This window comes from Quercus robur, chromosome 2 (genome assembly GCF_932294415.1).
Source record: "Quercus robur chromosome 2, dhQueRobu3.1, whole genome shotgun sequence".
NCBI classification, from domain to species: Eukaryota; Viridiplantae; Streptophyta; class Magnoliopsida; order Fagales; family Fagaceae; genus Quercus; species Quercus robur.
This window is the reverse complement of record NC_065535.1, coordinates 37,181,006-37,253,094: the sequence shown is the minus strand read 5'-3', so window position 1 is coordinate 37,253,094 and position 72,089 is coordinate 37,181,006. Positions and strand designations below refer to the sequence as shown.

The 72,089-nt window shown below is 36.2% G+C and overlaps 4 protein-coding genes across 6 annotated transcripts; 1 reads left to right on the top strand and 3 right to left on the bottom strand.

Annotated features, from left to right (window-relative positions):
* Window positions 1-208: 208 nt before the first annotated feature.
* Window positions 209-9,183, bottom strand: LOC126713570 (ras-related protein Rab7). The gene is made up of 7 exons (XM_050413336.1): window positions 8,929-9,183; window positions 8,806-8,832; window positions 8,458-8,557; window positions 8,201-8,347; window positions 4,112-4,192; window positions 3,891-4,036; window positions 209-560 (listed from the first exon to the last, which is right to left on the bottom strand). The coding sequence occupies exons 1-7, from the start codon at window positions 8,979-8,981 to the stop codon at window positions 497-499; spliced, it is 618 nt and encodes a 205-aa protein (XP_050269293.1). The 5' UTR covers window positions 8,982-9,183; the 3' UTR covers window positions 209-496.
* A 12,555-nt stretch (window positions 9,184-21,738) lies between these two features.
* LOC126698511 (uncharacterized) lies at window positions 21,739-22,443 on the bottom strand. The gene has a single exon (XM_050395797.1). It carries the CDS (start codon window positions 22,441-22,443, stop codon window positions 21,739-21,741), a length of 705 nt encoding a protein of 234 aa, XP_050251754.1.
* Window positions 22,444-22,537: 94 nt separating this feature from the next.
* Window positions 22,538-23,402, bottom strand: LOC126698504 (uncharacterized). The gene is made up of 2 exons (XM_050395784.1): window positions 23,062-23,402; window positions 22,538-23,000 (listed from the first exon to the last, which is right to left on the bottom strand). Exons 1-2 carry the CDS (start codon window positions 23,400-23,402, stop codon window positions 22,538-22,540), a joined length of 804 nt encoding a protein of 267 aa, XP_050251741.1.
* A 2,738-nt stretch (window positions 23,403-26,140) lies between these two features.
* On the top strand, window positions 26,141-60,089 carry LOC126713568 (cleavage stimulation factor subunit 77). 3 transcript variants are annotated; one of them, XM_050413334.1, is made up of 23 exons: window positions 26,141-26,399; window positions 26,520-26,603; window positions 26,691-26,753; window positions 29,355-29,464; window positions 30,679-30,779; window positions 32,738-32,799; window positions 33,321-33,461; window positions 33,606-33,738; window positions 34,396-34,438; window positions 35,153-35,216; window positions 37,175-37,295; window positions 37,593-37,651; window positions 37,732-37,800; window positions 38,457-38,597; window positions 39,422-39,486; window positions 39,640-39,736; window positions 42,990-43,049; window positions 44,100-44,252; window positions 55,093-55,159; window positions 55,255-55,356; window positions 57,462-57,617; window positions 57,934-58,155; window positions 59,674-60,089. In XM_050413334.1, exons 1-23 carry the CDS (start codon window positions 26,382-26,384, stop codon window positions 59,835-59,837), a joined length of 2,295 nt encoding a protein of 764 aa, XP_050269291.1. In that variant the 5' UTR covers window positions 26,141-26,381; the 3' UTR covers window positions 59,838-60,089. The 3 variants fall into 3 exon arrangements, with proteins under 3 accessions (XP_050269291.1, XP_050269290.1, XP_050269292.1); XM_050413333.1 differs by having other exon boundaries at window positions 26,142-26,399; window positions 33,606-33,734; window positions 34,392-34,438; XM_050413335.1 differs by having other exon boundaries at window positions 26,187-26,231; window positions 33,606-33,734; window positions 34,392-34,438.
* Window positions 60,090-72,089: the final 12,000 nt, after the last annotated feature.

Sequence of the window (72,089 nt, the reverse complement as noted above, 5' to 3'; positions counted from 1 at the left end):
GTGGGAATGCTCTATTCTGCTTATGGTAAAAATAAAAATAAAAGGCCAATTAGGTTGTGCATAGCTAATTAACAGATAACTACAAGTTACTATGGCTTTTGAGTAGAATTGTGGTGTACCTTTGCATTAGAACCCATTTCCTTCTCCCTTGTATGTGTGTGTTTGTTTCTCAAAAAAATAAATAAATAAATAAAATAAAACAGATAACTACAAGTTCAAACACTCTTTCCCTAATCTATGCTTAAAATAACTCATGGTGAATCAATCCAAGATAGGTTTCTACAATTCCGGATTCTTGAAGTCCATCCTAACCAAAACAAGACTACTTTTTTCCACATGGCAATTTCAGTGTCAAGCATGAACTTGCAAGAACTTAGTTAACAGGGTGTACAAAACCAAAAAAAGAAGAGAAAAAAATGGAAAGAATCACAAGGCCCACAAAAAATGAGGCCGCAACCAAAAACATTGGGTCAGTCAAATTATTTGATATGCCAGATCAGCATGCACAACCACCCCTTGGCTCGGACTCTGAAACAGCCTCAGGGATTCCTTGGAAATATCTGCAATTTAAAATGGAAGAATGAGCGTCAAAAAAGTCCATTGATGCATCTCATAGGCTGCTCCAAAATCTTAATGATATTAGGATATAACACCAATAGCAGAGAGAAGTACATGACTTCAGTATTATCCATGGATGATTCATATTTAACAGAAATTAAAGAGGGAAAAATAAAATCCCAATTCCCAACTATCTGTTGCATTTTAATACATACTATGGTATAACACAATAGAGAAGGGAAAAAACATCACAAGGATGCTCCATTGTACTAATGAAACAGCTGAACATAGACACCTTTTTTTTCCCTCCCATCTCCAAAACAAGCTTTGTTTTTTAGCAAACAAATTGTAAAATAGTAATTAGGTAATCCAAGGAAATTAAAACAGTCCATTATTTTTAGATAGTATTTGACGTATTTGACAAGTATAAATATTTTCAAAATACAGAATATATGCATCACAATAATACCTATACTGGTTTTTTCTTTTTTAAATGGTAAGTTACACAAGCACCCAACCCTCATCCCCACCCTCCACCTAGCACTTAGAAGGGGAGGAGGTACCAGTTGAGCTAGAGCTCAATGGCTTACTATTGAGTCGTTTTTGAAATGCCAATCTGCCCCACAATGGCCTTAATGAGAAAATATGAATGAACTTAAATGCTACAGAAAACAAATAAGGTATATACCATGTACTAAACAAAATGCTGAACAATAACTTAGATAGACTCAAATATGAACAACCAACCAACACAACAACAATTGAGATATAAAAGACAAACATTGAATTTTGCAAAAACATTCACATTTTTTTTTATAGATAAGAATAATTTTATTAAAGAGAGGCTACTTCATGTACAAAGGACACAAAGTAGCCTAAAGAATTAAAAGAATTATATACAAAATATCAACGACTATAAATGATGCAATAGAATCACTAATTGTAAAACCCCAAACACGAGACCACTCATATAAAGAACTAGATTCTCAAAAAAAAAAAAAAAAAAATATATAAAGAACTAGTGAAGGTTGCTACAACAGAATCCTCATTCAAAAGTGTGCTGATTATGCTCCCTCCATATATTCCACATCAATCATAATGGACAATATTCCAAATATCTGACTAATGCTTACCAACCCAATTTCTCCAACCAAACATAAGGTCAATGACCTTTTCCAGTAGAACCTACTGTATTCCAAAGAATCTAAAAACAAAGCTCCACAGGTCATATGCAACAGTACAGTGTATCAATAGATGATCCACCTTCTCCCACTACACAATTCTTATTCCAAAAACTTACATGAAGAATATATCTTTAACTATATGAAGGAAAGGAAGGAAAAAATATATTAATGAAAGGAAATTGAAAATGATACGTGATCATTAAATGGAAATGCAGTTGTAGGACCTTTTTGAGAATATATTTTCAATTTTTTCTTATCATTCCATTTTTTACTTATCAAAAAAATATAACTTCAAGAAAAATTCAAGTCCCATAAACAATAGTACTAACAAGTAGATCAGAGTCCAAAATCTCAAAATACAACTACATATTCTCTTAATATCAAGGCTTTTAGCTTAACTGCCAAAAGAAGAAGAAGAAAAAAAAAAAAAAAAAAACAGATAGAAATAGGTGTCATAATACTAAGGTTCAGAAATTTTCATCTTCCCAAAAGAAAATGAAGTAGTTTGTCCGAAGGAAAACTTTCCATAACTTCAAAATCTATTCATTTTCACAAGAAACTCAGAATTGATACAATTTTCATAATCTGGGGAGTTGTAAAACCCTAAAAAGATTAGTTGACCATGGGTCCAACACCTTCTACAAGGCAGTCATCATATTTACTTGCCGATGGGTTGATTTCCTATCAGATAAAGAAGAGGAAAATCCTCATAGACAATCTTCATTGCCATTAGCTTATTGTCAGCAATTACCAATGTATATGTAAAGCAGTAAGTTGCATCACTACCACTGTGCAAACAATGGCCAGAACCAGCTGAATGGCCACACAATAAAATTAATCACTGATATGCATCATCATGCACATCTAATTTTTGTGCTCACCGACTGTTCCAATTTCCCTTGACCTTTCTCACATCTACCAGGCTATTCTTAAATTTGATCATAAATGCCACCCTCTTTTCTTTCTCTTGGAAATGGTTTGTGATTAATTCTGTTAGCAAATATAAACAATATTCAAACTACCTAAAAGACTAAAAGAATATCCATAGTATAACCTCAAATATAGCGTACCACCAGACCTCATGGCATTTTCTTATGGGATTTTCCACGCCTAATTATTTCATTTTACAGAATTTATTTTCCACCCTTCAAGACTTTCAACATCTTATTACAACCATAACTATATGGGAATTATTCAGACATCAAGGTAACAGCTATCTTGATCATGTGGTGGGCCCCCAATGTGATGAAGGAAAGGATCACAGTGTGAGAGAGATCCGGCATGTGAGAGAGAGAACGTTGTGTGATAGAGCAAGACTTCGAAAGAAAAAGGGAGAAAAAAGTAGTGGATAAACTCAAATAAATAAATTAAAGCCAATTGCTAAGTACAGTGCTGGTCAGAAATGGATTAACACTACGCTCACATACATTTTGCCTACAATGCTGGACTAACTGAATGGCTAGTCCTATGTGGTGCTCTTATACCTTTCATAATCATGAAAACAGTTAATACATTTTATTGACAGGTTAAAATGATACTAGTATATATTTATGAGCTAATGAACATAAGTTGAACACTACCAGTGGTAAATAGATCTTACCAAAGATAAGAGATAGACAGGTACTTCAAACATAAGCTCATTTATTTTTTTTAACTAACTTATATGCATTTCTCACTTCCAATAAATGAAATTTAATGTGGCATTGTTGAACTGCACAGGTTTGAAGTCCTAATAAGGGTAGTTTTTCTTCTTCTTTTTTTTCTTTTTTTTTTTTTTTTGATAAGTAAGTTCTAAGGGTAGTTTTTATCAGGCGCACACCCTTGATGTAGTACAAGCGATGATGACCTTTCACTAGGAATATCTCATATTCCTTGACCCCAATTTTTATCTCTTTAATTGTAGTAATTGTAGCCACAAAAATCATGCCTTGTTAGACTGCTGTAAAATATGATCCAGAACTCATTTCCATGGAGTGCTTCTGAACCCATGTTCATCTCAAAACTTGTGACTGTTAATACTTAGAATATTACTAGCACTGTATGTTTGCCATGGGGTTCATTTCAAACCTATGCCTGTTAGTACCTTACAACAGTGATATATAATGCCAAGCCAATCAAAAAAGATATCAACACTCAAAATAAACTTACATGTCCTGTTCACGCTCATTGGCTAGAGCAGTCTTGGCAATACATAAGAATGCAGCGTCAACATTATAATCCTCTTTTGCTGATGTCTCAAAGTAAGGGATGTTGCCTTTTGAAGCACACCACTCCTTTGCTTTCTTCTCAGAAACCTGGACAGAAGATAATTTAGGTTAACATCTAAGGAACAAAGAAACATGGATAGCACTGCAACTGTATATCCTTACCACTCGACTATTCCCACCATCAACATCAATCTTGTTTCCAAGCAATATAAACGGAAATGTCCTTGGGTTAGGTGGATTTGCCTGAAAAACAATGAAGGTGGAAACCAGTTCAACATTCAAACGGAAAAAGATATAAGCACCTTTTGAAAAACTAAAGCAAAAAATCATAGAGACTAAAACTAGAAATAATAGAATCGCAAATAATCAACTCAAAAACTGCAGACTGTTAAAATTGCACAGGAACTGATCAACAAAGCATGTAGTCTGCATTTAAAGGTGATGGAGGAATCAAAATAAGTGAAGAAATTATATTCCTACAATACTTCAACATGTAAAGCCAGGTATTAGGATATAATGATGCAAATCATCATATCAGTGGATCATGTAAAGCAGGGCTGTCAATGGATCAGCTCAAAAACCATATACAATCTGAATTCAAAACAGTCATAGTTCCACTATCATGCTAAATCAGTTCAGGCACTAGTAACAATAAAATCATATATGTGTGGGTAATTTTGTATTATAACACACCTATTAACAAGAGAAGGAAAGTTTAGATTTACATTATGAAATTTTAAAGACACCAAATCTGAATTTTCAAATTTTGTCAGATTCAAATTCAAGTGCATTTTTTTTTATGATTCCATTATGTCCAGACTTTCCATTGGATTCTGTAATATATAATCAGATCGAACTTGAATCCTATTAGATCCAAATCAGCTCCAACCTATTGACAGCCCTAATGTCAACTTACGAGCTTTACTGAATAAACTTTAACCAATCCACTTAAGCACCTAGCCAAGAGGCTTGAGGCGACAAAAAGGTGCTAGCCCAATTAAAGCAAAGCATGAAATTATAAATATAATTATTATACATATATAACTTAAATCATATACACCTAATATATTATAATCAAGTGTCTTTTAATTGATTTAGGTCTATTAATTGATTTCAAAATAGGCTTAACATGGTTTAGGCTCTAATATTTTTTTTATTTTTTTCATAAATAGGTTTAGGCTCTAATAATTATTCTAACTATATATTTAATTAAAAGCTTTTAAAAATTAATTAATCAAATTATAAGTTTTACAACAACTTTCTGTAGATTAATTAATCTAAAAATAGGTTTTCTAAACTAATAATCTAAAAATAGGTATTATGACAACCTTCTAAAAAAATTTATATATATATATATATATATATTTAAATGAGGCTCTCGCCTTAGTGCTTTTTCATGGCTAAAGGTGAGCGTCTCACTAAATGAGCCTCGCCTTAGAGCCTTAGTGGTGCCTCACCTCACGTCTTGCCTTAGAGCATTAGCAGGGTCTCACCTTGCCCAAGCGGCTCGCCTTTGACTACCATGAAAGGCATCGAGGGGTGCAAGAAAAACCAAAGGCACCAAATACAGCAACCAGAACCGACCATAATCATCAGTTTTGATTGGTATTCTCTCCTCCATCAGAACTATCAGTGCTGGTATTCAGAAAACCAAAAGATTTAGTTCAGTGGTCGGTTTTGTAGGTCAGCAAAACGATATCCTCCAAAACTGACAGAGATGCCCCTTAGATGGGAGATAATGGAGATGTGAGAGAGGGAATCTCAGACACACCAGCATGCTTGGTTTTAAAGGTCAGTCTGCAAAGAGTGAAGGATAAGGGGTTGGGAAGGCAAAGTGATTGAGCAAGGGAGATGAGGTTTTGGGCCATTTAACTTGAGACCGTGTTGATGGGGGCTTAATGAGATAGTTTGATTTCCCAAAATTCTAGGCTATCCAAAAAGAATACATTAACAGGCCCATTACTTATGGAAGAAATCAAGCCCACTGTTCTACATAGAAAAGCATTTAGGTTTGTTCCCTTAGTTGATCTCCATCGTCCATTTGAATTTTCGATCCATTATATCCTTCTTTAAGAACTTTGACCAGAACAAACCAAAGCAATGCAACATGAAAATTAAAGAATAGAAAAATAAAAGATAGAGAACCTAGGAGGCAGCACCTATGTCTGGTTAAAGTCAACACCAAGTAAAAGAGGAACTCTAGGAGTTAGCACCTAGGGGCTAGGGTTGGGTGGAGTCAGTACCATACCATTGAGACAATTTCAAGAGAAATCTGTATTCATCATCAAAAGAATCCATTGAACCCATTCAAGCCCCTCTTGCTGCGTAAGGCTTCAAAGGTACTCAATCTACCACTACCAACAAAATCGACCAATGAACTGATATTCCTTCAGTTTCAGTTGATTTGATTTTTTAATCTGCCAGCCGGTGATCGGTTTTTAAATTTCAGAAACTGATGATGTCGGTTCAGTGGAACAAATTCCTCAACACCAACCGAATTACACTTGTAATAGTGACTCTTCAATAAACAAAAGCATCATCTTCCTTCAACTTCGAAAACTGACAAACACATCAGGGCCTAAGATCAGGCCGAAAGGCGTAGTCGATGGACAACAGGTGAATATTCCTGTACTGCCCCTTGTTGGTCCCAAGGGACGGAGGAGGCTAGGTTAGCCGAAAGATGGTTATCGGTTCAAGGACGCAAGGTGCCCCTGCTTTTTCAGGGTCAAGCAGTCTAGGGAATCAAATTAATTTTTTTATCACTGAGATTTTGGCAAGCTACTGTTCATGGTTCTAATAAAATTTTAAAATCACCCCCCCCCCCCCCCAAAAAAAAAAAAAGAAAATAGGTGAATAATGGAAAGCTCCAATGGCACAAATTCTAATAACACAGATTTAATTCTATTTGAGATGGAGGGGGGGGGGGGGAGGAAATAAATCTCTCCTTACTGTATAAAGTACAAAAGCTGACAAAATTTTTAGCAAAAGAACAAATAAAGTAAGCAAAAAGTGTTATAATGATGTACTGTGAAAGATCATGCTGAGACAATATCTATTTTAAAATTCAGACAAGAATGAGCCATTTGAAATGCAATGAAAATCATTATTGTTTCCAAAAGGAAGGTAAGAGTTCCAAAATTTTCCCTTTCCAATGGCATTGCCTAAACCTCTCTAACAAATGATGTACTGTGCAAGATCATGGTGAGACACTATCTATTTCAAAATTCAAACAACAATGAGCCATTTGAAATCCAATGAAAGTAATTGTTTCCAGAAGGAAGGTAAAAGGTCTGAAATTTTCCATTTCAAATGTCATTGAATAAACCTCTCCAACAAACTATTCATAACTATAGATAATGTCAATCTTAGCAAAAGGAAGTGCCATTTGAGTTGGAGCTTGTTGGCATGAGAGCCTATGTTAAATGATTTCAAATATGAAAGTCTAACAAAAGCATGTGTCAACAATGGGATTTGTTTTTTTCAATAGAAACCAACAAGATATCAGATGCTAGGAGGGGAACTACAATTGCTGCACCAACTGAATCTAAGAAGTTTTGGTGAAGCTCACACCTGCCTGTTAATTAAATAGCGGAAGATATCGCTTCCCCACATACTAATCCCATAGTTCAAGCAAGAAAAATTTTCTCAATTTGAGGACCCCCCTTAGGAAAAGTAACCTCCTTTCCACATTGTTTCATCTTGCATTCTCTTTTTTAAGAGCTACAATAATGGGGTGGGGGAGGGGAGATTTGAACCCTAGACATCTCCATTGGAAACACTAGGAGGTGCTAGTTGAGCAACAAGGCCCTTGATTTGCATTCTTGCACCATATTGCAAAAATATTGAATGAACTATAAAGAACTAAAACGCAAATCATATATTTAACAAACCTACTCTCTCAAACAAATAGTTTTTGCATGAATCAGTAGTAATGAAATAGACTAGAAAGTTATACTTATACCTAGAAATGAAGCACTCCGAGCCAAAATAATGTATAACTAACACTTTTTCTTGTACTTTCATTATTAAGTGATGCTCCCACTAGAACATTTCAATTTCTTCCTCTTATATTATCACTATTAAGTGAATACTGCCACTAAAACATTTCAGATTCTTCCATAAACATTCCAATCACTCAAACGATAACTGCCGAACTAAAATTTTTTTTTATGAGAAAAGTGGCTGTTAGCAAATCATCAAAACCAACAAGACATAAAGATTGAATAAAGGCATTGACAAGTGACAACCAACCTGTTTAAGAAACTCCTCATGCCAATTATCAAGAGTATCAAACGACTTCATGACGTTAACGTCATAAGCTAGAACACAGCAATCTGCGCCTCTATAAAACGCAACTCCAAGACTTTGAAACCGCTCTTGGCCTGCGGTGTCCCATATCTACCAACCATCATGAACCCACAATGATATCAGACATTAAACATTAATCCCCCATTAAAAATAAAAAACTAAAGTTCCAATTGAATAAAGCCCAAATACCATTTACCCACTTGTAGAGTGACGAGCCTGTCATCAATTTGGAGCTCTTTCGTGACGAAATCGGCACCAATTGTAGCTTTATACTGCTGACTAAACTTCTTATGCACATATCTAACAGCGAGTTAAAGATCCACAACTACAAATACTACCCCATTATAATTTCTTAACCATATTAACAAATGGCTCAGCTACAACACACTATATATTCAAAATTTAATCAGCCAAATTAGCAAGCAGAACCATTAAAGGAAACCAACCCAAAAAAAAAAAAGAGGAAATTAAAAACTATAAATCGCTTAAATATTGAAATACATATATGATAATCTCACAGATCAATGAGTTGAAAGTTGAAAGGATACTGATTCATCAACGAAGTCTTGCCGACCCTGAAATCCAAAAACTAAAAAGAATTAATATATAAATATAAATAATAATAATAATAATAATAATGTGCAAAAAGAAAGAAAAAGCAAAGTACGTACCCACTGTCGCCGAGAACGATGACCTTGAGCAAGGTACGCCTACGCACTGACATGGCGATTTGATTTCAGAATTTTTGAAATCTAAAGCTTCTTTTTATATATATATATATATATATTTTTTTTTTTTTTATAATTTGTGCGAGTAGACAAGTTCCTTTTTATAGAGAGTGGATGAATTGAAAAGGGATCAACGAATGAATAAAGCGAAATAAAAGGATGTTTCCTCTGCTTTTGTAGTTTTGCTGTGTAACTTTTACAATCGATTAATTGAGAGTTCGAGTTTTGGTTATGATGATTTGTTGTGTATAGACACTTGGAATACTGACACTTGGACATGTTTAATTCTGCACTACCGGAATACTTTTGCACTAACTTTTTTTTTTTTTTTTTGGAAAAATTTTATTGTTTTTTTTAACAAACTGTAGATGTGGCAAATATTAATTGGATCAATTTTTCACTTACAAATAATCAATAAACATATCAGCAATTTATAACTTTATCATTTTCCTTTTTTTTCTAGAGAAATGTTAAACTATTTTACAATAGATTATTATTATAACAAATTTTTACTAAATTTATTATTAATATCACTTTTTTACTTATTAATAATTATTTATCATATCAGTCCGTAAAACATTTTATAAAAGAATTTGTATCCCTAACATTCCCTCATTTTCTAATATAGGCAATGCAAACAACGACGACGTCATGCAGAGAGGAAGGTTCTTGTAAACTAAAAAAAACAAACCCTCATTTATCTCATCTAGGGCAGTCGGCATTCCCAACAACCCTTTCTTGACCCAGCGCTAGAATTATTTGGGCTTAGCACCGGCCCAAATGTCTTCTTAAAGCCCAGATTATTCTTCAACAATGCTCACTTTATCTTAGGAAAACTAGGGCATGTGTTTAGCATTAGTTTATTTAATTTTTTATTGATTTTTTTTTTTTTTGATAAAAATGTACTCAAATATCTTGTACTTTGAAAAAGTGAGAAAAATTAAGAATTCAAAAAACTATATATAAAAACTAAAAATTTGTCAAATAAAACTATAGGGAAAGGCTTTTTAAGCTAGTATTTAGCGGAAAATCTTGTATGAGATGGTCTCATGAGACAATCTCAAGAAATACTTTCTCATGTTTAGCTTAGCTTATTTTCTACACTATGTGCAAACATCACATGGATCCCCAAGAAAGAAGTTTGTTTCAAGTTTCAACTAGCTTATTTCTACTACTATTGCGAGTCCCACTTAGCTTGTTTTTGTTCAAAAAGTCACTACTTTGCAGGTTCCACTCTACGCGTAAGAGCATTCACAGCAGAGGAGGGATAATGCTATATTGCTAAAATTTAGCTCCACAAACACAAAAATCTCGCTACAGCAGTGGAGGCAAAAGCTAAAATTTTAGATGATTTGCTACAGTGCACATCTATATATAGATGTGCACTGTAGCTGAGAGCAAAAAAAAAAAATATATATATATATATATATATTTTTTTTTTTTTTTATTCGGCTAGTTGATTAAACTAATACACCTTCCCTTTTTTTTTTCATTCTTTCATGCCTCTCTCTCTCTCTCATTCACTCTCATCTCTTAAGCTCACTCTCTCAACTCCGGTCACCGATCCACAAAGCTCGACTCAAGCTCACTCTCTCAACTCCGATCATCGACCCATGAAGCTCGCCACCGATCGGAGTGCCTGACTGGGAAACCCATGGAGCTCGCCACTGAACGAAGTGCTTGCTTGTGGATATTGGTTCTTTCACGCCGCCGATCGAAGAATTGGGTTTTTTTTTTTTTTCTTCCCTATTGTGGACTGGTGGTGGTGGTGGTGTTGATGGTGGTTGTGGCTATGGTTGTGGTTGTATCGGATGGTGGGATGTATTATTTTTATTGTAGTGATTATATTATTTTATTGTGATGTTTATATTATTTTATTGTGTTAAAAGCTAAAATAGATCCACTGCTGTAGCATGTGTGTAGGTAAAATAGATAAAGTGACTTTTTGTGTAACTAAATAGCTAAAATTTTACATCCACTGCTGTGGATGCTCTAAGGGAGTACGTCTCGACCTTTGGGGTGGACTATGGCAAAGGGAGAAAAATGAAATTGCCACCCAGATTAGGTCTAGGAACCATATTAGGCATTTTGGGCCAATCACTAACATGCATAGGTCTGCATACCAGATTATGGGTCCGGAGTTTGGGTACAACTTAGGAAGGTGTTAGACATTCAAGACCGCCTCGTTTGTGGGCCGGCCTCCATTATGTGTTGTTAGGCCATATTTAGATAAAGAAGTTATTAAATAAGCCATAATCCTTAACCTAAACATACATCACTTAAGAAAAAAAGAACATGTGAAAAATGATTAAAATAATTAAAACAAGATTTTGCCCTAATTTGGGTTTGGGGTGCGTACACATACTCAATTATGCGTGCGCATGGTCAAAACCATGCACACACATACTCGATAATGCGTACGCATCCTTTAACACAGAACTAAAAAATCACAATTTTATTGATTTAATCATTCAAAGATATTAAAATAGAAATCAAATAAGCATGTTAGAACCCTAAACATTCAAGACCGCCTCGTTTGTGGGCCGGCCTCCATTATGTGTTGTTAGGCCATATTTAGATAAAGAAGTTATTAAATAAGCCATAATCCTTAACCTAAACATACATCACTTAAGAAAAAAAGAACATGTGAAAAATGATTAAAATAATTAAAACAAGATTTTGCCCTAATTTGGGTTTGGGGTGCGTACACATACTCAATTATGCGTGCGCATGGTCAAAACCATGCACACACATACTCGATAATGCGTACGCATCCTTTAACACAGAACTAAAAAATCACAATTTTATTGATTTAATCATTCAAAGATATTAAAATAGAAATCAAATAAGCATGTTAGAACCCTAAACACTAAACTAGCACAAAGAAAATAACACAAAGCATCAACATAAACAAATAAACATAAAACAAAACAAATAGCAAACTAAACTAACATAAAATAAATAATCATGCTAAATTTTACATAAAACCAAAATAATAAAACAAGAACAACAAAAAGCATAATATAATCAGCCCAAAATCATATTAACACATATCAAAAGAATTAAGATCAATAAACAAATCAAATAAAACAAATATAAAAACTATGTGTAAGAAACTCAAGTGAATGCTATTAAACAAAGAAAGAATTCATGAGAATAAAACACTTGCCTTGCTTAGGATTATGAGTTTGAGATTATTTAACTGACCCCTTAGTGCCTACAACACAAAGATTAGATTAACACTATATTTGGATGGGTGGATTTTAGGAAGGATGGAAAAATTTAGAGAGAAAATAGGAGAGAAAATGAGAAACTGTGTTGTTTGGTAAGGAGGGAGGGAGAGGAAATTTTTTGGTGGGGCCCAGGCATTTTCCACCCGGGCCCACCTAAAACTTGTCTGTTGTCTCTCCAAAATGGAGAGAAAATAGTGTGGGAGGAGTTTTATGGGTAAATGACAAAATTGCCCACTGCACTAATTTCGTCCCATTGTCTTCTTCTTTTTTTTCCTTTTTTTTTTCTTTCTTCTGCCTGCTTTCTTGGGCGTTTGCTCCTTTTAAGGCATTATTTATTATTATTATTTTCACTTTTTGAGAACAATGCCTACTCTCTTTTTTTTAAATCATTTTTTCTTTTGATTTTTTGGGCTGTACGTAGTGTTACGTTTTTTTTTTTAATTAGACATGATTTTTTTTCCTAGACACAATTTTTATAGTTTAATAAATTTGGGTGATTGTTTTTTTTTTTTAATTGCTTGTCATTTTTTTATTTTAATTGTGCATCATTTTTTAACAAGGATATATGAGTAACTTTATACAAACTCACTTTTTCCATCCCTCCACTTTTTCACTCTTAACCAAACAAAAAGGAGGGAAATTAAAATCTTTTCTATCCTCCCACCATTTTCTATCCTCTCATTTTTTCACCCCTCCAACCAAACACACCCTAAAGGAGCAAAGGAATTAAAGAAAGCAATAGTCTTTAGAAATCACAACCCAAGTACAAAGTTTAATTGAAAAAGGTTTTTGAGAAATCAAATTAGAACATTAGTTTTTTGCCTTAGAACTAACAAAAGAGAGGTTTTGAATCTATAAAAAAACGTGCTAAGGGGTTGTCCTAGGGTTTTAGAGAAGATGGAGGCCAAAAAATAACTCTCTCTAGCTAGGGTTTTGATTGGAGACATAAGATGAGTATTTATAAGTTAAAATTATTGTTTTTAAGGCTTGTTAGAGGTCTTTGGACGTTTCCAAGGGTCTAGGAGCTGGCCCACATCAAAGAATGATATATGGGCCCCTAAAATTGAAGTTATAGGCTTCTAGAAATGACCCTACGTATGCATGGTTGGGGCATGCGTACACATGCATGATTCATGCGTACGCATCCCCAAAAACCCTACATAATATAACAACTCTTATGGCCCAACTTCAAACGGCCTTAAATCACTCAATTTAAATCCAAATTAGGCGAATTTTGTGTTCAAATCACTGCCCAGAATGTCCACTTTCCAATGAAATAAATCTCACTAAAAAATTCTTTGTGTATGAAAAGTTATGGTCAAAACAATGAGTAAAGGTCATTTTTCAATAGTGATTTCAAAGCGATTTAAGTACTTTTGAGTTGTGATTACTTCCAAACTATTGTGAATTCTTTAATTACCCTTTATTAACATATGTCAAGCTCATCATTGGAATCGGGGACCAAAATTTATTAATGGGGTACAAAATGAGATGTCTACACCCACTCTTTGGTTTTTGCTCACCTTTTTGTTTAGTACTGATCCCACTCTTTATTTTTTTTACTATAGTAATTTTAACAAAAAAGCAATCAACTTTATAGATAGATAAGTTATTTCTAAACGAACACTTTTAGTTTTAGCTTCCTTTTTGTCTCCTACTCTTTGTGGATCTTGCAATAAAGGAGCTTTTTTTTTTTTTTTTTTTTGGTTGCTTTGGTAGTGTAGACATCCTATTTTGTTCTAACCTATACTTGTTGTCCCCAATCTCAATGGCAAAACTCACATTTTTACCAAAATGATCAACACCGTGTCTTAAAGCCCAACAAATAACCCTAAAAAAGGCCCAGACCCATTTGTAAATACTAAATTTCAAATTTGAAAATCAAACAATCAAAATAATTTCACAAATGAATATTTGTATGATGAATGAGAAGGTATAGTTCCCTAAAATTAAATCCTATTGCAACATAATACTCCTCTAATTCAATCTTGTTGAAAAATCTTTGGTTCAAGTATAATATTGATTTGAACATCAAATGGTCCTCAATTTGATTGGGAAACATATCGAAAGATCTTTGAAACATAATTACAATAAATCTTTAATTGTGTGTTTGTTAGGAATCCTTCGTTCTTTGCATTCTTCGTGTGTTCTTTGAATGTTCTTTGTCTTTGAAGATTGTAATGGAAGTTCTTTAGGACTTTGGAGGCTTGAATCCATAGATCTTCACTAACTTATAATCTCTTTAAGTTTTTGAAAGCTTTTGAATTTGATTCTAGTGCACTTTTAGATCTAGGAAGATGACTTGAATGATTTCTCTTCAAATGTTTTTTGTATTCGAGTGTTGAAGTTCTTGAAAGCTTTGGAACTTGATTCTGACAGAGCTTCAAGTCTTTTGAATGTGCTCTCACAACACCAAGGAGGACCTCTATTTATAGCAATCTCGGGGAGGTGTGATAACACATGATTGACTATCATTGATGATATGTATCATTATTAAAATGGAGGGATTTAATGTCTTGTTTTCCAAGGAACACATGGCATTATTTGATTAGCTAAAGTGTCTTAATTTAAAACAACACATGGCATCATTTAATTAGATTGCTTATGTCATTAAATTAAAAATACTAACACATGTTGACTTGTGATTGGCTCTTGGGTATTCTTTGTAATTCTTATTCAATGATACTTGGAATATTTCCATTGGTCTTGTCAATACCGTATCTTGTCCAACCTAGATTATCGTATCGAAAAAAAAGGGTGAAAATCATGATTTCTAATGCCAAAAGTGGGGAATAAATTAAAGCAACACAATTTACCCCAATTGGACGAAAAAGCAAAAATTCAAAATCAATTTAGCCATTTATGGTGAGAACTAAGACCAAAAACCCTAATCGGGGATGGTAAAAAAATTGACTATTTTATCCGACCAACCAATTGGGATAAATTTTGGACCATCTTGTAGTACATATTTTTCCCTTCAAAACGATAGTTCACGGGCCAAAATTGGGTGAGATATCAATAAAATACTAAAATCCTTATTAAATGTTTCATGATTTCCAGGTCAAAAAGAGCTGTTTTGGGGCCATTTTCGCACAAAAAACTATACCAACTCAGCAACAATTGGAGCAATATGCCTGAACAAGATTGAAGTATGATGTCTCAACTACCTTCCATAAAAAGGGCTTGACAACATCCGTCACGGATCGGGAGAAATGAATTTTCCAAAGAAAAGTGATTCGGAATTTCCTATACTGCATCACCTCCCTTCCAAATGCAATATCTCAACGACCATAACTCCAAATTGAATGAGGTTAGAGCTTGTGGAAACTAGACATCCATGCCTTTCTAGGGACACCAAATTTGAAGAAATCAAAGCTTAACTACTATTAGTGCTTTAACAAAACATGCAACATTTTTGGTCACATCAAGAGTGCAATTTTTTAATCCTCTTTTATTTATTTATTTATTTAGAGAGTGCTCTTTTTAATCTTAAGAGGAATGGGACTAGGTTAACAGGATTAACAATAAATATCATCTTCATAATGAAGTTTGTAGCCTAACTTTATTATTATTATTATTATTATTATTTTAATCCTAGAAGGAATTGGACTGGGTTAATGAGAATAGGACTTGGACTACGCTATTTGAGTATGAACCCAAATATATCGCCATGGTCAAATCCTTCAGTCACACTCATACATACATACATACATTCATATATATATATATATATATATATGTTCCTAACATACATGTCAATTTTCATGTTAATCGGATATAATTTAAGCAACCATTTAATCACTTGATATAACTTTAAGCAATATTACACCTTCCAATAACTTGTTATTGAATTCATATTTTAAAGGCGAAAGGCATATTTTAGTCCCTACATTTTCAGGCTATTCCCATTTTAGTCCCTATATTTTATTTTTACCGCTTTTAGTCTCTATTCTGAAAAACGCTTTCCGTTTTGGTTCCTGCCGTTACATTAGAAACGGAAAAAGCTGATGTGGCAAACGATAGGAATAAACAATATTAAATTAATGTCCACGTGGCTTAATTTAATAATAAAAAATATTTTTTGGCATTAAAAAATGCCACATCAGCATTTAAATTAAAAAATTAATTTATTAATTTTAACTAAATAAAAAAAAATTAAAAACTAAAAACCATATGAATTGAGATGTAAAGTGTGTCTTGTACAAGAACAATAAGAACATAAACCCAAATCCAAGAACATAAACCCAGAAATCAAAAAAAAAAAAAAAAACCAGTAAATCTTTGTGGCTGAGAAAGTAGAAACAAACAGAAAAAAAGGAAAGAAAGAAAGAGAAAGAGAGAGAGGACAATCTGAACAAAACTCTTTCATTCCCAAACAAAACAGTGGCGTTTTCGGGGAGGTCGAGGTCGAAGATTAGAGTTTCGACGACTCCTGCGTCGAAGACAGACTTGATTTTGCGGTCGCAGATAGAACCTATGAGGAAGTGTTGGGCCGATGGGTCATAGGTTAGGCCTTCTGGGTAGAGGTTCGAGGATCGAAAGGTGATGACGTGGGGCTTTCTAGCGTGGGTTTGAGAAACTGGGCCCAGTAAAAGGACGGTCAGGATTGTGAGGATCATGATCCACAAACAACACTTGTAGAAAGCGATCTGAAAGCTATGGCACTAGCTTCGGCTTCATCTACGGTGTGTTTGGATCTATGGCACGCGTGTGCGGTAGTGATTGGGTGGTCTATCGGTCCAGATCTGAAAGAGAGAAGCATAAAGGATCCGGGTTTTTTTTGGGGTTTGTTGAGGATCTGTGGCCAATCTGTGGTAGTGTTGAGGATCCGGGTTTTTTTTTTTTTTTTTTTTTTTTGTTTCTACTTTCCCAGTGACAAAGATTTACTGGTTTTTTTTTTTTTTTAATTTATGGGTTTATGTTCTTGGATTTGGGTTTGTGTTCTTGTTCAAGACACACTTAGATCTCAATTCATATGGTTTTTAGTTTTTAATTATGTTTTTAATTTTTTTTTTAGTTAAAATTAAAAAAATTAATTTTTTTTAATTTAAATGCTAACGTGGCATTTTTTAATGCCAAGAAACATTTTTTATTATTAAATTAAGCCACGTGGACATTAATTTAATATTGTTTATTCTTACCGTTTGCCACATCAATTTTTTCCATTTCTGATGTAACGGCAGTGACCAAAACGGGAAGCGTTTTTCAGAATAGGGACTAAAAACGGTAAAAATAAAATGTAGGAACTAAAATGAGAATAGCCTGAAAATGTAGGGACTAAAATGTGCTTTTTGCCTATTTTAAAAATTCAACCATTTAATTACATGTTCTATATGTTCTTAACATATATGTCAATTTTCGTGCCAATCGAATGTAATTTACCACTTGATCCATAAACTCATCTTTCATACATTATTTTAAATAACAAAAACTTGAATTTAAACAATTGATTGATAAAATAGCTATTGATCTTTGATCATCATTAAAATTTGTAAGCATGAATAATATATGAAAGTAATGTAATCTAGTGGTGGATTTATCAAAATTCATATCTAGTTAAAAAATATTAGATAGTGTAACTTGAACCCAATTTTATATATATATAATTTAGCACTAAAAACATGGTTTTTTAAAACTGAACTGAATCAAGGTCGAATTGGGTTAATTGGGAAAAAGAAAAAAAGAAGAAGAATAAACCAAACTCACCAAACCCAGTGAAAAAAAGAAAAAGAAAAAAAAAGGGTCAAAAGTTGCGGTTGGACTCTGATCGTGGGACCCTTAGTGTAGGTTTAATTACGAAAATGCTATTGAAAACTAAGTTATAGAAACTGAAAACACCTAAAATGTGTGTTCAGTTTCCATAACTCATCACTCAAAAATCAGATAATTGAGTGATGGAAACAAAATCCAAACGAACTTCTCAGCTATGGGTCCCACCATTTTTGAGTAATGAGTTATGGAAACAGCAAATCTAAATAGCCCCTAATTGTTCATTTTGATATTTCTAGGGGGTAAAGTGTAAAAGTGGGTGTAGTTTAGGGTTGAAAAGTGCAAGTTCCCCTATTCGTAATCACCATTAAACCCTTCTTTTTTGTATTAAGGCTTCAAAGATTATTGGGAATTTGAATTCGAATCTAAAGAGAAAAGTAAGGGTGGACTTTTCCAAATTCGCGCTCCATGATTTTTGCAAAATCATTAATGCATTTGGCACCAAACTGATTTGAATTCACCCATTTGTCTTACCTGTCAGCATGTCACTGGTTAGGGGTTCTACCTCTCTTTCATATTTTTCTGCCAAGATATCTGCACCATTGTAGGCTTTCCCTAACACTACCACTGCATTAAAGCAAATCCCTATATCATTTTTTTTTCACAGAATCTACTTTGCCACCTTGTTAGAGTTGTACAATTGTCCCTGTTGTCGGTGTTAACAATGTGTGTGATTTCTATTAGGGATAATTACACATAACCCACTTGCGGTTTGGGTGAAAATCACTTTGCCTACCTGTGGTTTGAAAAGTATCACTTAACTCACCTGTGGTATGTTTCCGTCAATCTCCGTAACCCACCTCAGTTCCAGTCGTTACAAAAACACCTCTTAACCCCAAAACACAACATAATGCATATCAAAACACCCAAAACTCAAAAACTTTTCAAGAAAGAGACCTATGGTGAGATCAACGTGTTCTTCGTGGTTTGGAGTGCCTAGAGAGGAAGAAAACACAAGTTTCGCAACATCGAAGCTAGGGAAGGTAGTTTCGGTAAAGAAAATCAAGGTATTTGTGTTTGTTCTCGATTTAGGGTTTCAGATTTTGTTCAAGTGCCAACTTACCGTGTGAAACTCTAAATTTGGGCTTCCCAGGAATCGTGTTTTATTGATATGTCTTCATCAAGTGGTAATTTGTCGGGTTCATGTAGGCATATGTGCAATAAGCAGACTTGTGTTTTGAGAACAAGTTTGAGTTTGTACAATTTGGGAGGAGGTTCTTGGGTTGTAGCCGTTATAAGGTTGGTCCTAAGTGTCCTTTCTTTGTTTGGCTTGATAACCCAACTTGTCCTCGTGGGAATGAAACTACACCTTCAGCTCTAGAGAGGATGTCTAGGCTTCAGAGTGCTCTCCAACTTACCAATGAGAGGGAAATGACAGCTCTGGAAACGGTAGAAGAAGCTAGGCAAATGGCAAAAAAGGCTCTTAAAGAGGAAGCCGTAGCCAAGGAGAGGGAGAGAAAGGCTCGAGCTGCTTGTGCAAAAGCTAAGGAAAAGGCTATGTTTACTGAAGAGAAGCAGAGAATGTGAAAGTTTGCATGCATTTTGTCATGAATCTTTTTTGTTATTGTTATGTTATTGTTGTTGTGTTTTGGCTCAATTGAGTTCTCTTGAGTGAAGAGACCGAGGTTGTTGCCCTGAAGTAGTTAATTGGTTAGTAGAGATAGTTATGACAAAGGTGTTAATGAATTTGCATTGTAATAGTACTAGCCTACTAATGTAATGTTTTAATGTGTCAATGAACAAAGAATTGGTCAATTATTGAATATTGTTTTGTGCATACCATAACAACCATTCAATGAAAGAAGTATTGGTCAATTATCAATGACCTACACATACCATAACAACCATTCCGCAATAACAACTTCCATACACTCTGTATTGAAAATATCTACTTGGACACAATCTGTAGTAGCAATAAATAAACTTCCATATAATCCGATTTGGACAAATAATGTTCCATACAGTTACTTGCACATACCATAACAACCATTTCACAATAACAACTTCCATACACTTTGTATTGGAAAAATCTACTTGGACACAATCTGTAGTAGCAATAATAAAACTTCTATATAATTTGACTTTGACAAATAATGTTCCATACAAATTATTTTGACCATAATACCACAACTTCCATACCATAATACCACAACTTCCATATAATACCACAAAATTTCATACCATAATAACAACCTGGAGTGTGTTGTACCTTAACTTCTAGTCAATTACAAAAAAGCACATTCCAAGGTCAGCTACACATATATATATATATATATATATGATAATTACAAAAAGGTGATTATTTTTTACACTAATTGATAATTACAAAAAGCAAACAGTGGTCTTCACAAAAAACACTAGTTGCAGGCCCACATGTTCCCACTAGCTTTACTCCCAATGCTGGCATGCATACTCACTAACTCCATTTCTTGCCTTTACTCTTTCCACCCACTGAATTCATTTTTGGTGGCTTTTGTGCAGCAAGTTGTCCTCTAGTCCTCGCACCACCAGTGCTCTTATTTGCAAGTGAAGGCTACAAAATAAAAAATAGATCCATTTGTTAAAAAATATCTCAGTCTACACAACCATCTAGGAAAAAGGTAACTCAACTAAGTTACCTGTAAAGAACTTGGTAGGGCATCCTAAGTCTTCCTAGGTGTGTGAAACTCTAACTGTGAGGAAAAGAACCATCCTGCTCTTATGTAAGATGACCTTGCTTGATTTCTGATGACGTCGAAAATTGTCACCAATGGGTCACACCGTACTCGCGACTCGGAAAGAACTTGCACGACAGAAGCAATCGAAAGAAGTCCTTCAGAGAGCACCGGTGTGGTGCCGGCCAAAAGCTCTCCGACGGTCAAGTTAGAATTCTTTGTTTTTACTTAGAGCGTTAGAGAGGGTTAATTAAAGCGTACCTCGATCCCCCCAGGGTATTAGGTCTTTTATAGTGACAAAGGGTTGACTTTTCTCCTTGGTTTCCAAATCTTTTCAATGTGGGACTCTCATACAAATTCCCTTGAGCGTAGTGAGTCAAGATTTCCGTTTTCGGATCATAGGGCTTTTCTAGGCGATAGAGATTTTGGATCATGGGCCCTTACTGTGCATGTCAGCGATGAGCCTTCAAAGCGCGTGAGATAATCCTTGCACAGGCCCAACAGTCCCAATCCGTCGCTTCAGGTAGGCCCGTCAGGCCCTTCAGGTGGGCCCGTCAGGCCCGTCAGGTGGGCCCGTCAGCCCCGTCAGGCCCGTCAGGTGGGCCCGTCAGCCCCGTCAGGTAGGCCTTATATCTTACCATCTTCAATTTCCTTACTGTGAGGATGAAGGTTAAGTGGCAGACCTCATGTGTAAGTCTGGGTAGGCTGTTGGGATGGTGGCTGGGGTGCAGCTTGAAGTGCAGATCCAGATCTGGTACTAGGTGCAGGCACCCCTCTTCTTGCCTGCAACAAAACCCAGTTTCAGTACATTAATACCTTTGTAAGTTTAAAAACAAGTTTTTTTTTTTTTTTTTTAAATCTCAATTACTTACAACTTTTTCTCTTTCAAGCCTCTGTCTCCTCTGCCATGGTGTCTCCCTAGTGATGCCAGCTTTGCATCATCTTGAGTTAAGCCCTTCCTTTTTGCATTTCCCACACCTTACAGGTCTGTTCAGCCTACTTGCTTTGTAAGGGTTCTTAGGTTTATCAGGAGCCCTCTTTCTTTGCTTGGGTGGCCTGCCTAGTGGTTTGTATATGTGAGGTGCTAGGGGAGTAGGCTATCCAATCTCAGCCCATTCTGACTGGCCAGGCATGGGAGAAAGTATCTCCTTGTATATCTCCATGTAAGTTTCTTTGTGGTTGCATGGGTGGGTGTAGGCTTCTGGTGTCTCAATGTTTGTATAAATGGTTATTATGGCATGTTTGCATGGAATGCCATTTAAATCCCAATACCTACAGTTGCATGTCTTCTTGACAAGATTAACTACATGCCTCTCATATTGACTAGCTACCTCATAAAGGAAACTGCCAGCTGGTGTAGCACTAAATGACTTGCTTTCAACCTTCAATTTCTTCAATTTATCTTGTATGCTTGGACACAAATTTCCAGCATACTTTTTTATCCCTTCTCTTTTTGTGTAAAGCTTAGTCATAGGTCTAACCCTAATCCACTCCAACATTGCCAAGATAGGCTTGTCCTTAGACTTCAATATCATTGAGTTAAAAGACTCACTCAAATTATTTACCAAACAATCTGTTAAGGCCTTAGAAATGAAGTGTGACATTGTCCACTGTGTAGGTGCAATGTTTGCAAGATACTCATATGCCTTCTCATCCAAATCCTTTATATACTGCATGCATCTCTCAAACTCCCTTACTATTGTGGTAGCAGCATACCTCCATAGTGCATCTTTCAGCTCCAATCCCTTGTGATCTGCTTTGAAATTGTTGTAGATGTGTTTCACATAGTATTTATACTCCATAGTAGGGAATTGTGTCTCTATTACAGGTATAAGGCCTTACAAATAACTAAACAAACAAACAAACAAAACATACTAGTTCAGCAAACGAAGTAAACTATTCAAGTATAACTGAACAAAACTTGCATACTTTTTGGCTATCAGAAATGAAGACCAACTGAAACTCCTTTGGCCTTCCTATATCATCAGCAAAAATTTCCAAAAACCATATCCAAGACTCCTTGTTTTCTTGTTCCACAACAGCCATGACTATTGGAAAAATGTTGTCATTTGCATCCTTGGCAGTGGCAGATAAGATTTGCCCTCCAAATACGTGCTTTATGTGAAAACCATCTAAACCAAAAAATGACCTGCATCCACCTAAAAATCCTACCTTCTGAGCGTTGAACCTAACATACATCCTCTTAAATTTTGGCTGGGAAGTCTCATCAGTCATTTTTGTCTGTAGTATAACCCTACTTCCCTTGTCTTCAATGTTTATCATTTGTGCATAGTCCCTAAGGACTCCATATTGCAGTTGCTCATCTCCATTGATCAAATCTTTTGCCTTTCTCTTTGACCTATACACTTGATTTACACTTAGGTCAATAAATAAATTTTGCATCACATGGTTGTGTACACCACTTAGCAACATAAGCTGATGTTGCTTGACTATTTTTAAAAGACTTAGGGTAAGTATAGTCATCAGTCAAGGTCTTAATCTGAAAAGTTAGCTCTCCACTTATTTGAGATGCATAACATGTCGACCCACACTCATTCTTACAGTGAACTGATATCTTGGTCCTCTCATTAAACTTGAATTTGATGTCAATAGGTTTTTTAATTGCATACTCCCTCAAAGCAACTCTGAACACCTTTGCATTAGGAAACTTCATCTCCTTCTTTAGTACAACATTTCTCATGTCACTCTTAGCATTAAACTCTGGCTGCTTAGGTACCTGCTCATCATCAGACCCATCCATGCTTACCAAGTCATCCTCAAGAGCTGGCTTAGCCCACTCAGGGTCTGCATGGGATGCATTATTTCATTCTGGGGCTACATGGGGTGCATTGCTTGATTTTGGGGCTGTATTGGGAGTATCACTTGATCTTGGAGCAGAACCTTGTGGAGCTGAGTTTGGAGCAGCAAATATGTCATCACCAAAGTCATCCCCCTTTAGGCCTTCATATAGCCAATCATCATTATCATCTCTTTCAACATTCTGTTCTTCAACCCTTACACCAACTTTAGCATCCTGTTCTTCAATTCTATCACCAACTTCAACATCCTTAACATTCTCATCATTTTCTTCTTCCTCCAATACAACTTCATCATAATCACTCTCCATGTCTATTTCATCCACCACTTCATCACCACCTACACCACCATCTGTCATTCCCCTTCCATTAGGATACTCAACTGCCAATGGCTCCACATTTATATTAGTATAGATTATGATTTTGTTAGTTGGTCATGCCCTATGAAGGGTAGTCATGTTCATCACATCTGCATCTGTTTCTATGTCCCTTAAATCATCCTTTACATTACCTTCAGGAAGTAAATACCTATATCTACTGTGTTCTTTAGGAACACCAACTAGATGCCATAAATCTCGAATTTTAAAGAAACTCAACTTATCAGGGTCAATCTCAATCAATGTATGTACAGACCCACTTACATATTCAAGGGTTGGGTCCTCCACAAAACATTCCCAACATGAATTTCAATGTCAAATGTGAAGTCAACTATCTGCAATTAAAATAAGTAGTTTGTTTAAATTCAGTAGTCTGTTTAAAATAAGTAGTTTGTTTACATACTGACATGCTAAAAATGACAACAAGCCAAAAGAGACAAGAGGCCAAATAAGTAGTTTGTTTTCATATAAAATTTGTTTTGTTGTTGAGAGACAACACACAGCCAAAGGACCACATATAGCACATGCAAAACCAGATTCCCAACAAATTCATAAGGATCATACTACCCACAGTTCACAAACAAGTGTAATCACTGACAAATAAACTTGATTCTTTCAAGTATACGCATTATATAAACAACCATAGCAGTACATTAGCTACATCCTAAGCGATTCTACATATAAATAGCAAAATGCACATTTAACATACACCAATTTTTGAGAAAATTTTACAAACCCTGACTATGTGGGTGGGTCGCGATAAAAAATGCTATCAAGAACCCAAATGCAGATCAATAGCAGTTACACATACCTTCCCCTAGCTTCGATATTGTGAAACTTGTGTTTTCTCCCCCTCCGAACACTCCAAACCACAAAGAACACTTTGATCTCACCACAAGTCTCTCTCTCGAAAAGTTTTTGAGTTTTGAGTGTTTTGATCCGCGTTATGTTGTGTTTTGGGGTTAAGAGGTGTTTTTGTAACGACTGGGACTGAGGTGGGTTACGGAGATTGACGGAAACATACCACAGGTGGGTTAAGTGATACTTTTCAAACCATAAGTAGGCAAAGTGATTTTCGCCCAAACCACAGGTGGGTTATGTGTAATTACCTATTTCTATTAATTTCCTCAATTCTGCCCCAAGTCGCATCATGCACTCTTCCTTTGCCCTTTTGAGATAATGACATTTTGTTGATGACCACCGCCCTTCAATTTTGTAATGATTAGATAACACCCAAACCTATCTGAGTTTCTTTGAAAAGTAAACGCGTTATCATCTTCTCTTATCGTCGTAAACTGTTTTGGATTCGCATCTAACACCACTTCTTCTAAGTTATGCAACAACCACTTTATAGTTTTCTTACCCATAAACATGAAGTTCATATAACCATTTCCACTCTCATAGATTTTAAGAATAAAAACCTTCCTCCTCTTTTAGAGACATAGTGGATAATAAACCCCTTAACTTTTATGTTATTGCAAAAAAAGGTTAAATTGGTGAAAAAATGGTGAAGGGGGTTTTACTGTTGTAATATCAAAGTTTATGTACTAAAGTGGCAAAAGAGAGTTAATGCTACAATACCAAAAGTTATGTACTAAATTGGCCAAAATAGAAGTTCCCCCCTAAAAATAAAAAAAACACTATAGGAGTTAATAAATTGCCATAGCCTATCAGAATTTTTTTTTGATAACCTATCGGATTTTAATTACAAGGGAAATTTGTAAATTTTTCGAAAAAAAAAACTATGATTTTTTATCCTTTTTTTTTTGGGAGTAAATAGGAATACTTAAGGTCTATTTGGGGTTCGTTTATTTTGCTGAAATTGAAAACTTTTTGCTAAAAGTATTGTAGATAAATGTGAAAGTTAGTTGAAATAGTACAGCAGGACCCATGAATAGTACCAAAAGTATAGTTGGACCTATGAATAGTAGCAACAATAAGCTGAATAGTAAAATAAGTTGGCAAAAATAATTTTTGCCAAACGGACACTTATTAGAACATATACGAAAATAATAATACTAGTGTTTTAGACCGGATTTATAATACATTACTTAACTATAGTACAACTACAGAAGAGTCTAACCTTTATAATTATAGATTAAGATTATAAATAGCCGATACTATTTTTTATCTTTCTAAAAAGAAAAAAAACAAAAAAACCTCCTACAGCCTTTCTTATATCTTTTTCCAAAACTATATATATATATATATATAGCTTCTTTTTTTTTTTTTTTTTTGATAAAATATATATAGCTTACTTTGAGCGGTGGAGAAAAAATAATAAAGGGTTGATTTTGAAAAAGTGATACCACATGAGTGAGTTCATCAAAAAAAGAGATACCAGTACCACATGAGTGAGTCACAAGACCGACAGAAGTCAGAAGCTCTCTTAATTAGGTTGTGTTAACGTAATTCAAAATAAAAAAGAAATAAACTTTATCCATCAAACCGGCGCACTGACAAGCAAGCACTGTTCCGGTGACCGAAAGTTTCGGTTCACGGAGGTTTTAGCAAGTGTCGTGTCTTTCAAATTTATCAAATCAAATAATGTCTTCCACCACCACAGTACTACTTTTTGTTTTTTTGAATCTTCGATTATTATTTATTATATATATGCCTCTGTCACAGTGTTTTTCGGTTTCATCTTTTACCATAATTTTATGTAAATTGGGGTTTTCTTTTCAGGACAAACCAATGGACTCCGACAACGTAATTGTCGATGATAAGCACAACATTGAAGCCGCAGAAATTCTTGCCAATGAGGCTCAGGTATACCCTTTTGATTTTTGATGAGGGCTTTTTGAATTTTGCATAATTTGTTTATGTGTGTGTGTGTCTCTGTCTGTCTGTCTTTAGCATTTGCCTATTACCGAGGCGGCGCCGTTATACGAGCAACTTCTAACACTGTTTCCCACCGCTGTGAGTTCCTCTATCACCCTTCTTTTTGTATAATAATATTAATATCTCACTTCAATTACCTATCAAAAACAAAAAAAAAAAAAAACAAAAAATTCTGGTCCCCAAACTTTAACACATGAGTGATTATAGGTACTGAGTTTAAAATGATCGCATTTAGTTATCTAGATGACATGGCCAAACTACTAATTGATACATCATCACTGAATATGAGTTATTTAGGGGCTAAAATCAATCACTTTAAGTAATTTAGGGACTAAAAGCGATCACTTTAAGTTATGTAGGGATTAAAATTGATCATTTAAGTTATTTAGGGATTAAAATCGATCACTTTAAGTAATTTAGGGACTAAAAGTGATCACTTCAAGTTATTTAGGGACTAAAATCGTTCTCTTTTAAGGTTTTTATTTTTTTATTTTTTTACTTTAAACTTTAGGGACTAAAATTGCTCATGAGCTAAAGTTTAGGGACCAAGAATGTATTTTGGTTTTGGATTGTTATGATTTTGCTGAACTGTAAATGCATCTCTGAGGACATTGTATGGACTTCCATAGATCATGGTCATCTTTTCTATTTTTATTTTATTTTCAGCCTTCATTTTTCTTTGTATATTCTGTTATGCAGTGGGTAGCTTGTATTTCAAGAGTGTCATCATGCATGATTTAGCTAGTTCTAAAAATGGTATTGGGCAAAGGAATTGCTTTTTTAGGAATAAGAAGTAAAGTGCATGCTATTTCTAGTAGGAGGTTTATGACTTGTGAGAGGGGTCATTATATGAGCTGTTGCTGATATTTTGATATTAGATTTAGAAGATAAAGTTTTGATGATAACAGTGAAACCATTGACCATCTATTCCTTCATTGTCCCGTTGCTCTGGAGTTGTGGGATATGGTTTTTGGTTTATTTGGAGTTTGTTGGGTTATGCCAATGTCTGTTGTTGAGCTTTTTGCTTGCTGGCAAGGTTGATTTGGTCGCCATCGCAATGGAGATATATGGATGGTTGTTCCTCAATGTTTGATGTGGTGTATTAGGAAGGAAAGAAATAGTAGGTGTTTTGAAGACAATGAGCGTTCTATGCCTGATCTCAAGCTTCTTTTTTTCAGAACCTTATTGGACTGGTTCTCAGTATGGAGAAACCATCATTTTTCTTCTTTTTCGGATTTTCTTGATTTATGTAATTTCTGTATTTGATATGTACACCCCTATATACTTCCTGTGTACTTGGGTGTCTCTCTCTTTTCGTTATCAATAAATCCTTATTACTTATAAAAGAAAAAGATAAAGTTTTGATGATGAGCTATTGCAGTTGAGTTGTGCAAAATTAAAATGCTAGAGACTAGTTCTACATGCTTAAATTAAACCACTTGTAAAAAGAATCTTCCAAACAAGCTTAGATGCTAGAATTTGGGTAGTCCACTGTAAAAATGAAGGAGAGTCTACAACTAGATGGTAAGAATAAGGAAAGATCATGACTTGGATGCAATGATTGATGGTGCTGTCTAACTATAATCATAATGCTGAATTTCTTGAGCTAATAAATTTCCAACTAGCTGGTTGTTGAGGACTTGCATGGTTCCAATAAAGGAGGTAAGAGGAAGCCAATTGAGATATAGGGGGAGAGAAATTAGAGAAGAAGAGTACATAAGAGCAAGAAAATAAGCAATTAGATGTAATTATCATTCTTTTGTTGAATATGAGGCCATGAAAGAGTTTTATAAGGAATCCCTTCTTCATGTTTGGTATTTCGTGGTGGTAGTAGATGAGAGGTTGTTTGAATTTGTGAGCTTTGTAAACATCATCAATTGTAACCCAAGAAGTTGCTTTGAGGCTTCTCAAAGAATTTATTTAGCAGATGACAGTTCCCTTTCAATCTTGTTTTGGCGCTTGATGTGCTTCGTATAATTCTTCGTATAGTAATGTCACTTATTGTTATAGGTTGGCTTATGATTTTAGTTATTTAATATTTTTATGATCACTGTGCCAAGGAGCTCTAGGTCAAATGGTACCTCCTTCTGACATTATAAAACGGGTAGAGGATGAGGTTGTTGGTTCAAGACCCACTAATTGCGTGTATAACTTACCATTAAACAAAATGTTTTTGATGGCATTGTTTGAGGCAGGATGAAATTGAGTCTCACTCTCAACCTAGAGGAACTTCAGTTCTGAGATTAACATGGTTAAACGTGTATTAGCTAGTAATATTTTTGGAGCGAATAAGCTTTATAATATTTCCTTGCACAAGTTGAAGGCTACTTCATCCCAAAGTTACTGTAAAGGCTGTACTAATTTAGATGACATTACAACACACTTATCTTGTAGGCTATTAGACTCTTATCATGGAGAGCACGTATGGTAGTAGACATGTCATATTAAAATTTCCAATTAATTTTTAAATTGACAATTTGTTGACTCTTGAACTCTAAGGTCTGCAGCCTGATCAAGTGACTTTATCCATATTAAATTTGATTGTCTCATCCATATATTGGAAATAGGTCTTTATCCTGGTTGGAGAAGTTTGGTGGCATAGATGATAGATTGCTTAATTTATTAACTGTTCAAAAAAAAAAAAAAAGATTGCTGAAGTTATCAACTCTTTATCTCCAGGCAAAATATTGGAAACAATATGTTGAGGCACACATGGCTGTGAATAATGATGATGCTACAAAACAGCTATTTAGCCGTTGTTTATTAAACTGCCTTCAAATACCTCTCTGGTATGTTACCTATTTTACATTCATATGGCACTGGTTGACGAATTGAGTTGGTGCAGATTTATAGATATTTGTTAATTATTAAAGAAGATGTTTAGGTATATGTTATGGTAAATGAGGATTATGATTTTTGGTTCTTTAAAGGTTAATATTTTTATGAAAATTATTATGCTTTATTTTAGAATCTTGTAATGGCCACCTCCAATTTTGCAGTCTTGCGTAATTTCTGCTCTCCTTAACTCCACTATGCTGTTGGCATCCAACATTGCTTCCTCTCTATTTTCAGTTTTTTTTGTTTAATTAATTAATTAATTATTTATTTTAATTTATTATTATTTTTATGATAAGTATTGATTTTATATTAATAGAAAAGATTACTTCTTGCTCATGATGTTATTTTAAGTTGCTGGGCGGTTCAGCTCATATCTAATCTTGTTATATATCTCAGGAAGGATATATATACTGATTTCTTCAGCTTTCTTTACTTTCTCAAATAAATTCTACCTAAGGTTTTCTTTGTCAATTCATGATTCCTGACTTTGAATTTCACATTGAGACGTTTTAAGTACATTAAAAGATCAAGGTTTTATTGATCATTGTAATTTGCATGCTTGTGGATTGTTAATCTTTATGTTTGGTTTTTGATTTAATTGATAATTGTAATTTGTGTGCTTGATTGTTTTGTCCCCATTTGTAGGCGACTGTTTTTTGGTATCAATAAAGTTTCACTATTTATCAAAAAAGTAAATAAACAAGATCAAGATTTATGTAAGTAGTCACTGGAATAAAAAAAATATATCCACAAAAGACATGACAAAGCCTGGAATAAGTAAAGAAATGATTTTAACTATATTGTGTAACAAACCATAATATTGATGTCTTGCCCAGCTCTGCATCTTCTGACAATGATGGTTGCTAATATAGCCAAAGATCATACATTTTTATAGTGATGATGTCAATTAATTCTGTTAAAAAGTAAAACTAGTTTGCAAACTCACATTACTCACCTTATCTTTGAATTCCTTTACAACCCTGAGAAGACAGCTTCTTCAAATGAAGAATCATTTATACTCAATGTAAAACATGGTTTTTTCTAAGCTGAGAAGATTTAATTGTTTTTCTTGTCTTATCTTATATTGTCTATTTAGTTAGAAATCTCTCTCTCTCCTCCTGGTACTGGTTTGAAGTGTTTCATTGTTTGCTTATTGGTCTTGTAGGCGGTGCTACATTCGTTTCATTAGAAAGGTCAATGAGAAGAAGGGGATAGAGGGTCAAGAAGAGACTAGAAAAGCTTTTGATTTTATGCTCAGCTATCTTGGTGCGTTATCTCTCATAAGCCCTTTAAGATGTTTGTTAATGTAGCATTTTATTCATACTTGTTAATTTTTTTGGAAAATTGCAAAAATTTTAGTTCTTTTGGCAGTAGTATTTTGCTCTGTTTGTTTCAACATTAACATTTTTTGGAAAATGAGTTATTTTTCAAAAAGTATTTTCTAGAAAATTATCTCATTTTCCTGTATTTGGTAGCAAGTAGCGATCTTGAAAATGTGAATCTTTACTCCTTTGATATGACTTATTTTTAAAGGTTTTTTTTCCGATAAAAGTTTTTGGAAAACAAAACTCTCTTTTTTTTTATTATTTTATTATTTTATTTTTTACTTATCAAAAAAAAGATAGAGTTGTTTTCCAAAAACTTTTATTGGAAAAAAACCTCTAAAAATAAGTCATATTTTCAATAGAGTTTTTCATTGATCAAAGACAGTTTTCCTTTGTTCTGTTTTCTTTTACGCTATCAAACAAAGGAAACGTGGAAAAATATCTTCACATAAGGTTTTCCATTGAAACAAATGGAGTGACAATCACGTGGCAATATGAATTTCTTGATCAAAGGTCAATACATCCCATAAAACGAGAAAACCATCTTCACATAAAGTATCTAAAGAATACTCAAGTGTATCCCTAAGAAACTTGCCTTAGATTGTTGGTAGATCTTAATCAAAGGTATTGACATCCCATGGCAATCTGAATTTATGATAGTGGTTTTGATTAGTTGACTCTGCGGAATACAGGTAGGAGTGTAAGTTATATTTCCTAAAACCCATTTGAGGTGAAAAGATATAGAAGGAAGTATGTGTTAATTCTTTGAGATCTTCCGTTTCTCATTTATAGAGCAACAGAAGTGTCTCGAAATTTTATGTAATTATGCGTGGAACTTTTATTTCCTCAAAATTTAGTGTGCTTCTAAGGAGTCTGAATGCAATGGTTCAATATGTTCTTGGGGGAATTGGTGATTATGCTAGTGTGGGGTTCTGAGAATAAAAGTTGTCTAGGTGATTTCTTCTATTTTGAGAATTGTGTTGGATCAAGGGAAAAGTTCTGTTTAAGTAAGAAATTGTGTTCCGTTGCTAATACATGAGTCTGTAAGGTATGGTTTAAGACTTCTAATATTTGTCTTGATTCTACTTTTATCAAGGCTATATTGTCCAATGCAGCCATGAGCACAGTTAAGCTTCTCACTCGTGTTGCAGAGTTCAACTTTGGTCAATGAATGCTCCAAATTATCTTGAATACTTATTCAGCATTTTGAGATTTTTTAGATTTTAAGCTGTGCAAAATTGTTCAAGTAATCATGCAGGAAGAGAGATTCAACCAATGTTTTGATAGTCAAATTGCATCACTCATAAAATTGTTGGGGCATTTGATGTCTACCAGACTGGATTAAAAGTGAAATGTAATGTTTAAAAGGAGTGTCCTTATAGTTAGAGAAAATTATGGAGAGGAAAAAGATATTGACAAATTACAACCCATCTCTTAGGAAATAGTTTTGTCTAGACCGAACTCTAATATTAAATTGCAGTGATGTATTCTTTTTCAAAAGGTTCTTTTTGGAAAACAAAGTCATTAAAAGGCAAATGAGAAACCTTTAAACTAGAAGAAAGATTAAATTAATCTTCTGTTAGTCTCATGCGCTTATGGAGATAGGTTGTAATCGCAAAAGACCAGCAAGGGGGGGGGGGGGGTGGGGGGGAGTTGACAAGCTGTATATAGGCGGAATATCCTTCTTGTTTGCGTACATGCAGGAGTAAGTGAGGGATTTATTTAGTTGATCAACCATACTAGTTCTTGTACCATCTCAAAAAAAGAAAAAGAAAAAAGAAAACTTATTATACAAGTAGAAGTATGTAATTAAGATGGATTCATCTACTGAAAAGACTAAACTACATTACTAATATTGAGCGATCTGATTGTTCTTATACTCAATGCATGTGTTTTCAGGAGCAGATATAGCATCTGGGCCTGTCTGGATGGAATACATCACCTTCTTAAAGACATTGCCGGTTTGTTGGCTTCTCCCTTTCTCTTTTCCAAATTGTATGATTGCACTATGGGTAGAATGAACCAGTAATGCTATTCAATTAATAGATTTGTTGTTTTTATTGTCATTTCCATATTAAAAATGAGATGATCATTGACGCAAGGAGCACCAAAATCATTTAAGATTTTATTTTTTTAATTTGAAATTATTTTTGGTTTTGAATTTGGGTTTTTTAATATTAAGGGTTTCATGGAATTTAATTGGATATTTCCATGAGTGTAATCCTTGAAACCCTATTTAACTAATGCTCTTGTATGGGTGAAGGATATTAGAATTTGAATAAAAATTTATGAGTTGAGAATGTGTTTCCCCTTCGTTTGGTGCTGATGCCAAACGCACTTAGGTACTAATGCCTAAATTTTCTTTGCTTGGTGCTCATTCCAAGCAAACCCCTAGGTGCTAATTCCTAGGGTTTTTCCTTTTTCCCTTTGCTCAATTTCCCCTTTTATCTTCATTTGATATTGTCTGGCATCAATCATGCAGGCTCAAAACACTCAGGAAGAGTCCCAAAGGATGACTGCTGTTAGGAAAGTATACCAAAAAGCTATCGTCACGCCTACTCATCACATTGAACAACTTTGGAAGGACTATGAGAACTTTGAAAATTCTGTTAGCCGCCAACTGGTAACTATTTCTGGATTGCAATATTAACTTGAACTAGTTGGTATTAAATGTATGTAGTTATTCATATGTTATGCATGTGTATTTTACAATCTAGAAGGGGATATTTTTCTAAAAATTGGCACCTGATGATATAGTATTATGCAGGCCAAAGGACTGTTGTCCGAATATCAACCGAAATATAATAGTGCCAGGGCTGTCTACAGAGAGCGGAAAAAATATGTTGATGAAATTGACTGGAATATGCTTGCTGTACCACCATCTGGTTCTTACAAGGCAAGTTTCTGCTTCGTATGCTGCAATTTATAATTGTTAACCCACAGATGGTTTTAGTAGTAGTTGGTTTTTGTTATTCAGACACAATAATGGTGCATGTGCGGCCCTTGATTTTCAAAGGAAGCAAACAATCTGAAACCAAACTTTTCTTTTCTTCAACAAGCTATATAGTCTTTGAATTTTTGCTTGACTTGTTTGTACAAGTGTCTAAGAAAACATGCTGCAAGGATTTGCCTCGATATTCTAAGGCAAGATGTTTATATGCTTTTCAGTCTTAAGGAAGAGGTCAATGTGCCTGTTCTTATTCATAAGGAAAAAAAAAAAAAAAACGTGGCAAACATGCCTGCATTGGTTTGCGGAAAGTGAAACAAATTGCACCACTTTTAGCTGTGTTCCAAGCCCATGATACATGTTTACTTGATTTATAGTATCATTTGAATGGAAATGAAGCCCTTTATAACCTCATCTCATTTGTAGATGAGAAGTTTTTATTCCGTATAACAGGTTGTCTGCATCTCATTTGCAGATAAGAAGTTTTTATTCCATATAACAGGTTATCTGCATCTCATTGGCATATTAGAAGTTTTTATTCCATGTAACATTTTATGTTTTCAGTTATATTTGTTATGGAAATTTGTTATTCGTTTTTACTTACAGGAAGAACTGCAATGGATGGCATGGAAACGGCTGTTAGCTTTTGAGAAGTAAGAAGCAGGGCCACAATGTCCTTTTGTTTCAGCAGCATGCATCTAGATTTCAACTTAGACATAATTGTTATTATAGATGTTCACTTATACTTCTCTATGTTGTAATGGAAGATTTATATCACTTGGGCTTTATTTAAGTTGTTGAGGGTTCAGATTTTGCAAATAAAAGAAACTTTTTCTGTAAGACATACCATATTTTTAGTGGTGTTGAAATTATTAAATGGAAGTTTTTGTTCTTGGAAATTATGTGACAAAGTTATCAAATGCGGCAAGTTTTTCAAACTTTATTCTTCTGGATAAGGAAAGTCTGTATATTTTTTTTTTCTTAACTTTATATATAAAAAATGTCTCTATATACTCATAACCATTTTACTGCCATGAACTTTAATGCAAAAAAATTGGCAAACATTAGAGAAAAGACGCACTTTGGCAGATACTGATTATTGGTCTTAAATGGCAATCTGTTGGGTGTTATATCGCAGATCTTCATCTCTGAAACTGGGCTACTCTTTACTCTCTTTCCCATATAAGTTAACTTTTGAAGTGGAATTGAGATTTACAAATAGTTAAAAGAAATTTATGTGATTCAAGTTAAAGAACTTGTCATTTTGTAGCTGTGGCATGAATTTCTTGTTTGCTTTATGGATGTTGATCTTGCTGGAACTTTCATGGAAGATTTATATATTGATCTATTTATGTGTTGCATTCCAGAGGAAACCCACAAAGGATAGACAGTGCGTCCTCCAACAAGCGAATTATATTCACTTATGAACAGGTAGGAAAAAATTTGTTTGGTATAAAGTGTCTCCATTATAACATATGAATTGAAGTATCTGTCTTTGTTGGAAATCTACCTACCTTACATGCTCAAATCTTCTTAATTTTCCAAGATGTCATTTGCTTTTTAGTCTTTTAAACATACCTATTGTAAGTGGTGGATAAGTTGCTACCTGAGTCAACTGCAACCTGTTGAGCATTGCTAGTCACTGCAGTTACTGAGGTGTTGCTTGCGATCTGTCTACAAGTCTCATATATTAATTGTAGTTTTCTTCTCATGTAGTTATGAGACAAATATCTATGAATATTCTGTGTAAAGAATTATATTCTATGACAATTTTATATATGATATACCTTATTATGTGTGGTCCATCTAAGATAAATGTGGGTAGCTGAAAACTAGTACACATGTATCTCTCTCATATATATGTGTGTGTGTGTGTTGTTACAACTTATTCTGGATCTCAGAAAGAACAAGTAAAAGGAAAAGAAATAGTAAATATGTCTACGATAGGTACCTAATTTCATTAGTAGTTTCACAATTTTTCTTTACATTCTGAAGTAACTGAGAATCCTTAATTTTTTCCCTGGTTGGTAGGTAGTTCAGGATGACTGAGGGAAAGTTTGAAGAAACAATTTTAAGAGAATACTATATTTTTCAAAGTCAATCTTTCATAAGATTATGTGCGTGTGTTGTTATAACTTATTCTGGATCTCAGAAAGAATAAGTAAAAGGAAAAGAAAATTTAAATATGTCTACAATAGGTACCAATTTCATATGCAGTTTTACAATTTTGCTTTACATTCTGATGTAACTGAGTATCCTTAATTTTTTTTCCTGGTTAGGAGGTAGTTCAGGATGACACAAAGAAAATGTGAAGAAACTTTTTGAAGAGGATACATTTTTTTCAAAGTCAAATAAAATAAAAGATGGAAAAAAAAGTAAAAAAAATTGCAACTAATATATCAGTTCTCTAGGTCAAAACATTCTTCAACTGTTTAACCAAAACATTATTGGACTGGCTGTCAGCCTTGAGGGATCTTTATTTATTTTCTATTGCTGATTTATTAGATTTATGCAATTTTTGTTACTTTGTTTACCCCAGTATACTTGGGTGACACCTTTTTCTGATATATGTATATTTCTATTAATTATAATAAAAAAGCTGTTTAATCAACTTGCTTTTCTAAGATACTAGCTGCTTGCTAAATTATATCGAGCTTTCAAAGTCTTCCTTGATCTATGAGAGCCACCAATGAGATGTGATGAATCGAAGAAATTGCCAAGAAGCAAGATAGAGAGAATACTCTTCTATTCAAAATCAATCTTTCATAACTTGAAGGCCCAAATAGGACTCATCCCATAATCTGCTTAATTCTTTAAAGGGAATGTTTGAAATGGACAAAGAGTAGAGGAGAATCAGGAGGCTAGAGGGAAAGGTGGTCGGAATATACTAAAATTTAGCACATTCTGGTCATCTTCCCTTCTCCCCTCCTCTCCTATTCCCCCCATCCATCCAAACATAGGGTATGATACTTGCTGGTTGCCAAATTATATTGCACTTTCAAAGTTGTCCTAGATCTATGAGAGCCATCAAGTGTTGCAATCTCTATTGTTGATTTTGTTGATTCCCTTTCCTTTTGTATAAGATGATGATTATGTAATTCTTTAGGAGTACATTGTGCACTCATTCAAGGTGCATGAAGTACCTCCTCTATTTCCAAAAAAAAAAAAAATGCTTACTACTTATAGAAAAAAAGAAGAAGAATCAATGAGATGTGATCTATGATTGGACTACTCATACGGCACATAGTGTTTGATTACCTCTCTTGATTTGCGCGGGTTCCAAAAGGAACCTCTTAGTTTTTGTTTTCCTTAAATGTGTTATTGCCTTCACTACTCTTTGTTCATTCAGTTTTGTTATATTTGCTCATTGCATTGTGCTGGAATTCCAGTGTCTGATGTATCTATACCATTATCCTGATATATGGTATGACTATGCTACATGGCATGCAAAAACTGGTTCAATAGATGCTGCAGTCAAAGTATTTCAGCGAGCTTTGAAGGCTCTTCCTGGTAATTTGCTTCTCATTTTTGTGTCCTTCACTTAAATAAGATTTATGATTATTCTGTTACTTATAAAAAAAGATTTATAGTTATTCTTTAGTAACTCTCACGGCTGTCTCTTCTTATCTTGCTGTACATGGCTGGACTCTTATCAAATAGGTGTCTAGTAGTTTGATGTGAATCTTGATTTTAGGGCAGCTTTTTTGCCTTTACTTTGTATCTGGCATGGCCTGTATCATTTCTTGCTTTCTTTTGCTCCTTTTTATTTTTCTCATTTGCTTTTTCTTCCTTAATATGTATGGTCAGACTCAGAAATGCTTAGGTATGCCTATGCAGAGCTGGAGGAATCTCGTGGAGCAATTCAGGTAAGTAGGACCTGACATGTTTTCTACATGCTTAAGTCCTTGGGTCTTAGTATTTGAACTTTGCTTCTGCTTTATTGTAGTCTGCAAAGAAAATATATGAGAGCCTTCTAGGGGATGGGGTTAACACAACAGCACTTGCTCATATACAAGTAAGTAACTTTGAATTGTTTAGTAGAGATTTTTTTTTCTTCAGAGTAAGTTTTATGTTTGACAGTTGTAATGAGAGATGGAAATGTTTCTCTCGCATGTCTCAATGAGAGAGGTTTAGACTAAATGAAAAATAGAATCTTTGGAAGTCTCATGATATTTAATTCTGAAAGTCATGGAGTGAGTCTGCATTCTGGTAAGTAGGAACTTCCAACTACAAATTCTTTAAGGTCCATAGCCTAGTTCTGCACTAAGGGTCAGTCCAAGCCAAGGCTTTGGACATTTCATGATAGTTTAGTCTAAATTGGGTCAAATATGCAAAGTTTTTGTTTGTACATGCTTGTTCCTGCATGTATGTCAGTGTTGTGTTTAGAAATTTTGATTTTGGTTGCCAATGAATGGCATAGAAAAGTGGTGAATCCACTGTTATCATTTATGCAAGCATAAATATATACCATGGATGACAGCAGATGCTAAATCTCTACTAGGTACTGTTGGAAATCCTGAATATATCGGTCTGTGTTTGCTCACATTACTCTCAAAGCATAATATTAAATGGTGTCACATTAAAATTTAGATATTTGATGGCATGCATATTCCACAGCTTGTCAATATACTTTTCCCATGATGGATATCATTTTTGTTTTTCATGCTGCAGTTTATTCGCTTTTTAAGGAGAACTGAGGGTGTTGAAGCAGCTCGCAAGTACTTTTTAGATGCTCGAAAATCCCCAAACTGCACGTACCATGTTTATGTCGCTTATGCAATGATGGCCTTTTGTCTTGACAAAGATCCAAAGGTCCTTTTTTCTTTTTTAGTTTTAATCTTCATGTCATATTGATATGGTGGGGTTATGTCTTCTACAAAAGCACTGCATTACTTATTATGATTATTTCTTTACTCCCTCCATCCCATGTTGTTAGTCCTGTTTAGGAAACCCAACTTTGGAGCCTCATTTAATGCATTATCTTTAATAAAAAGATACAAGTTCCCAAAACCACCCTCCTTAATTTAAATTCTGGTGAAGGGGAGTATTGACTTTTTAAATAAAGTAAATGGTAAGTTAGGGAATTTATTTATTGACTTTTCAAATAGGACTCCATTTTAGGACATGCTAAAATGGAGTAAAGGACTAACAGTTTGGAATGGAATGGGTATATTAGTGTGTTTTTGGAAAGCCCAAAAAAGCCAGCTTTTTGGCCTTTTTGAACTTATTTTGGTGGGTCCCACACCATAAAAAGAAAAAATCCCCTTCTTTTCTACAGTAAGTGTATCCACACACTCTGAATTGAAAAAAATGGCCACTTTCTGCCTACTGATTGTTGTAACTTGTATGTTGGTGTTGACCAGACATTGTGAAAGCTGTCTTGTTCCAATAATATAGTGGTGAAAAAGCTAGATGAATTAAAATAGTTTGGGATGATATTTGCTATTAAGGGCTTTCCTCTGCCCTTTGTCTCCTCCCCCCCTCTTTAGTGGGATGCACCTACCTAAACATATTCCTACCTTCTGGGTTTCAGAAACTAATTGACATAGATTTGGTACTTTCTGATGGTCTGTTGTGTTATGTTGGCTTAAGAGTAAATATTTATAAGCCATCATTTTTTTTTCCGCATCCTGCAGGTTGCACACAATGTTTTTGAAGCAGGATTGAAACGGTTTATGCATGAGCCTGTATACATTCTTGAGTGAGTTCATCTATCTCGTAATCAGAAATTATGCATGTTACAGAGCTTTGATGATGGACAAATGGGATACACTACTACCATTTAGTAAAATCATTTTGTCTTATTGGTAATTCAGCTTATAATTATCAATTATTAATGTCCTTGATGTCACAGATATGCAGATTTTTTGACACGCTTGAATGATGATAGAAATATCCGGGCCTTATTTGAGCGGGCACTAAGTTCACTGCCACCAGAGGAATCTGTTGAGGTAGACCCCCAATACACACACCCATGAGCATGCATGTATTCTTGTATTATTTCCAGTTCCTAATGATTTATCTCTTAACTAGCAAGTTTATTTGACCTTATGACATATGGCTTATGTTGTTCCCTGTACTTAAGGTTTTTTAAGGATTTTATGGAGATAAGAAGAAAACATATCAATTCATTGGGGAAAGATGCTTAAATATTTGAATGGTCAAAGTCAAAGTCCAATATAAATTTAGTGGCAGTACAAGGCATTTTAATCTTGAACAGGCACAAACTTCACATGCCTGAATATTCGTTACCCTTTTGTGTGTTTGGCATGTTGGATCTTTTTTATTTTCTTGGAAAATGCTACAGACAACTGGTGGTACATATTTTGAGGAATAAAAGGACTAAATGTGCGAAAGGAATTTGATTTTCAGTTAAAAGGCTATGGATTCTGAGAATGAGTTTGAAAAGACTGAAAAAGTTAGGCTAAAACTCATTTTACACTTTCTAAGTGAGGTAATTTAATTTTGGTCCTTAAAGTCCCAGTTTTGTCTAGTTTGTCCGCAGAGTTTGTATTCATTGTTAATATGGTCCTTCCATCTACTACTGTTAGTAGGAATGCTGTTGAGGCTCTAAAAATAGTCATTTAAATTTTTTTTTTCCCCAAATTTTAATACTGACGAAGGTAACCAAAATTTCTTTATTGGGTATTGGTAGATTTTTGGCAAAGAGTCCCTCAAGCCTAGTTTTTGGTATTTCTGTAATGGGTTTTTCATATTGGTACTGACAGAGAATCAGAAGTTACTATGACTTGGGATTTAAAACCCAGGGAAAGTTTGACTGATTATAATTTAGAAAGATTTCTGATCAAAATGGTGACCAACCCGACTGGTGGTGATCGGATTGGTTGGTTTTCCATTATTACTATTTTTCCTTTTTGCCCCCTTCGTTTTTCTTTCGGGATTTTGAATATTGGTTTGTGTGGGTTTGGTGGGTGAGGATGGCCTTGGACAGCATTGGGTTGCTGGAATTTGCACCAATTCCATGCTAGTCAAGGGCGAGCTAGGCACTTGCCTAGGTGCTTGGGCTAGGCGAGGCGCCACTAAGGCGCCTCTAAGGCTCTAAGTCTAGGTGCATGCCTTTAGAGCCTAGGCGAGCAAGGTGACTGCCTTAAACCATGAAAAAGGTGCTAAGGTAAGAGCCTCCGTTGTTGTTGTTGGGTTTAAATTTTTTTAATTTTTATAGAAGGTTGTTGTAATAACTATTAATTAGATTATTAATTTACAAAAGCTTGTTATAAAACCTATTTTTAGATTGATTAATTTACATAAGCTTGTTTTTAGATTTAGTGTTAGATTAATTTATTTATAAAAGTTTGTTATAAAATCTATTTTTAGAATAGTTATTAGAGTCTAAACCATATTAAGCCTATTTTGAAATCAATTAATAGTTCTAATTTCATGCAATACATTATAAAAAAAACTTGATTATAATTTATAATATTTCAGTACATTAGGTACAAATGATTTAAGTTTTGTATGTATAATAATTATATTTAGAATTTGGCGCCTTGCTATAATTGGGCTAGTGCCTTTTTATTTTTTCACGCCTTGGGCGATAGAAGGCTTTGGCTCCTTAATGTCGCCTTTTGCCTTTGACTACCTTGGCCACCAGATCTATTGTCTTCTCTCTGCCACTGCTGCTGCTCTTCTTCTTCTTCTTCTCAAATTTTTTTGAAGTGTTGTGGAATTACATGTGATTTTGTTGGTGCAAATTGGTTTCTGATTTAGTTGTTAGATGCATATGTGATTTCTCAGCTCTACGGTGGAATTTCAATCTTGAGATCCTAGGAACAATGATAGTGTCATGTGGAATCTTTGGTTTGAAAGAAACCAATGAGCCTTTGATGGTATCAAGCATCCTGCTTATGTCATCAAAGCATATTTTGCAGACACTGTTTGATTGGATGCATGCCCTAGGTGGCATTCCTTCTGTCTATTGTTGATTTTATTGATTCACTACTGTGTTCTATGTAATATGTATTGGGCAAGTACACACACCTAGTGTCTGTCCCTTTTTTTTTCCTTGTATATATATGTGTGTGTGCGCGCGTGCGCGCGCATAAAATGATAGTGTCAAGCAGTCCAACTCAATGAACAATACCCAGAGCAAAATGAAAAAAGAACTCATAAAATAAATTGACCCCAGAATTGAAAATTACTATAAAAAAACCCATTAAAACAGTGACCGATTCTTCATTCTGAGTCATTACATAGAACCCAGATTAGAAACAAAAAGAAAATGTGAAATTCAAACCAAGTGCATAATGAAAGTCCTGAAAGCCTCTTTAACCCATTAGTGCTGTCACTGAATTGTAGCTGTGAACCAAACTCCTCAAAGTTGAGGAAGGAGATTGTGGCAAGAGCAAAGGAAATTGGGCTGGCGGAAAAAGGGAACAAGAGAGGAGAGAGGTATTGAAGAAAAGAAGATGCTGGTGGTAAGGGATGAAGGGGCGGAGAGAGAGAGAGAGAGAGTTACATTTGATTTTGTAATAGAAAAAAAATCTTAAATCCTATTTTTTATTAGAAAAAAATTTAGTATTTTTTCCCAGTATTAAAAATAGACAAAAACTATGCTGTTTTTGAAGCGTTTAACGGAAATATTTTAATGGCATGGGATGGAAGGATCACGTTGACAACAAATACAAATTTTGAGGATGAAATTGAAAATTGAAATTTTAAGAACCAAAATGATAACTACCCCAAACTTACCAATGCCTTTGAATCCTTTCAAATAGTCCTCATATTAATTCTTGATGTGAAATTTTCACTTCCTTAAAATCTCTCTCTTGCTTTATATATTTGATTTTAATAACTGCAATGTTTGAAAGTATTAACAAATAAAAAAAAAAATAATGATTTCGCTTTTATATAAAAAAAAATAATGATGGGAATCTCAAAGCATAATGTATGTATGATATGTTCGCTGTAGCAAAAACGCATTGTGTTGATGTATTTAAATGCAAATTCAGCCAAAAAAAATAAATGCTGTAAATTTGTTTAAAGGTGTTCTAAATTATTTTGAGGCTTATGATTGAATGTTTGAAAACTTGTAAGACTATGGGAGTTCTTATATATTTTGTATTCTGCTATATTCTACCACTTACTCATTTTATATTTATTTGCTTCAAGGCATCATCTTGTTCATATCCAATCTTTTCATTGCTTGAGAGATTTTATGTGGTTTTTGTGTATACTCATTTGCAGGTCTGGAAACGATTCACCCATTTTGAGCAAACTTATGGAGATCTGGCTAGCATGTTGAAGGTAGTTGTTATTAAATTTAAATTTTCATGAAGATGAATATTCTTGTCCTCTTCTATGCATCATACTCTTTCATTTCCTTTGGAGTCGAGAGTTTCTATACTTGTATTTTATGTATTTGTTATTATTATTATTATTACCGTCATTACCATCATTTTTTTTGTTATTATTAATAATAACAAAACCATGTCAACTGTTTTGCACTTTAATCTTTAGGAATTATTTAAACAAATGTTTTTGCATGGGTTTGTTATACATTATTAGGTACAGGAAGGTGCTATACCATATTTTAATTGACTGCAGTTCTTTTTTAGTTTTGTGCTACTTAAGTTGAGGTTGGAACCAGTGTCCAATCTCAAATTCTGTTGGAGCAATGTGCATTAAATTTGGAGATTCATCTGTTTGATTTTATTGTTACACTTCTGATAACCTAGACCAAAGCATACTCTTCCAGCCAGAATATACTTCATGGAATTTCATTTATTAATACAAATTTCAGAAATTAGAATTGAGAGCATCATTGCAGGATAATATTGTTGAAAGAATTTTCCAGCAGTAATCTCCTACAGCCACAAACATGAGAAGATATGTTCTTTATCTTGACAGTATATTGAATAGTTTTAACTTATAATGAAATAGGAACTTAATTATTTCTCTTTGCTAGTGATTGTAAGTGTGATGGTATGTTATTAGAAAGTGTTTTTTTCCTTTAAAAATATAATAATTTTGGAAACTTTGGCTTCTAATTTATGTTGTTTGCATTATATTTTTCTGTAGTTTCTTTGATTTAGGCTTGCATGCTTTATAGGAGACCATTTTGTCATTGTCACCCGGTGAAGAAAAATGATCACATGCCATAGTTTTATTTTGCACGCTTTTCTAAAAAACCTAAGTATTGGTTCTTTTTCTGTAATTTTAATGGTTTGTAAGCTTCTAATGTTGAAGGTAGAGTGTGCAGGTAAGTGTTAAGTGATTCTTTGGATATCTTTCTGAATTGTGAGCGTCATTGAATTTCACTGACTAAATATTTGTTGACTGTTTAACATCATATAGGTCGAACAAAGAAGGAAAGAAGCTCTTTCTAGAACAGGGGAAGAAGGACCGTCAGCTTTAGAGGGATCATTGCAAGATGTTGTATCACGTTATACTTTCATGGATCTATGGCCATGCTCTTCAAATGACTTGGATCATTTGGCACGGCAAGAGGTATATTCATTTAGAATATTTTGTTGTCATTATGCTTTTTATTTTTTATTTAGGTAATAGAACTTTTATTGAAAAAATGAACATCGTGTTCATGATGATGAACACTTTGGACATGAAGAGAATACAAAAAGCTCAAAGCTAACAGATTGTAGAAAGCAGAAATTGAAATACATTGTGTAAGACCCCAAATACGAGCCCATTGAAATGAAGTACCAAAAAGAAGATCTTTTAAAAGATCTCTCATTATCTTCAATGATACTAAGTTCCTGCCAAACTAACCACAGTAGGCAACACTTTGGACATGAAGAGAATACAAAAAGCTCAAAGCTAACAGATTGTAGAAAGCAGAAATTGAAATACATTGTGTAAGACCCCAAATACGAGCCCATTGAAATGAAGTACCAAAAAGAAGATCTTTTAAAAGATCTCTCATTATCTTCAATGATACTAAGTTCCTGCCAAACTAACCACAGTAGGCAACCTGTTATCATATTCCAGATAGTTGACAGGTGCTTCCCAAACCAATTGTCCCAAGCAAAAAAAGAAGATATAACCATCTTTGGCATCACCCAATGGACTCCAAACACATGACAAACTTCTCACCATAAAGCATAAGCCAACTTATAGTGAAGTAAGAGATGCTCCACAGTTTCCCCATCACGCCACACCGACACATGCAACACCAATTAACAAGGGACTGTCATCTCTTAACAAGATAATCAATGGTAAATATCCCATCCTTGATTGCTGTCCATAAAAAGAATGACACCCTTTTAGGTACCTTTACACACCAAATGCTTTTCTAAGGAAAAACAATAGTAAGATTACCAAACAACCAATTATAAAAGAAGCACACATCAAGCACACCATTTAGAGTCAACTTCCAAGATAGCTTATCCTCCCCCTCACCTCTCGGCATACAGGAGTAAAGAAGCTCAAAAAAAAAAAAATCAATGGCCTCCAACTCCCAATCACGAGGAACTCTTCGGAATTGTAAATTCCAACTCCTTTCTCCCGCTTTGGAGGCAAAAACAATCAAGTAAAAAATCCAAGCTTCTTTGGATTGAGAATAGGCATTCAGATTTGGGTAAAGATTCTGTAGAGGTGTATGTCCACTGCATGAGTCATGGCAAGAACAAATCCGGTGGCCCTCCCCTACATCATACACTATCTGTACAAAAAATCTCGCTTCCCCTGTGCTAATACCCTTCCACAAGATCAGTGGCTGTACAAGTGGAGGGTTGGGATGTAATTCATATAACTATATAAAGAAAGAGAAGTCCTCTAGAAGGGGGGACACACAAAAAATTTGAAAGAGAAATATACCCTATGCATCTATACTCTGTACAGGGCCGGTTTAACAACTTTGGGGGCCTTAGGCGAAAATTTTAAGTGGGGCATTTTTTATATTTAAATATTAATCAAATTTTAAGTATAGAATAATACAACCTAGTTATTGCAATTTTTCTAAAACCGTGACCACTTTAAAGTCTAAACTTGTAGAAATAAAAATTAATTTATTACATGATTCAATAAATTAATGTCACTATAATACAAATGAGTTGATATGATACACATCAAATTATTAATTGGTATGATAATTTATAATAATTGATAAAGTAAGAAAACGTGCTGTCCTATGACTGTGGGCTGTGCAGCCTGTGCAGTGTGCAGCGTGCAACTGTGCAGCCTGTGCCGCTGTGCAGTGTGCAACTGTGCAGAAAACATGCTGTCTAGCCTGTCCTATGTGCAAAAAACGTGATGTCCTATGACTCCTATCAATCAATCATGCAGTGAAATAGACTAAAAAAAAAAAAATTAAATTGAATAAATAGCAGACTCCTCATCTTAATTTTCGGAAAGATAGAGAGGGGGAGAAGATTACCTCTAGAATGCCCACGGCTCACGCTGCCCCTTTTCAATTTTGAATCTACTGTGAATTGAAGGGAATCAACAAAGAAAGATTTCAAGCTAGACTTGAGTTTACAGAAAAAGATCAAGAATCAAGATGAAGAAAAGAAAGGTAAGAACATAGATGGAGACGCAGAGAGATAGGGAGATGAGAGATTTTTCTTTTGTTTTTGAAATTTATAATCTCTATGTGCGCACCCCAAACGAGCTTAAAAGGTCTGGTTTCCTTTTGGGCTCACAATATATTTATAATGTGGGCTTTAGATTTCCTACTCTGGGTGATTCTAACCTAGAGACCCAGCAATATCTCTCCAACCTTTGTATCTTTGGATGAGATCTTACACCTCTAGTACACCAACCTCCTCTAGTCACTCCATATTTCCTTGCTATATCTTAAAGCCATAATTGGTTACTTTCCTTCCCAAAGCGCCACAACCACTTTCCAAGCAAAGCTTGGTTAAACAACCCAATCCTTCGGATTCCTAACCCACCTACCTCCACTGGCATACAAACATCTTCCCAAGCCACTAAAGGATATTTGAAAACTTTCTCAAAAGCCTCCCAAAGAAAATTCCTCTAAATCATTTCTAATCTACCAGCCATAGCTTGAGGGATAGTGAACAAGGATAGAAAATAGGTAGGAAGGCTCAATAGAGTACTTTTTAAAAGATCAAGTCTACTGCCCTTGGACAAATAAAGACATTTCCAACCTGACAGTCTCCTCTCCATCTTCTCTATAATAGGATTCCAAATTGATGAATCCTTATAATGGGCTCCAAGAGGCATACCCAAATAAATCATAGGCAAGCTACCCACCTTACAACATAAAACATGAGCCAAAACATTCAGATTCCTTAACTCACCTATTGGAACAATCTCACTCTTCCCAACATTGACTTTTAAGCCTGTAATAGCTTCAGAGAAAATCAACACCGTCTGTATGTATAAAAGTTGTTCCCTAGAAGCATCACAAAATAAAGATAGTGTCATCAGCAAAAAGAAGGTAAGGAATATTTATACCCCCTTGCACTCTTCCTGCTTGAAAACCACAAAGAAAATCACCCTCTTCCATTCTCTTCAACAACTTGCTCAACACCTCCATAACCAAAAGGAATAAGAGTTGAGACAAGGGATTCCCTTGACAGAGAGTACGAGAACTACCCAAAAAAGTTGGCAAGGAAACCATTAAAAAGAACAGAAAACCAAACTGTAGTAATACATGCCTTCATCCATCTCCCCCACTTTACCCCCAAACCCATCCTCTCCATAAGATAAAATAAGGCATTTCAGTTCACATGATCGTAAGTCTTCTCAATATCCAACTTAACAATCACACTAGGGACACCGCTCTTCATTCTACTGTCTAAGCATTCATTTGCAATCAAAACTGAACCAAGAATTTGTCTCCCTCCAACAAAAGAATTCTGAAAATCAGAAATGAGTTTATCTAGAACTCTTTGAAGTCTATGTGCCAACACCTTAGACAAAAGTTTATATAGACTACTCACAAGACTAATAGGGCGAAAGTCTTTAATATTGATAGCATTAGCCTTCTTGGGAATCAAACTTAGAAAATCGGCATTGAGAGATTTTTCAAAAACACATTGTCTATGGAAATCCGCAAAAAAAGCTAGGACATCCCCTTCCAACACACTCCAACATTTTTGGAAAAATGCCATAGTAGATCCATCAGGACTAGGGGCCTTGTCACCCTCAGCTTCCTTAAGAGCCTCAAGAATCTCCTCCTCAAACTCCTCCATAAAAAGCCTCTCAGTCTCATCTAAACTGGCAAAATCTAAGCCATCAATAGTAGGCCTCCAATATTCCGGCTCCTGATACAACTTCTTATAAAAATCCACCACCTAATCCGGGATATTCGCATCATCCTCATAAAGAGTGCTCTCTACCTCCACACCCCTAATATGATTAGTTCACCTATGAGAATTAGCAAGTCTACTTATCAAAAAAGAATTAGCAAGTCTATGGAAAAACCAAGTATTATTATCCCCTTCTTTATTGAACGGAGCCTTTGTTTTCTGCCCCCAAGAAATCTCTTCCTAAGAAGCCAAAAAATCAATATCAGATTTAACCACAACCCTTCTATCTCTATCCTCCTGGCTCAAAAGCTGCATCCCTTCTTTCACATCAAGATCTAAAAGCTTAGTCAACAGGCATTTTTTTCCTAAAAGACATCCTCAAAAACATGCTTGTTCCAATATTTCAAATCCCCTTTCAAAGCCTTCAACTTACAGGCTAAGACATAACTAGGGGGCCCCATAAATTGATAACCATTCAACCAAAGATGAACCTTCTCCACAAAACCCTCCACTTTTAGCCACATTTTCAAATTTAAAGGCACTTTTCCCCCTCGCCATGCCTCCTGCCTCCAAAAGAAGAGGACAATGATTTGATACCACTCGAGGGAGTATCCTTTGGGTTAAATCTAAGAAATGTTCCTCCCAGCCCACTAACACCAACACTCTATCAATTCTGGACATGGAAGAATTGTTAGAATCACGAAACCAAGTATACTCACCTCCCACCAGAGGTAAATCCACCATAAGATGCTTCTCAATAAAATCTGAGAATTTAAACATGGCTGGATTGAATGTAGTACACCCAACTCTCTCTGCCGGATACCTGATGATGTTAAAATCACCAAACAAACACCAAGCCAAAGTCCACCATGATCTCATACTATCAAGCTCCACCCACATTGAATCGCTAAGGCTATCATCATTTGGGCCATACACCCCTGAGCAGACCCATTCAAAGCCATTTACCATACCCTTCAACAAAACAGAAACCGAAAAACTATCAACCACACATTCAACTTTCTCAAAAATCCTTTTGTCCCACATCATCAGTACATCCCTAGCCGTGTGAATGGCATCCAAGACTATCCAGTCTACATAAGGGCTGCCCCATAGACTTTTGACAATGGTAGAACTAGTATTGTCTAGTTTGGTTTCTTGAAGACAAATAGCATCACACTTCCACTCCTTAAGTAAATTCCTCTCAACATCCCTCTTATGAGGGTTGTTCAAATCCCTCATATTTCATGACAAAAGTTTCAAAGTCATGGACAAACAGCTGTACCCAGTCCAGAGGATTTCACACTACCTCTAGTATTCCTAGCAGAATGTCCATCATAATTAATAGTGGAAACCAAATTTCTCAATTCCTGCAACCCTTTTTTATTTGAATTACCTACCCCATGTGTGCTAACAGCAGCAGCTTGTTTTTCCCAAACACTCGAGTTTTTGAAAGAAGGCCACTGATTCTCACAGCAAGCAACAGGAAACCCCACATATGAACCAAAACCTTTGATCATCGTTCTCACCCATTCCGAAGGCTCCAGCTCATCCTCTGAAGAAAACCCATCAATAACACTCACCTCAGTACCAAAATCTGAACCTCCATTAGGATCCCACAAAGCCAAAGGTGCAACATCCAAAGAACAAGTTTCCTCACCATTATCTGTCAACCAAGGATCTTCCCAAAATTGGCTAGGAACAGCAGCATTGTTTGAGTTAAAATTCAACTCAGACGGAGGAGAGAAGCGATTTGGACCCAAAAATTGTTGCTGCTGGAGCATTTCAGATAACTCCAAGACTGGGAAAGACAATGGAAGATCCACAATTTGATGGAATGATCACAGAACCACCATCGGAGACACCATGGCACTTAGACCAGCCTTGGAAGTCAGACCCACATCAACGCCAGGGCTCGGTGACACTTCCAGCTGCTTCTCTGCTTTGTGGATGCCTGATTTGGATAGACCAACAAAATCAGCCTCAGAAGTGAGTCCTACACTGATGCCGGGGCTTGGAAGCACTACCTCCAGCCTTGCGTCAGCGTCGTGGGGGCCCGAGCCTTCACCAACCTCCCAAGCCAAGCCATTGAACCCACATACCCTTCATGCTGATTAACATGGCCAGCAATTTTAGGGAACTTTTTCTCATCAATTTCTAAATTCATGTGATTGCTAACAGATTTTTCAAATCCACCACCACCTCTTTCCCTGGCCTAGAAACTTTTTTCCCCAAAAAAAACCTGCGTAGTCTCACTTCAAGTTAAGCCCAACCACCTTTCTTGACTTCCTCTAGAACCTGAAGACAACCACTTCTTGCACCATTGTGATACTCATAGAGATTTCCACAAACAAACCAACCCAAAATCGATCTAACTGGTTATCTCCAAGATTTTTGAATTCTCACGCATTCTTTTGAAAAAATGTTGTTTGCTAAAATTTCAACTAGATAATTCTGCTAAACAAACAATGATCCATCCGAAACCCAATCTTCCCACCTGAATAGAGCCATGGTACTTACCCCCATGAATAGTGTAGGAATCTATTCTACCACCAACAAAAACTAAAGAAAAAACCTTAGAATCAATACAAAAGAAGACAGAGTTCCTCTCTATCTCCCTCGTTTGAGGGTTAGGCTTGGGTTGGGAGGATGGAGGAGAGGGAAGCTGAATCAGATTATTTTGTGGGGGAGGCTTGCTTTATGGAGGAAGGAGAGCTGTGGATAGCGGTATTGAAACTGGAGCAGGATGGGGTTGTTGGAGAGCCTGACCAAAATGATTAGGCCAGTAGAAAGGCTGTGTGGTAAGATGGCATGATGTGGGAAGAAGGGTGGTTGTGTTGGGTAGGGTAGAAAGTGGGGGGGACCAAAGGGTAAAGGGGGTGGAAAGGTAGAATGGCTCAAGGTTTTGTTTTTGTTTTTGTTTTAGTGTAAAAAGAAAAGAAAAGAAAACCATGGTGTCTGATACATTTCATTTGTAATGCCTGTTGGGTGAGGTCCCCTGAGAATAGATACTTGTGTATATGTAAAGGAAGAACAGGAAAAAGAAAATGAAATACCCAATGTGGAGCTAACAATATACTGGTAAATCTTGTTTTCTTGGGCAGAAAAGGATGAAATATTTCACACTTCACCCTTTTGGGCCTAACATATGTGACACCTAGGCACCTTGCACCCACATTTCCATAAATGAACTGAGTTTTTCTTTAACAGTTTCGGCTTGGCTCAAAATAGAGCTTGTTTATGTTTGTTTGAAAATGAGCCAAGCTCGATCCTTATTATAAGACTTAGTAAATGAGCCAAGTTTAAAAAATTATTCTATTCATGCTAGACTAGTAAACATAGGGCTCAAGAATAAGGAATCCAAATCTTAGCTTTATGTGAGCTGGCTGATATAATATTTTAAAATATCTGAATATTTAGGGTCTGTTTGGATGAAAAAAAAAATGATCACTCATCACTCATCATTTAAATATCATTATTCATCATTCATCACTCAATAACTCATCAATTATTACTGAAAATACCCCAACTTCCTAAGGTGGCATGTTTGGCACTTGTTTCCAACTTCTAATAACTCAAAAAATTTTACTTTTTGTGGGACCCACAGATTGACTTGGTGTAGCTTTTACTTCTTATTTATTTATTTATTTATTTTTCCTTCAACCCCCAATACCCAAACTCACCAAACCCAAATTGCTCTCAAACCCAGAAAATTCATTAGCATCCTCGACAACCAAATTCTCTAGCGTCATCAACAAACCCAAAAAAGGAGAGGGTTGGAAAGAATGAGATGAATCATTGCCCCAATCATTCTTTGGGTCTCTCTCCATCTGGGTTTTGTTTCCCAACAACACCACCAAACCAAACCCATCTTTGATCTGAGACCACCCACTAGAACACCCAGTTGAAGAAATCACTCAGATCGGTGTGCTTAGAAGCTAGATCAAAGACATGCAAGACCGATTCCACCCCTCTTCTCCGCAACTTTCCTCTCTTTCATTTCTTACTTCTGGGTTTTGTTTGTGTTTGGAGAAGAAATTTTTAGATTTATTGTGTGGATGAACATGTTTGTGTTTGTGAGTTAGTGTGTATGATCGGTATCATGTGTTTATGGGTTTGGTTTTCTGGGTTTGAGAAATTGGTACCTATGTTTTTTTTTTTTTTTTTTTTTTTGGATAAAGTTACCCATGTGTTTCTGTGAAGAAGAAAAGAAAGAAAAAGAATGAAGAAGAAGAAAGAAAATGGCTGTTGGAGTGAGCCTGTGAAGAAGAAAGAAAGAAAGAAAAAGAAAGAAGAAAAAAAAGATAGAAAAAAGCTGTTGAGTGAGTCTGTGAAGATGAAAGGAGAGAAAAAGTAAGGAGGAGGAAAAAAAAAAAAAGTAAGGACGTGACTTCTCTGACTGTGGGTCCCAGAAATGTGTGTATTTACCAAAATGCCATCAGAACTCAGTTTCCATAATTTGAAAACACCCAAAAGTTGTTTTCAGTTTTGCTAACTCATTACTCAAAAATCAGAGAATTGAGTGATGGAAACAAAAACTGAAAACAAATCCATACACACCCTTCTGCCGTGGGACCTACCAATTTTGAGTTATGGGTGATGAAAATAGAGTGATAGGTGATGGAAAACATGAAATCCGAATAGTCCCTTAGTCATGATTTGCTTTCTATGCATACAAATTGTGTGACACCCCAGATTTTGATTGGATATTAATTGAATGTGTGTTGTCTGGATGTGTTTTGAGTCCCACGTGCCCATATACTGGTTGGATCTGGGCTTTAAACAACTATAAGGAGCCTCAAATGTGACTAGACTAGTCTTTTTGGGGTAGCGCAGACCACACGTGTTTTTCCTTGGGTTATTACATTGTGGTTCTTATTTACCCTTCCTTATTGACATCTTTTACATATTGCATGTTTGGACTTAATGTAGTTCCAACGATGGCCTCTCTAATAGTCTTTGGACTGTCCAAAACTCACCAACACACAATTCAAATCTTTGAAACAATCCGAACTGGCCTTTCAAAGAGGGCCTTCTCCAAAACTAGTGTACTAAGGCCTGACACCCAAGCACCCCACTGGATTTTCACCAGACTCTACTTTGCCTAGAAATTCCAGTTCATCACTCTAAGCGCCGACCTTGTCTGTGAGTACATTTGGTTGTGTCTAATTGATGGCGGTGGAAATGACGACTTTGTGTCAGCCCAACACAGTGTCGTATCTCTCAAAATCAAAGCTGGCTTGGCTGTTTCTTTATTTTAATTTTATTTGAAATATAATATAATTGTTTTATTTTGATTATTGAGATCTTGAATGGCAAAGCTTCGTTAATTGTAAGACTTTGGATGTTTTTATTATGTTCTTGGAACCTTGTCTGAGCAACTTCAATGGCTTTATATGTACATAGGAATAGGATCAGTTACACCTGGTCTAAACCTTTGTTAGTATTACACCACTAAATAACTTTTTATTGATTAATATTTTGATAATATTACCTTTGGATTACATGTCTCTTTGTTGTTAACGTGTACGACAAATTTATTTTTAATTGGGTGTTATTTACTCTGTGATTCATAAACTCATATTTTGTCTATAATTTTAAGTACAAAAACTTAAAATTTAAACATTTTATAGATGAAATAATTATTGATCTATATTCATTTTGATATTTTGCAATTTGGGGTATAAGGAGACCTGTAATCCAATATATATACACAACAACCAAGTCTTAGTCCCAAAATTTTGGAATCGGCTATTCATAATAAAGTGATTAAATTTTACTCTTGATATCTATCTTTCTTTCTTTCTTTTTTTTTTTCTTTTTTTTTTTTTTTTTTTTTTTTTTTGGATAAGTAAATTTTACTCTTGATATCTACCTCAATCCTCTTTTTTCTAGGCTTGGACTGCCTATAAAAAAAAATGACACTAAGCACAGACACAGTTGCATTTGTAATCCAATATATATCGTTTCATACATGGAGAATTATCATGAGTTATGGAACAATTAGTATGGTCGGTATGCAGGGAGATTGAATAGTGTAATTTGGTTGGTTATGGGCTGAGCTTGGGCTTTGTATGAGCTTGAGCTTGGGTTGATTAGTGAAGCAAGTCAAGCCAAGCTGAGCTGAAGTTGGTTGAAGTTTTAAAAAGCCATATTTTAAACATATATGGTGAGCTTGAGTCAACTGCAAGCCGAGTTTGAAGATCCTATTAGTCTTGTTAAGCTTAGTTCAATCATTCAATACTTGGCTTGGCATGGCATGGTCATAACCGTAAGTCTCAACCATGGTTATTGTTATCTTGTCACTTTCATGAATACAGTAACTATGGGCTGCTGTAAGTTCCCTTTTTTAATTAGGAAAAAAAAAAAAGACACAAAAGAAGAAGAACAGTTATTTCTATTAATCTTGTCTCCGTGGTGATTGTAGTAGGTCTCCATGGGACTAGGGAGTCACGTGGGTTGGAGTGAAAAAGGTGAATTGGAAAATGGAAAGTACAAATGCCTTATGATGCTTGCTTATTTACAAAATGACCAATCTGATTCATTTTATTAGGACTTTTTTTTTTGGAGAAACATTTTATTTGGACTTTTTAAAAATGCACTATATATAATTTATTTATTTATAGTATTATTTATATTTATTATAATATATATGCATCTAGTGCGTAACCCCAGAACGGTGCACCGGCACACACCGATACCAGAATATTCCGTTCCCATGGCCAATCCAAAACGGTCTCCGGAACGGAATTCAAAACTTTGCTGTTAAGTACTAGGATTACACTGATAAGAAAGGGACTACGAGCTGAAATATATAGTCACTTTTTACTACTTGAAGACATTGCTTACAAATAAATAGAGTCTCTTGAGTGTCCGATGATTTTATGTTGACAGTTGTGTTTTAGTAATAATAAGTTATCTTTTATGTCGAAAGGAGCAATTCTTGTTTTCGTAATAATAAGTATTATCTTGGGGGCAATACATTCATCATTGCGGCACAAATGGATACACATTTTTATTCAAACTGTATAGACTCTATTGTTACTGCAAATAATTTTTTTAATTGTTGTTTTTATATGTTTGTGCTTGATTCTAACTATTTTCACTTATTTCAGTGGCTTGCTAAAAATATTAACAAGAAAATCGAGAAGTCAGCTCTACCTAGTGGACCTGGGTCTGTAGGTACTCTTTTTGTATATATGTACTGTTATTATTTATTCCTATAGTCGTTTTATTTATGCTTTTAGATATTACTTGCCACCCTGCCCTTTGTGCAGATAAAGTTTCTACGGGCCTGATGAGCAATTCAAATGTGTCTGCAAAGGTTGTTTATCCTGATATTTCTAAGATGGTGATTTATGACCCAAGGCAAAAATCTGGTATGTGATTCTTGTTCATGATTCTCACACACACACACGCACACATTTTTTACATTATATATATATATATATATATATATAGACACACACACACATATTTTACATTTTATTATTTTCTATTTAGAAGTTTATGGGTATGATGATGTGGCAAGTTTTGAAAGAGTAGGAGACAATATGGGGAGAATACACCAATTAATTAATTAGTATATACTTTTAAATAAGGTTTATAGTTGACCCCAAAATTTTGGAACTAAGTGTGTGTTTGGATACCGCTTATTTTGTTGAAAATTGAAATCTGAAAATAATAAAAAATCATTTTCTGATTACTGTTCACTTTTAAAATTACTGTTCACATGCTTATTTGCACTGTTCATGGGATAGGTTCTGGTTTTTTTTTAAAAAAAAACTACTGAAATGCGGACGTCCAAAACGCGGATGCGCAAACCAAACAAACACTAAGGCTTAGTTGTTCTTGTTATTTTAGAAATAGTTTATCTTTGAAAAAAAAAAAAATGCATCAAAATGTTAAAAAAAAACATGTATAAGTAATTTAAAAGCACCAAAAATTTGAGGCTAAGGCTTGATTGTTGTTATTTTAGAAAGAATTTATGTTTGAAAAAAATAAATAACATGCATAAAAAGTACTTAAAAAACCTTCTTTCCTCTCCCTGTGTATGTATGTTAAAAATACTTAGTATTAAAAAAAAAAAAAAATTTTTGAATAAATAATTTAAAAGAAACAATAGATAGCAAAGAAAAAATAATATTTTTGAATGGAAAAAAAAGAGACAAATGGTTGCTTTTTTTGTTTTGTTTTGTTTTGTGGGGGGAGGGTCTGTAGCAGACTTAGAACAACGATCTGGAAACTCTATCCTGAGCTCAATTTGAATTGGGTGTTCTTATGGGGTGGTTGTTGTAGGTTGATGCTTGTTGGTGGTTGAGATGAGAAAGTGAGACTGAGAGAAAGGGTGGCTGGGCTTCTTTTGACTTGGATTCTTTGATTTTTTACATATATTTAAGCCATTGCCATGTCCTGCTTATGTATTGAGTGTGTCCAAAATTATGTCTCTATTTTTGGATACATATCAAACAGGCATCATATTGGCCATATCTGTTTGTGATGTGTGTCAAACACTGATACCCTAGGGGTTTTGAGTTTTCATTGCTTCATAGCCTGAGATAGATGAAACATGGAACTGATTAGGATATCTTGTAGAAATACATCGATTTTTGGACTTTGGAGTTTCTACCTAACATTCTAATGGATTTATTTTATCTTATTATTTTATTTAAAATTTAGAAATATATTAATATTTAAGTGGCTTTAATTTATTCAATAATGCTTATATATGATAAAAAGAAACTAATGGGGTTTCACCCCATTAACATTGATGGTGGTTTACTGGTTTTCATGTATGCTGGTGAGTTTACTTGTATATCAAAATTCTTCTAATATATTTTGTAAATAAAATAGGAGACATCTTTTAAATTTGTACAACTTAGTGAAGCCAAATGGCTTATTTTTTTACTTGGAGCTGAAGGATGGATAAAAGTGCAGAATACACACACACACACACATATGTGGACATCAGTGACGATTCTTCCAATTTGATTGGTATCTTTATATCTCTAGAATAAATATGGCACTTCCATCCCCATAAGAATGGGTGGAGGGTGAGTTTATGGATTCAAGAATCAAAACGCATGGGTGCTTGTGTAACTGTCAATTTTTTTAAAAAAAAGATATGACAGATTGCCTGCCATTACAGCCATCTAAATGGTGTGACACTGCTGAAACTGAAAAAGGAACTCATGCGTTTGATCAGAAATTTGTTGTTGAAAGCCTTTGGAGAGGTTGGATGATAATTTCATGGTGTTCTTTGAAGACATCAGCCCCCTTATTGTTGTGCTTTTTTCTTTTTATTAACTAAAAACTAAAGGAAAGGGGAAAAGAGATTGACCTGGTCACATAGTCACTAATAAGGAAAGTATCATGAACATTAAAAATTTTGTTTTCGTGGCAATCATAGTTTTTTAGAGTGTAATATTATACTTATTGCATCATATAGATACACTACTTAGTGGCTGATCTTTTTTGACTGTAGGGATGGAAATTCTTCCAAGCACTACAGCATCTAGCAACTTATCGAACCCAATTGTTTCAATAGTGGGAGGTGGAACAACAAATGCGTTTGATGAAATACTAAAAGCAACACCACCTGCATTGGTAGCATTTTTAGCAAGCTTGCCTGCTGTTGAGGGTAATTTTTCAACTATTAAACTTTGAATTGTCAATAAGAACAACTGCTTTGATTGTTCATACCAGAGTGAAACATCATGTCCTATGATAGAGGAGCTTCCTTTGTTGTCCTTTTATGCTTCATTTATATGCCAACCTTGCCTCTTTATTTATGCTAATTGTATAGTGAATTAAAATCCTTCTTATGCAAAAACTAGGATTCTTCATACTGGATATACACAATTTTAATTGATGGTAATGAAGGTGTATTATCGATTCATGGCCACTAATCACTTGCACTACTGCTGAATGAAATTACTTTCTTTGAGAATTTTCAGGTCCAGCTCCGGATGTGGATATTGTATTATCAATTTGTTTGCAGAGTGATATACCAGCAGGGTATACTGGAAAATCAGGGGCTTCCCTGGCACAGTTGTCAGGAGGTCCTGCTTCTAGTTTAAGTGATGTCTCTGGTTCAAGCAAGGCCCATCCCATCCTGAGTGGTTCATCTTTCAAACCAACTAGAGACAGACAATCCGGGAAAAGGAAAGATCTGGACAGTATGTTTAATCTCCCTTCTTTGTCACTATATTCATGCTGTTCTACGCTAATACGAGTCATTTAAGATCATTGTACATGCATCTAAGCCACACCCCTTCTGAAAAGTTCTTGTATGTTCATAGTCCAAAATCTAAATAATTTTTTATTTAAAAAAATACTACTCAAAGATATTCAGAAGTGTGACTTGCAACAAGTTAGAAGCGATTTAACTAGGATGCTTTGATGCAGTGCCTAATGCTATACCACATTTATGGTTTGGCATAATTTTGGCCACCGGCACCTGATTTGCTATTTATCCTGTGTATAAATTTCTGTGGTAGTAGTCTACCTGTTGAACATGGTTAGACAAGGTCCTTTAAAAAAAAAAAATTGTTTTCCCCATGCTAACCAGAGGCAGACAAGGTCATTGTTGGATAGGTAAAAGTATATTCTTAATTTCTAAGGTCACGGATGGACCATGTTTGAACCTTGGTTTGTTATTTGTGATTAGGTCCCAAGTCTGGGGCCAAGTTTGCTGTAGTTTAACTCATGTTCAAAAGATTTATGCCTCCCTGATGCACAACCCTACGTGATTTTATCCGTCTGACTTGAGTTGCTAAATATATGACTCAATCAACTCAGCCTTGTACCTAATTAAATCGGGGTTTGCTATGAATCCTCATCGACTCATTGGTGTTCTCACTCATCTGTAATATACGTTCCTCTCTCTCTCTTAATATTCCGAGTTATATTTATTTCAGTTATGCCCATTTTATGAATGTTACATTCTAATAACTCTAAATTTTGTACCTTAGAACATAGCTGTTCTTTAGACTCTTATAAAATTTTCATTTCTTAAGACTTTCAATGCACTTTTCTGTCTTAATATCTATATCTATATCTATGAGCCACAACCTCAATCTACCCATGACCTCCTTCTATTCTTTCTTTATTGAAAAGTTACAGACTTGCATAATGGTTTTAAAGCCATGACCGTCCATCACCCACAATTTTTAATGTCTCTGTATTTATTTCTATTTTTAATATTTTTACTGAAGTTCGATTCCATGCACTCAGTTCTAGTTCTATTTAAACCTAAAATCTCCAAATTTTAGAGTATCACTCAGAATTTCAACTTGGAGTTAGTCTTTCTAGTCTCATCAATTAACAGTTTACACCATATCATCTGTAAGAAGCATACATCCTACAATCTATCTTAAGATAAGAACTTACTATTGATCCTTGTTCTAAACCTAATGTGATAATGGACAATTGTGATAACTCCATAAGTATTCATGTTAGTTACAGCTTCGACAATTCCACCCCCCAAGTCTTTTTCTCTCTCTTTCAAAATCTATCACATTAGGTGCCTTATCATATGCTCTCTATGTTGAAAAAAAAAAAACCATATTGGAGGCCTTTCTCCATTAAATTTAATGGTTGACCTTCTTGCTATAGTACCAAAATGATTCTCTGATGTATTTGAGTTCCTAACTGTGCAAAATATTTTACTAATGCTACCATGCGAACACTGATAGGGCAAGAGGATGATGAAACTGTTACTGTCCAAAGCCAGCCACTACCTAGAGATGTTTTCAGGATACGACAGATACAGAAAGCTCGAGCAGGGACCACTTCACAGACAGGATCAGCTTCATATGGAAGTGCACTTTCAGGAGATCTATCTGGTAGCACTGGCTGAAGCGTTTTCCCATCTCTTTCTTTTTCAAATTTTCCCATTTTTTTTTGTATTAATTTTCTCCCCCAATTTTTTTATTTTTTAGATCTTAGATGTAAATTATTCTTTAGTTATTCAATAACTTATTTTTGCTTTCTTACACATGTATGAGTTATTTTCCTATCATTCATGTAAACCAATTTCTCATCTTATTCACAAGTTCAATTTAGAAAAGTAAAATATAAAAAATAAATACATTTGTCTTTATTCAATCAAGCCCTGGTTATTCCAATGTATAATTTTGCGAGCTGAAGTGTTATTAGAAGCAGGCAGGCATGAAAGTTGAGACGGTTGTTGTTGTGTATATTTTGTCCCACTGATTGGATTCTTCTGTATGTTTGGTTATATGTGTTTACAATTTCTTTAGTTTGGGCGCTAGAGGTTTAAAAAAAAAGGTAGTATGCTATGAACAATTTTGACATTTTGCACAATTATAATTTGTCATGTTTATGTACTCACTTAAACTGGCGATGGGATTTACCCCATGAATTATGCACTTGGAATATTTCATTTTATTTGTAAACAAGTTGAGTAACAATAATTTGGTATTGTTCCAATTTTGTTGGATTTCCACAATCCAGTGTAAACTTTGTTGATACATATTTGTCGGTACCAAAGTTAACTTCGGTTAGAATAAAATCTACAATTTGGAACTGAAGGAAAAGACTGCACCCCTCAATATAGAATTGAAGAAATAGAGTTATGTCACAACCGGATGGTTTCCTAGTTGAGGGGCATCAAGAAAAAATCTACAAGTTGAAAAGATCTATATATGGACTCAAACAATCCTTCAAGAAATGGTATTTGAAGTTTTACCAGGTAATCTTGGAAACTGGTTTTGAAATGAGTCCATTAGATCATTGCGTTCACGTGTGGAGATGCGATAAAAAGTTAATAGTATGTTCATTATATGTAGATGACATATAAAAGTTAATAGTATTTTCATTTTATGTAGATGGCATATTATTAGCTAGAAATTGTTCGCATATGCAGAAGGGGAAAAATGGTCGGGTCGGGTCGGGTCAATCGGGTTCAGGTTAAAAACAGGTTTACAAGAGGGGTCATTTTAAGCGGGTGAAAAATAGGCCAGGTTATTTTTTTACTTGGTAAGTCATGTAACAAATTACTTGGTGTGAAGTTTCTTATTTTAAATTCACCACCCGTATCATGAAAGAGCTCAACTTAAAAAATTGATACTTAATTTATTTATTTTTTTTTTAAAAGAAAGAACATATTGATACTTGTTCAATAATAATAAAATTATACAAATTCCAGCATTGTTAATCAAAATAAATAACAAAAACACAAAGGAGTCTAGTCTACTATTTGAAAATCTAATTAAAACAAACACACCAGTTTCACTACTACATAATATCAATATTTCAAAATATATAACAAAATTATAAATGCCTAGTTGGGGGGTCCTAGAAGGCTGACCTTTGTTCCTTCTTTTTTTCAAGGCTTAAAGATTCCACTTCTTCATACCCACCTTTTGGCTGCTTTCTCTTTCGCCATTTTTCCCAAGTGAGCTAATTCCTTTCTGCTAGGTTGAAAGATCCCCATCCACCTTCCTTCATGGTTCTTCTTCTTGGGTTTCCCGAGGTACCAGACCCTTATGAGTTTTTGGTTCCCAAGTCTTCTGATTCCTTTTTTGCATCATTGGGTGGCTGATAGGGACATACCTGTTCTCATTCCTTGTGTTTCTTAGCATATCTTGAGGATCCTAGGCTTCTGGGATTCTGGGAATCCCCAAGTATCCTGGTACAGCTTTCTCTCTGGGTTCCCCAATGATTTTCCCTTCTAAGGGCTAGGCTGAGCTTCTCATTTTCCTTATTTCATAAGGCTCAAAACTTTACCCATTCATGGGTTTGGGTTACTTCCTGTTGACCTTTAATGAATTTGGGCCTTACCTTTTCCTTGAGAGCCCATATGGTTCTTGGATTTCAATTTTTTTGTATTATTTTGGGCTTTAATGTGATATTGTAACATTTTGGACATCAACAATGGGTTTGGGCCTCTCCTCTTTTTTCTTTATTGGAAGCCCAAATGTTTTACTTTCCTAGAATTCAACCCATTATGTTGTTTTTGGGCCTTGGTACAGCATTGTGATTTTTTGGACCTCAACATTAGCCCCCTAAGCTCGTGCGTTGCTTGTAGCCCAAGCATGAGTAGACAAGACTCTTGATTTCTGTAGGAATTCAATTGGCTTCGGGGTCCCCTTTTTCCTTTTCTTGGGATCCTGTTTCCCCACACTATCCTCTGGCATCCTGGTCTTTACGTATTACACTTCTTTTGCAACCTCCCCTCTTTCCACGGAATGTTGTAGTTAAGTGTTTGAGTGAACTTCCCTTCCACTTTTTACGTTTCCTATGACTCCCATTAATAACTGTTAATAACTTTTTCTCCTAAAATTAAATATTGGCAACTGGCACATTTTTCCATACATCGTCTTCTTCAACTGCCCTCTGTGCCATTATTGCAATCATCTCAAACCATCTTTTCACTTCCAAAGATTCTTTCTTCTCAAGCTTACCTTCTCCCTTCCTGTTTCTTTCTTTGTCCCTTCTCCTTTGTCCTTCATTCCCTTAACTTCTTCTTTATTTTCCTTGTTGCACTACTATTCCATGGCCTCTTCTTCTTCACGAAAAAGGAGGGAGTGTACTCCTAGTCCTTTTGACGATGAAAGCTCTTTTGGGTCCGCACAGGGTGAAGTACAGGAGGCTGTGGAGCGCCTAGCCTTCCCCTTATAGGATCCTTGGTACAATCCCATCTTGTTCTTCCCTCAGGTATCCCACGGCAAGGTCCCTCCCTCCTCTCATACTTGGGTGTTTTCTGGCCAGCCTGGGTTTGCCAGTTCCACCCAGGTTCCATATCCAAGGGAAATTTTGGATCTGCAGATTAGGCGAGGATCTTGTGAGCGGTTCCCATCTTCTTCGACTTCGTCCCGGGGAAGATTACTGGTTGGTCCAGTTGGGTGGACAAGGAGCTTTCTGACGGTGAGTTTGTTAGTTGTTTGGAGCGTGCTGGGATCCTGAAATTGGTGGTGATTTCTAGGAATCTTGAAGGTTTTAGGGATGCCAAGGGCCTTAGACACTTGGTGTGCCATTGGTGCCCTTTTCTCCACACATTCTTCTTTTCTGTGGGTGAACTCACCATCACTTTGGAGGATGTGGTCAATAATTTCCTCCTCCCAGTGTTTGGTGATGAGAATCCTTTTGAAATTAGCCTTTCCAGCGAGGATCTCGAGATTGAGAACAAGCTTTTTAGCCATTTCGGTGGGCATACTACTTCTTCTGGGGGGAAACCGGCCAGGATGGGTAAGTGGGTAATGACCATTTCCTAAGAGAAGAACAAAGCGGTTAGGCAAGCTGGGTTCCTAACATTATGGCTCAACAAGTTTCTATTCATCGAGTTCCCCGGGTATGGGATCAAATCCATTTTCTTTCCTCTTGCAATCAGATTGGCCCGGGGTGCCTAGTATCTCTTAGCCCTCATGTTCTTAAGCTATGTTTATTCCTAGTTGGACTTGTTCCATGGAGATAAGGTTGAAGGCAATTCCTGCTACACTATTACTTCGTCCCTCTATTGTGCCATTCTTCAGGTGTTCATGTGGGACCGTTCTTCTGTTACTTTAGCGAAGTGCAAGAACTTGAAATATGTGAAAAATAAGTTCCAGGGATCCTCAGAGGTGATTAAGGGTCTGTGTGGCAGTTCTACTAACAGCCACCCCATCATCTTTCGCTGGTTTAACTTGAAAGGTGGCAGCCTCAATTTGATGGAATTGTTTGATCAGGTAGGGCACGTAAGTTGGCATTCTCTCCGAGAGTTAGGTCCCGAGTTTGCCTGCGATTCTGTGTTGGCTCTTTCCTTAACTCCCTAGGGAATGCCTTTGATCTGTGTCGGGGAGACAAAGGCAGCTTGGCGTAATCGGCTTGTATCAGCCTATCGTGGCTTCCAGTGCCTTCATAAAGTGGTCCAAGGTACACTCACTACTCAGCACACCGGGTACTTAGGCAATTCGGTTTTGATCAAGACATCTTGTCGGTGTTTGTGAGAGTGTCTTTTTTCGGGATACTCAGGCCCAAGGATCCCGAGCCTGAGTGAAAAAGAAAGGATTTGGTGGACTGGGCCTTGACTCACCGCAGCTAAATGGCTGTTTAAGAATCAAGTGAATGCAGAGAATACTCCTGACAACATACAAAAAAAATGACAAACAAGGATATCGAGGAGTGCCAAAAATTAACAACGTAAGCTCAGAAAGAAAGAAAGGCAGGATTAGCAAGACGATAAAAAAAAGTACTGTGGGGATCCTGGGAATTATGAAACAGTATTTCATTAAGGCATTATCTGTTTGATTACAGAAAGCTCATTAGGACGTGATACAAGGTCCAATCGAGCTCAAAAATTGCAGCCTTGAATGGTTATTTCAGCCTTCAAAACTTGCGAAGTTTGATTCTCGTTGAATCCGAGTATGTACCATAGTTGCTTTTACAGGATATCGGGAAGCAGTATTCGTTTTTCCCTTAGTAATTTTCTTTCTGCACAGATTTTCTGATAGTTTTTCCTAAAGAATCTATTCTTTCTTCTGTTTCTTTCTTTTTTCTCGCTGCCTTCTTCACAACCCATCCCCTCCTTTTATAATGGAGTTTTCTGGGCGTCCCGGGGAACCATTGGTTCTCCTGTTTTGCTTTCCTGCGAACAGAGCACGTCTTGTCCCTGTTGTCTTGGTAAGTCCCTTTTCCGCTTCTTCTTGTTCTTTCCTTCTCTCAGTTCTGATTCTTTTGAAAGCTTCTTGTTGGCTATCTTCTTTGGGAGTGCTGAGATATGCCCTTCTCGGCATCCCCACTTCTGGTGCCTTCAGCTTTTCCTTTTCTTTCCTATTTGGGCGGAATCCCATCCTGCCTTTTTTAAAGATCGTTTGTTGTCATCCTTCTTCCCTGTCTTGGTTCCCCGAGGACTCTTCTGTCTGTGCCGTGAGAAGTCGCTCGCGTTTTTTGTTTTTCTTGTTTTTCTCTTTCTTTTTTCTTTCTCTGTCTTCTTTCTATTGAGCTGTCCCGATCTTCCTTCTTCTTTGTGCCTGAAAGGATCCGCGTCTATTGATGGTGCCTGAGGATCCTTGCTTCTTATATTTTGCTGTGATCTTTTTTGGATGCTTTTCTTTTCTGGGCTTCAGGATCCTCTGGACCTTTCGTATAATCCCTTTGGACTTGGCTTGGTTTTTCCTTCTGGGCTTAACTCATTCTTTTTGGGCTTAGCTTATTCTTTCTTGGGCTTATTTTACTATGATTTTTTTTTAGACCTCAACATTTAGCCCCCCGAGCTCGTGGGTTGCCTGAAGCCCACGCGTGAGTGATTTAAGTTTCCTAAGATTTTTGTGGGATCCCAGCTCGCTTCTGCTGCTTTTGGTCGCCTCCTTTTTTTCGTGTTGTGTTCTCTTATAATTATTACTTTTCGCAGCTTCCTCTTTACACGGGACGTGGCAGTTGAGTATTTGAGGTAAAACTCTCCTACCCACTTATCTCGTTTCCCATTGCTTCTCATTAATAACTGCTGATTAATCTCCTCTTCAAATTAAATTTTTTGCAACTGGCGCGTCTTTTCATAAACTGTTTTTCCCAACTGCTACTTGCGCCTTTATTGTAGCCGTTTCATCTTATCATTTTGCTTCTCTGAACTTTTTTTTTCATTCCCTGAGTTTTTCTTCTTCTCTGTTACTCTGGTCTTCCCTTTTTCACACTTTCAATCTCTTTTCTTCTCATAGTGTGTGCTGTTTCCATGGCTTCTTCTTCTTCTCGAAAGAGGAGAGAGCGCATTCCCAGTCCTTCTGAGGGTGAAGGTTCTTCTGGTTCTGCTCCGAGCGATTCTCACGAGGTTGCTGAACGTCCGGCCTTCCCTTTATGGGATCCTTGGTATTCTCTCAGTTTATTTTTTCCTCATATATCTCATGGTGAGGCTCCTCCATCCCCTCACGTTTGGCTATTTTCTGGCCAAGCGGGTTTCGCTGGTTCCGCCCAGGTTCCTGACCCTAGAGAGATTTTCGATCTCCAGATCAGACAAGGAATCCGAGAGGCGGTTCCTATTTTCTTTGATTTTGTTCCGGGAAAGATTCAGGGTTGGCCTATATGGGTAGACAAGGAACTGTCTGATGCTGAGTTTGTGGGTCGTTTGGAGCGCGCTGGCATCCTAAAGGCAGTGGCTATTTCCAGAAACCTTGAGGGTTTCAGAGACGCCAAAGGGCTCAGGCATCTGGTACGTCGTTGGTGTCCTTCCCTTCATACTTTTTTCTTTTCTACTGGTGAATTGACAATCACCTTGGAGGATGTGGTTAATAACTTCCTCCTCCCGGTGTTTGGTGAAGAAAATCCCTTTGATATTGATCTTTCTGGTGAGGATCTCGTGGTAGAAGAGAAATTATTTGGTCATTTTGGTGGTCGCTCCGCCTCTCCTGGTGGTAAGCCGGCTAGGATGGGGAGATGGGTGATGACCCTCTCTCGTGAAAAGGATAAGGAAGTGAGGTGGGCCGGTTTCCTGGCCTTTTGGCTTAGTAAATTTTTGTTTAGTGAGTTCCCTGGGTACGGAGTTAAGTCTTCGTTTTTTCCGTTGGCAATCAAGTTGGCTCGAGGTACCCAATATCCTTTGGCCCCTCTGTTTTTGGGTCATGTTTATTCTCAACTGGACCAGCTTCATGGAGATGAGGCTGAGGGTGACTCTTGCTATGTGATCACTTCATCTCTTCACTGTGCCATTCTTCAGATTTTCATGTGGGACCGTTCTGCAGCTACTTTGGCTAAGTGTAGAAATTTGAAGTTTGTGAAGGACAAGTTCCAAGGATCCCTCGACATAGTGAAGGGTCTTTGTGGCAATTCTACTGATGCCTTTCCCATTATTTTTCGTTGGATTAGCTTGAAAGGTGGTGGCCTGAATCTTGTGGAGTTGTTTGACCAAGCAGGGAGCTTATATTGGAGATCCCCTCGTGAGTTTGGTCCTGGCTTTGCGTGTGATTCTGTGTCGTCTTCTTTTTTATCTTCAACAGGTAATACCTTTGACTTGCGCCGTGGTGATGAGGGCAGTCTGGCTTATCTTGCCTGCATTAGCCCCTCCTGGCTTCCTGTGCCTTCTTCATGTGGCCCAAAATATACTCATTATTCAGCACACCGGGTGCTCCGACAGTTTGGTTTTGATCAGGACATTCCGCCAGTTTTTAAGGATGTGGTGCCATCCCTTCCTTCCTTGGATCCTTTCTTGAGACTGCAGGCCTTTTCTTATTGGTCACGGAGGAGCCCCCAGTTTGTAGTGCCTAACTCCCAAAGAGGAGTCTTTGCTTCCAGTGGCTATACCAGTTATTGGAGAAGAGTACAAAAATCTTTTGTTGACTATGTTGGCACTGGTACAGTTCGGGAAGTCCCGAATTCTAGCATTGTTTCTACTCCGACAGCCAATAGACGTTTATCCCTTCCTACTGCTGGGATTGTTTCTGCTGCTGCAAGCAGTAAGACTGGGTTTGCAGAGTGGCATGCCTCCAGGGGAGGCTGGGTGGCTTATGGACAGGATTTTCCTGAGGCCTGGCTGGGTGATAGTCTCATCATTGGTGCTTCCTCTGGGGTGCCCATCAAAAAGGGTGCAACAGAGACAATTAGTCCTGCTACTGCTAAAGGTAAGGATGTCAAGTCGAAGAAAATGAAAGCTGCTGATGTTGGTGAAAGTACAGGGGGTGTGGAGATAGGCTCTGAGGCGAAAAGAAGGAAAACGGGGAAATCTCAAGCACACTTGGCATCACAGGAAGGCAAGGATGTCAGGGAACCTTTAGTTTCAAGGACCCGGAAGAAGACCAAGGTAGAGTCTTCTTTTCCCCAGGTTCCTGTGACTGCTTCAGTCCATGGTTCTTTAGGATCCTCTGGTTTGGTATCCCAGCCTCCTTTAGGACCCTCTGGGCGTACTCGTAGTAAGCAAAAGACTTCTAGAGAATCTGTAGAGAGAGAGAGAAGGGCAAGACTTCTTTCCTTCTTCTCTTTTTTTTTTTTTGTTGCACTCACTTTCTATTTTGCTGACGAGTGGTGATTTCCTTTGCAGTCCAAGCGCAAGTTTGATTATAAGAAGGGTAAAAGCCAATCTTCTGGAGACGACGTGGTACGTGTGTTCCCCCTTCTTCTGTTCTTTCCCTTTTGTTCTGACATTGTGTTGTTAGCATTCCCTGCTGTTGTGTTTTTTTTTTTTACTTAGTATTGCCTTCTCCGCTTCTTCTTCCTTTAGGTGGAGGTATCCCCTTCTGTGACTGGCAAGGCTCTAGGGGAGGAAACTGTCACAGCTCTTTCTATCGTTTTTCCTGTTATGGGGGAGGAGCCCCCTACTGATGATCCCGCTGAGGAAACCGGGCAACCGATGCAAGGTTCCCAGGATTCTCAGGATCCCAAAGCTTCTAGGATCCCATCATCTCAAAGTCCCCATCTTGAACGCACTCCTAGTCCTATCAGGACTGTGTTTCCTCAATCCTTGTCAGATAAAGGTGCTTTGGGAGACACTCCTCTATCCAAACAAACAGGTAAACCTTGTTTCCTTGAAATAGCCTTATATTTTTTACTTTCTTTTCCAGTTTTTCTTGAATTCTCCTTTTTTTTTTCTTTAGGTCAAACCAGTGAGAAATCTGCTCCCAGTGTTGCCTCTTCTTTAGAATCAGAGAGCTCAGAAGGTGAGTGCAAGCTGCTCCCATCGTGTTTCTTTTTTCTTTCCCCCCCTTTTTTTTTATGGCAAAGCCCCCTGCATCTATCCCTTCCTTTAGCCACTTTGCCATTGGTCCTTCACCTTTTCTTCAACTTGCTTTATGTTCCTTCCCAGAATCTTCGGGGAAGTCAAGAGATCAGGAAGAAGAGGTTCTGCCTCAAGAAACTGGAACCGGTTTGTTCTTCTAAATCTGTTCTTCCTTTTCTTTTTCTTCTTTCTTCCTTTTTTTTTTTTGAATACTGATACAGGCTTTGCAGGTTCTGAGCCTGTTATCCCTGAAGGAATTGTGAGACTTGTTGAAGTTGCTGACCTTCATCCAGAGCAAAAGGCTGCAAGTCCTCCGGTCTCTGCAAGTGGTGACACGGCGATGGGGGATGCCTCGAAGATGGCTGCCTCAGATCTTGATTCAAAGCTTTCCTCTTTCCTGGCTCGCTTTGATCTTTTGGAATTCAACAGTCTTCCTGCCAGCCACTTTCATGTTTTTGGGTCTTCTTATGGCAGCTTCCTGCGCTTCTCTGTTCCTGTGGAAGGCTTGCCGCTGCTAGAGAGCCTGCTCAAGAGTCACGGGGATTTTACCAGCGGCTTCAAGGGAGGCGTTTTTCTAGGCAATATTTTGATGGAGTTGCTGTGTGCTGTGTTGATTTCCCTAAGGAATTCCTCTGTAGATTCGTTGTCTGAAGAAAAGCTTCTGGAGTGGAGAGGGGTGGTGCAGGACCTTCTGGAGGCCAAGTTTAATTTGTCTTTTCTGCTGGATCACTTGCGTCTGCTGGCTCATATGCTGTTTCAAAGGCAATCATTCAAGAGTATAGACACTGAGATAGCTGTTGCTGAGGAAGCTTTGGCTCATGCTCACAAAGTTTTACAAGATTTGAAAGTCAAGCGGCAGAGGATCCTTTCTACTTTGGCTGTTCCTGCTATTTCTCCAGATGCCTCTTTGTTGGCCGGCCTCATTCCTTAGCTTTTTTTTTTTCATTTACATGAACAATTTGGGGTTGTATAAGTTTTTTTTTGAACATTGCTCTGCTCTTTGCTTTCTCAAAACTGCTTCTTTTTTCTTAGTATGTGAATCTGCCTTTTTCCTTGGATATATATATTGTCTTTACTTTCTCGTGACTCTTTTCTTTTCTGAGTCCTGGACCATGGTTCCCACAGGCTTCACTGTAAGTTCTGGTCCAGGTACCTGGTGATTTATTGTGCAAGTACTGAACTGGGTACACTAGTATCCTTCTCTATGTATGTTTTTTTTTTGAGATACGGTCCCAGTTCATGAACTTTGACAGGTTCCCCCTTTGCCAAGTGCTAGGCTAGGTATCCTAGATATTTTTCTTTTATTCTGTGATCCTAGACCTATGCACTTGGGACTGTTTGTGGGATATCTGAAATTATTTGTGAGGTGGATCCTGGGCCATATGTAAAAGGGTATTACATATTCTCCCTTTTTTTTTTACTCAGGTATCCTTCCTTAAATTTATCCACATTTGGTCTTTGCAGTAAAGAAAAACTTAAATGTTGAAGAAACAGGAATTCCATTAAAACATGATCATTTTTTTTTTAGGAACAAAGAAAAAGTCTTTTGGTGCAGCATTGACCACAAAGTGTCAATCTATCACATGTTCCTGAACAAAATTATCTTAGACCAGAATTCTTGATAAAGGTTGAAAAATAAAAAGACAAAAATAAAAAAGGAACTTAGCAGATAGTGAAGCTGGTGAAAGGACCCTGAGGTACTGGGGATCCCCTTGTCCTTATGCATAATATTGCTTCAGCCATTTCCCGTTTATGGGTTCTGTCAGGACTGTTCCATCTTCTTTGGCAAGGTAATAATATCCACTTTCATGAGCTGCATTGATGATGTAGGGTCCTTCCCATTTTGGGGTGAACTTGGAAGGCCCTGGCAGGTTCCTCCTCACGTGCTCCGCCATCCTTAGCACTAATTGCCCTTTGGTGAACACTCTTGGGCGTACTGCTTGTGCATATGCTCTGGTCATTCTTTGCTGGTATCTTTGGCTCCTTTTCTTGGCCAGTTCTCTTTCTTCTTCTACTCCTTTCAGATCTACTAATCTCTTTTCATTGCTTGCGTCTTCACTTTCTCCCTGATTTTCCTCGAGAACTACCCTTGGTGTAGGAATGATTAACTCCACAGGGCTGATGGCCTCTGTTCCATAAACCAGGGAGAATGGGGAGAATCCTGTGGCTGTCTTTACAGAGCTCCTACATGCCCAAAGCACATCTGCCAGATGGTCACTCCACTTTCCTCCATACTCATACTTCATTTTCTTAAGGATTTTTAATATTACCCTATTAGTAGCTTCAGCTTGGCCGTTTCCTTGTGGGTAGTATGGGGTAGATCTTCCATGCTTGATGTGGTATGCTTCAGTTAATCCCTTCACATCTTTGTTTATGAATGGGGTTCCATTGTCGCTGATCAATCTTCTGGGGATCCCGAATCTTGTAATGATGTGGTCTCGAATGAAATTTGCTACAGCTGCTCCAGTAGCTTTTTTCAAAGGGATGGCCTCTACCCATTTTGTAAAGTACTCCGTGGCTGCCAGGATCCATATATAACCATTGGATGGAGGATTTATGGGCCCTATGAGATCGAGCCCCCAAGTATGAAAAGGTCATGGCGTCGTCATATCCTGTAGGACATTTGGGTGAGTGTGGATTGCATATCCTGTCAGAGTCTCTTTTCATCGTTGGCCAGTAATACCCCAACAACAGTAACTGCTTATACAGCCTTCTCTTCCCTGGGTGACTTCCACAATCTCCAGAGTGCACCTCTCTGACTACTTCTCTAGCTTCCTTTGGTCCCAGGCACCTGAGGGGATCCCCATGGTATCCCTTTTTGAACAAAATGTCGTTCTGCAAGAAATACCTGCACGCTAGTTTTTTGAGCTTGTGGGCCAGTTCCTTGTCAGTTGGCAGGACCCCTTGAGCCAGGTATCCTATGAAAGGAACCTGCCAATCTTCTGCAATAAACACCGCGTAGCTTTCTTCTTTATCGATTGCCAAACGACATTCCTTGCATTTCCCCTGTATGGTTGCTGCTTCCTTGTCCATATCTGGCCAGTAATACCCCATGCGTTGCATCCTTCTGTATAGGCTGACTTTTTCTGCAACTCCACATGCTTGGGCGTGTAATTCTTCTAGTTTCAACTTTCCTTCCTTCTCGATGATACATCTGGACAGTATTCCTCCTGGCAGTCTTCTATACAATTCTCCTTCTATCTGAGTGTAATCCATTAGTTCTTTGGTGTTCCCTCTAGGGCTCGCCTCTTTCATCCTTTCTTTGACTTCGTCCCTCTAGTCCCACTGTTTGGATTCCCCGGGGTACATCCCTTGGAGGATCCTTACAATAGAATGTTCCTGCCTTCCTATTTTTATCAGCGTATCCCTCCCATTAAATGGTATTTGGGATCACAGGGTGGCGAGAGCATCTGCAAACCTGTTTTCACTTCTTTGAGTGTATTCTATGCTGAAGGTTTGAAATTCCATCTC

Coding starts and splice junctions, on each gene's coding strand:
- LOC126698511 (XM_050395797.1), bottom strand. CDS start 22,443: ATGGAGTATAAATACTATGTGAAACACATCTACAACAATTTCAAAGCA.
- LOC126713568 (XM_050413334.1), top strand. Junction 39,737..42,989: donor CACCAGAGGAATCTGTTGAG/GTAGACCCCCAA, acceptor ACTCATTTGCAG/GTCTGGAAACGATTCACCCA. Junction 57,618..57,933: donor AAGCTTGCCTGCTGTTGAGG/GTAATTTTTCAA, acceptor GAGAATTTTCAG/GTCCAGCTCCGGATGTGGAT.
- LOC126713570 (XM_050413336.1), bottom strand. CDS start 8,981: ATGTCAGTGCGTAGGCGTACCTTGCTCAAGGTCATCGTTCTCGGCGAC. Junction 4,037..4,111: donor ATGGTGGGAATAGTCGAGTG/GTAAGGATATAC, acceptor TCTTCTGTCCAG/GTTTCTGAGAAGAAAGCAAA. Junction 561..3,890: donor AATGAGCGTGAACAGGACAT/GTAAGTTTATTT, acceptor TTTAAATTGCAG/ATATTTCCAAGGAATCCCTG.
- LOC126698504 (XM_050395784.1), bottom strand. CDS start 23,402: ATGGATGGGTCTGATGATGAGCAGGTACCTAAGCAGCCAGAGTTTAAT. Junction 23,001..23,061: donor TCAGCTTATGTTGCTAAGTG/GTGTACACAACC, acceptor TCAAGTGTATAG/GTCAAAGAGAAAGGCAAAAG.